Raw genomic sequence first — 72,089 nt, 5'->3', positions numbered from 1 at the left:
AAGAGTTTGGAAGTCAAACATCAAGGGATGACCAAGACGTTCAGAAACTAGTCTTCTACGTGTTGGAGTGTTCTAGTATGTTGTTCATATTTTTATGGGTTATTTGGAGTCTAAAATCAATGGAGGTGACCCTAGTGTCTTAATAAATATTTTTAGGGTCAAAACGTTCGGGTACGACTCCCCGGGACCACCCTAAGGGTCCCCAAGGAGAACCCCAACCCTTGGCCAAGCAAGCTGCCAAGGCAGCTTGCAGTTGTTCTTGGTGGGAGTGGCTCCGCGTCGCGGACCTGCTCCACCAGTGCCCAAAAAGTGGCTCCGCGTCGCGGAGACACCGCAGACTCTACTGTCTCGAAATTTAATTTCCAGAAAACTTGTGGGAACACCTCCGCGTCACGAACTTGTTTCTCAATGAAATGTGTGAAAATAAAACTCAAGTTGGACTTGTTTATAAAGGTCCAACTAAGTGAGGGGTAGTTTGGGTACTTTGGGTTATTATTATTTTAAGCATTTTAAAGTATTTTATAGGTATTAAAACATTTAAGAGGTGTTTTGAATTCATTCTTCCAAAATCAAAATCCGAGAGTTCTTTCTTTCTATAAAGTTCTCTCAAGTTCAAGGAAGAAGAAGGTGGAGAGCTAGGGTTTCAATTGAGGGTTCCCTTCCACCAAATTTCATGGAGATTTCATCAATTGAGGTATGGTGGCTCTTCATCTAGGACTCATCTTCATCCTAGAGTCAATTTCAAAGGATTTTACAATGTTTTCAAAAAGTGACTAAAAGCTTGGTTTTGAATTCTATCAAGGGTTCTTGCATGAAAATGATTTGAAACGTTTGGGTATGGATTAATTGATGTTTGTTTGTGTTTTTTGAATGAAATACTCCATGAACCCTTGTCTTCTACAAAACCCTAAAATTTGCTATGAAGTGGGTCTATTTCTATAAATTCAAAGTTGATGGAATTATGTGTGAAGTGAATGGTATTGATATCTCTTGTGTTGTTTAATGTTTATTTATGATTAAATGTTGATAATGGATGAATTAAGGGTGGTAAGCCTTATGGGTGAAGTATTGGTGATTTTGGCTATAGCTTTGGATTATGGTAAGAAGGTTTGAACTCTCTTTATAGAATTGATTGTTGTTGGTAGGTTGGATCCACCTTTGGTGGAAGTGTTATATCTTATTCTTGTGTGGTATTATTGTTAATTGTAGCCATGTAGACATTGGTGAAGTTGTTGTATAATGTGGGAATATTGTATTATTGTGAAGTGAGGCCATAAAAGGCATTATTTGAGTGTTATTACATTTTTGTATTATTATACACATATGAGGCTATATGTAAAGTCCTATATGAAGCTATATGTAAAGTTTGTGTGAAGATATAATGTTAAGACATTCTAATGGTATTAATGTGATATTGTATAAGATATTATTATGCTAATGTGAAAGCATCTTTCTCTTGAAATGGTGATATGTGGTGATGATGGACTATGATGAGTTTCTATAAGATGATGTTGTAGCTCATATGCTAGACTTGAGTATCTTGTCTTGTGTCATGAAAGCTTGATTATGTATATTAGTATATGAATGTTTGGTTGGGCTATGACTTAGTAATGGAGCTCTTCCTGTAATTGCTAAAAGAGGAATTCTAGGCCAAGACTTGAATTGGTAAGACTTAACCATAGTGCCTTTTCATGAGTCTAGCTTTCCTAAGTAAATGTATAACCTTGAAGGATGGGCCTTAGGGTGATGTTCCCTTCTTGAGTGAAATGATAGACTTAGAGATAGATGGAGCTGGAACGGCATGAGAATCCTTATCTAAGAAAGTCAAATGAGCTATCCTTATGAACCTATATTAGCTATGACTAAGAAATGGGGCCTTTCTTGGGAAGAGGTACTATGAGTTGGTTGAACTAGAAAAGGATCCCTCTCTAGTACATATGTGATTGAATACTCTATGGAAACCAAGGCTAAGCACCGAGTGGATGTGGTTTGGATGGTGGCCTAGTTGAGCATGATATTAGGCACAATGAACATCCTTGGACATCTCTTAAACCATGTGCCAACATGGGTTGCTTTTAGTTCTACCCTTGGTAAGTAGAACAACCTCCACGGAGTAGGATAGACTCCGAATTCCATACCTTGCTAGTATGGTCTATGTCGATTAAGGCCTTTTTCCATCATATGGGATGTGCACTCTAATCTTGGATAGGTTCTACAATGTGTAGGTAGTAGTATGGGATGCCATCTACACATGGCACGAGTAGGCTTAGAAGATACTAAAGTGAGTTCCCTAAACCTTAGGGCTATTATGTGATTGTCCCCTATATGCTTGTGTGTCTCCTAAATGGTTTTATAAAGAATGTTGACTTAGTATGTTATAAGGTAATGATAAAACCCTTTTCTATGGTAACTCTTAGGAACACTTAGGTGTATATGAAGAGGTTGTATGGGCAGTCACTTCATTATTCACTTAAGTGTGGCTTAGGGTGACTTGAGATAGAGGCTTAAATGGTAATGAAGGACAATACTTTGCTATCTTGTTTAAGTATTGTACACTTGCGTTAACTGAGTTGTAAATGATGTGAATATGGTCTTATTTGTGAATGGTGACTTGAAATATGGGTTTATGTTTGGGAACCCCATCTCTTTTGTACTTTATTCCACAACTTCCTTTTTCGTTCTCTTTCTTTTCTTTTTCTTTTTCTTATCTTTTTTTTATATATATGGAGGGATTCCCTTTTTCTCAGCACCACAGGTTAAGGGAGACTTTTCTTGCACTTCTTGACTCTCTCTTTTCTTTTTACCACACCCCCAACTTAGCTATTCAATTAACCACAACTCAAGAGGATTATAGGCAATGGATAAAGAAAGGTTTAGTGTTCATCAAGTTTCTTCCAAAGAAGGGTCAGGCTCAAGGGATGTTCAACAGAGAATCACACGCTCACAAGGTAGGTCACAAAAGAGGTATATGTCAAATTGGTTCACATTCTTCGAAGTTGCCTAAGAACATATCAAGAGAAAGTCTTACTTAGTTAACCGAACCAACATGACAAATTCTAGGTGTTGTCATGCATGGTTTCAGGTAAGCTTATCATACAATGCATCGACACTTGAATCAAACAAGACTCCACACTTTCACTAGTGTGCAACGGTCATCACAAGAGAATCGATTTGATAAATGGCTAATCACAACGAGATGCAAAGAGTTCACATATTGTCTATGAAACTTCATTTGGCCTCATCGTAGCCGTACAATCATGTTCATTCGATTCTAAGCACTATTCAAGTCATCGTTATTGATCGGGACTGAGACTTAAATTATGCAAAAGAATAGCCACATTCATCACACAAGAGGTGGCAAAAAATTTTAGACAGGTCAAAATCATTTTGCAATTTAAAAATGAAAGTTGCCACAAGCACAAACATCCACAGAAAAGTAGTAGTAACATAATTTTAAATAGAACAACCCAAATATAAACACAAAACATAAGCAAAAGTATCATACAAAAAGTGGGCCTCACCCCACCACAAATAAAAATATGTGTCCTCAAATGCAAATAACAGAATATCCAGACTTTAGAATAGAGAAAGACAGAGAGGGAGGTAGAGAAAAATCATGTCTACACAGTTGCTCCATTTGTCTGGGCAACAGTGCCCGATGTGTCAGTCTGGAATTTGATAATTGCCCCCACAGCTTCTTCAGAAGATTTAGCGACAGCTGACTTACTAAGATTGTCCTAGTCATGAGCCACCAAATGGAGTGGATAGTTGTAAAGTATCCACGTCTCCATGAGGGAATAGTGGGGTCTCGGGGATTTGTTCTCTTGTTGGCACTAGACTTCTTGCCCTCATTATCCGTTTTGGTAGGATTTGTTGCCTTTGTATTTTTCCTGAAATTTTTTGCTCTTGTTTGTCAGGGTGACATATCTCTTCCAGCTACTTTCGGTCTAGTCATTTCTGCAAAGCTTCGAGAAAAAGTTAGAAAGTGTTCAGACAAAAAGAAGGCAGTTCAATTGTAACTCCGCTGAACCATTTCGCGAAGCGCGCAATTACTTCGGCAGTTCGTCGAGTGTGGTGCATAGAGAATACAAGGGTACAGAGAAAGGGTGAACCAGAAGTCTTTTGGCGAGTTGCTAAATGCTTTTGGCGATCAAAAGATTCTCGCCAAAAGTTGCAGAATTAAACATCATATTTGGCATTAAATTAAAGGCAAGATGGAGATTTAAGGCGAATCGCTGAGTGATTCGGTGAGCTCGAACCAGCTCGCCAAATGACCCAACGTACCTACTTTTGGCCCAACTTCCCGAATTCAACCCTGCAACCCCCGAAAACAAAATTATGGCATACACAACTCAAATTACGCTTAGACCCAATGACAATCATGCACAACCCACGATTTCATCCAATTTAAAGCGCAACCTTCAGGAATTAACTATTTTACTTAGTAGGAGCAAAATTTGTGACCCTAACAGGCAAACAAATATTCTAATCCTACTAGAGAGGCCCAGCACACATCATCAAAGTAATGCCATTTCATTTTAGTACAACTTTCGAGGAAAGGGACGCAGAGTTTGAAGTACCAACCTTTTATGCCGATCAAATGGATATTGAGATGCTACGAAGCAATGTAATCCAACTCGTAGCATAATTTGACACAGAAAATACTCTAGAAATGCAAAAATATAGGAGCTAGCGTGCGGGTGTGAGTTTGGGAAGACCAATACAAGATGGTCTTGAGTCTACTGGCGGTCTAGTTTGGAATCGCCGAACCATTTGGCGATTCACTGATTGGACTTGTTTCTCACCAATCTGCACTTTTCGTTCACTCTCCACACTTCCATCTACACAATCAACACACCATTATTTTATCAAAGAAAAAGAAAGCAATAAATGGTTTTGGGTTGCCTCCCAAACAGCGCCTTAATTAACGTCGTGGCACGACTCAAGTTAACAACTTCAAACCTCACTCTTGGGGTTAGCCATAGTATCACTAGGCAAACCCCCATGTTGTCTCTGATTGAGGTGAAACAAGATATGACCCATCTAGGTCTCAAACTACTTGATTGAAACAGAATGGGAGGTAACGATCTGGCTAAGGGTAGAAACATCATCTTTCATGCCTTTTAGCATTTTGTCTGACCCTTCAACTTTGTTGAGGATACGCGAGAGTAAATCCTCAGACCTACCACCTTCCGAATCCTTGGGCTTCTGGCGCTTATGAGGAGGCACATATTTATCCTTCTCCCCATCTTTCCAGTTTGGATTTCGGTACCTCCATTCACGATCTCTATCCTTCAAGCCTTCATCTCTAGCCCAGCCTTGGTTACCACCCTGCCTTGGGTAGTTTGAACGATAGCCCCCGCTTTAATTTGCTAGAAAATTTACCTCCTCGTTATAAAGGGCTTCAAATTTTATCTCTTCAGGATTTGCACACCCGACCCCTATAGCGTTAAAACTACAGGCACCATCCCCCATGACATTTTTAGATAGAATGTCAAGTTGTGTCATGATTTTGTCTATGTTTTGGTCTGTCTCATTGTCTTTTTTCAATCTGCTCCTTAGATAGCTTGAATGTGAGAGGGGATACTTGGTCCTCGCGAGTGTACCACCCTCTGTTGATGGTTGCCATGCCATCTAAAAGTTGGGATGCTACTGCAGATTGTTGTTGCATTAACCCTCTAGGCAAGAGTTGGTCAGCGACACCTTTGTTTACCGAATCTAAACTCCAGTAAAAGTATTGAAGTAGCACGTTGTCCAGCAAATCGTGTGTTGGACATTGCAACACCAACTTTTTGAACCTTAGCCAAGTTTTGTGCAAAGGCTCTCCTTCTAGACATTTAAAGCTCTGGATGTTATCCCGTAGTGACATCATCTTCCAGGGAGGGAAAATTGCACTTGAAATGCGGTTACTAACTCCTCCCAAGAAATGATGGATTCACGTGGTAGCTCGGCTAGCCACTTGCACACTTCTCCCATCAACGAGAAAGGGAATTGCCTCAATCGGACCGACATCTGGGAGATGTTTTTAAACGATAATGGTCCGCACACATCTACAGAGTTTCGAAGATGCTCGTGACGATCCTCATGAGCCAGTCCGCTGAAAAGTCCCTTCAGTTACATAAGTAGGAACATGGTGCTCGTTGTGTGGAACACTATGTTTCACTCAGCAGGAGGTAAACGGATGGCTCCAACACGTCCCATGAGATGGAAGCCATTGATGTTGGACTCTTGGACATCGTTAAGATTTCTGATGTCGTCTTGGTGGCATACCTGGCTACAGTTGCTACCATTAACACTCATACTTTTTGAAATATTCACACATCAAACAAAACAAAACTAAAAATTAGGTAAGTAGACTACAACTAATAAGAACAAAAATTCTACTAATCTGAAAATTCTCAAATAACACCACTCCTCGGCAGCGGCACCATTTTGATATTTGTGTAATCAAGACAGAACTTCCAATGCAAGTGTCTACGATCGTACAATAGTTTAGTAACCCAACCAAGGGTTGAGATCGTTCCTAAGAGAGTGGTTTCGAGAATTAATTAAAAAAATAAAATTTAGTTCTAACTATTCGTAGCTAAAGACATTAACTATAAAAAACATTTTAAATTATAGGGGGACACAAGAGTGTCAATTAACAATGAGGGGTTTTGTCACTAGTAAGTAAAAACAGCAAAATAAACAAGGATTTCTAAGTAATGAGAGGGGATCCTTGGGATGTGACGGGAATACGGGTTAAGCTAGATTATTGGGTACATGCTTTCGATAAAAGATTCATAGAATAATTGTGACTAGGCTAGACTTTAAGGGGAATAAGCTCTCTCTCGAGCAACTTACCCTATTTCAAATGCGTTCCTCTCGAACAGCCACATGTAGCATGAAGACCAGTCTACGCCTTAACCCACTCACTCTCTCGAGCTGAGTGTGTGGACATGGGACTAGGGTTCACTCTCTTGAGTTGAACCTCATGTCGACCCACTTATACTGACATCAATCTAATGGTCTTAGTTTTACGATATCTCTCTCAGGCAAGCCAAAAACAAATATATAAACTTATATTTGCAACTACAAATTCAATAAATTCATTCATAACCACTAAACGAAATCACATTTAAACTACGAATAGACTATCAGCAAGCAAGCCCCAACAATTATCTTAACCCATATTCGCTAAATCACACCACAAGAATTGGGGTTTTTAGCCACAGATGTATAAGAGATAGAAATTTATACCAAATTGAGCTTTCATTCAACTGGCTATGAAGATTTAAGTCTTGATACTGGCCAAAATTGAAGAATCCAAGAGACCCAAATCCAAATCTTGAAGATGAAACCCTTTGGAACTTCAAGTCTTTAAAACCCTCTCAAACTTAGAGCAAAAATATCAAAAAGTACTATTCTATATGAAAATTATAATAATTGTTCGACTCTTAAAACTACAACTCTAACTAGTATTTATAGTTTTCACACATTTGTTCTGCAGCGGATCATTCGGTGTCATTAGTCAGAATCACCGATCAACCTGGCGATACACCTTTTGGTGTAGTTCATCGCCGTCTTGCACCATCATTCCGCATCGTCGTGCTCTGGGTCATTGGGCGACATGGAACTGCATTGCAGAACTTCTTGGCGATACACCGACTGCTCTTTTTTTACGCCGACTTGACCCTTTCCTTCAAGGCTTAGCACACTGGAACAAAAGGTGAAGTAAGACCCTTCGGCGACTCGCCAAGTGGACTCGGCGATCCTCAAGCCTTCATTCTTCGTTCTTTTCAGTCTTTTCGTTCCTTTTTGCGACTTAGTGTCCATGCTTTCCTTCTAACTTCAAATACCTGATACTTAAGGGTTTTCATCAGATATTGAGATAAAATAAGCAATTGAGGACACAATTTCTACTAAAATATAGCCATAAATGAGTCCAATTTGTGGACTCATCAGTAAGCATCCCATCTATGAATTTTCCATAAAACCCCCAACTTAGGCTTTTAGCCTCAACTTTCATAATTTTAAAGATCAAGGAGGGAATGATTCGAAAGAGGGTTACTTTTTGTTTCAAAAAGGAAAAGGCTTGTAATGTGGTTGTAAATAAAAAGGATAAGGCTCAAAGGGGAAAACTAAGGATTTATTTAGTGCATATGTGGGATTTTTAGGCCAAGTGGACGTTAAGAACATCAAATAAAGCCAAAGATTATTTCCCCAACAAAACTCAATTAAGACCAACATTTCTGAACCAACCGGGCAAGTTCTAGGTGACAAAAGCAAACACAAGGAATTATTCAACAACTCACCATACATGGCATGCAAATCAATTAAGATGGTTCAACATCTAATTTCCTTTTCAAAGTTCAAGAGGCATCAAACATTTAAACCGCTTATAAATCAAAAGTCGCAAAGAGAGTTGTAAGAGTTGTCACAAAATCATTTATACATGATTTACTTTCAAAAATTGAGGGGTATGCTCAACACTTTCCACATGCAAGACTATGCTCTTAGTACCAACCATGCTACAACCTCCCAAAAAGACAACAATTTTTCCCTTAAGAAAGCCATCAACCAATACATCATTCAGCAACCTCATGCATCTATTCAGGGTTGGCTACTTATACTTTGCCACATCCAACACCAATCAACACTCACAAGCAATCGCTGATTTTTTCTTTTAAGATAGTCATCACTCTTTCCATCATGGGGCCTCATAAATCCACATCTTATTATCAAAAGAAAAATAAAGAAGCTTACAAACTATTAATCAAAAACTAAAATAGACCGATCCATATAATATCAACAGAAGCAACCACAATATCAAAGCCCGACAAGGGCACCACTATCCAAATTAAAGAAAAAATAGTACACTCAACAATGGAACAATCATAATATGTAGAGCAATCAACAAAATGATTACAAGGGAGGCACCCGCAACTGAAAATGATAATGTGTCCTCACAGTCAACATATCAAAAGAGAATACGAGAGATTCCTTGAACCACATCACTCTGAACTCAAGCCGGTAGGAAATGTGAGATCATCTTCATCTGAAGAGGGATTTTTTTTGTATATATATCATCCATTGTTTTGTGAATGTTGGTTTTGACCCGTTTTAAAGATTTTTGCCACTTCTTGATATTTGTGAATGTGGTTGGTCTCTTGCAAATTTGAGTATCGGTTGCGATCAATACCGATGAATTGAATAATTCTCTTAATTGAACAATATGTGTGTGCAATTTTGATGAGGAAATTTTGAGTTGCATAAGTCATGTGTGAACTTTTAGCATATCATTGTGACTGGCCGGTTGTTGAAATGAATCTTGTGATGATCATTGAATGCTAGCTAAAATTATAGAGTCTTGTTTGATAATTGTGTTGAATGTCGTGTGTGGTGAGGTTATCTTGAAATATATGTTTGATAATACCTAGAACTTGCCCCGTTTGTCCAATCGATTGATGTAGGCAAATGATAGAGATGATCTTAGGCACCATTTGTGGAGAGTGAACCATAATTGTCATTATACCTCTTTGTGACCACCTTGTGAGAGTGTGAACCTTACTTGGCGTCGTTTGAGCCTATCTTTTACTTTGAATGAAACTTGAACACAATTGACCCCTTTCTCTCCTACCTAAAATCTTCATGGAGCATTGATTATTTTGAATAGTCGGTCTATGTGGTGAATAAGGAGGAAAATCAAGAAGTTTGAGAAATTCTCCCTTGAAGGATCATGTTGAAAATAGATGGAACCCCTCCATGTAAAAAAAAGAGAAGAGAGAAAAGTGAAAGAAGAAAAAGATCAAAAAAGAAAAGAATTGTTGAATAAAGTGTGTTCAATGAGCAAAAGATGGGGTAACCAATGAATTATACTTTAAAATACATTGTGTGGATTGTGAATATTGAAAAGAGTGAAAAGGAAAGAGAATGAATGGTAGGCCATGATTCAAGAAGGTAGAAGTCACTAAGCCAAAATGATCATACCCTTACCCTCAGCCCCGTTACAAGTCTTGAAAGATCTTTGTGATCTTGATTGAGCTTAATGTTACGTTGATTGGAAATTACGGGCAAGTCTATGGGGAAAAATCATGCATGTGTTTATCTTTTGAGAGAGTGAGATTTGCTTTCGATTCCAAAATTCTGAAATGATTGATGATCTTTGTGTGAGTATGAAATCATTTTTGTTGTGAGGGCAATCGAATGCTTTTGTTAAGCTTGAACTTGCATTTGAAGATAGCATTGTGAACTTGAATTCTATTTGATGATGGATAGTCACATTTTGAAATTTGTAGTGCACAATTGAGCATTGCATGAGTAGTTTGAACCTCTTGTGTGCATTCATATTGAGTCTTGAATAGCACTGTTTGTAGACATCCTTGTTGAACTGATTGATCTTGTGTTTTACTTGAGAACAAGCAAAAGTCTAAGTTGGGGGTGTTGATGAGTCTGGGATTTCGACTCATTTTAGGGCTTTATTTTCATATTTTTATTTTCATCAATGCCTAATTTATGCTATAAAGTTATGTTAAAGTGTTGATTTCCAGCAATGAAGGCAAAGAGCAAGACAATGACATTACCGAGCAAAAAGGAGTGAAAAAGCTCAAGAAGTTGAAGAAGTGCAATCTTGGTGATCTCCAAGACCACTCGAGGAACTGCCGAGTGGTCCTTCAGCTCACCAAATTTTACAGTGTACCAGCCCTGGGAAAAGCCAACTTGGTGATGTAAACGGACCATCGGTGAACCGCCGAATGGATCGGCGATGCTCAACTAATACCGCCAATTTGTTCAAAAGGCTGAAAATCTGAAAAAGTATAAATTTGATTTTAAAAGAATTTTGAGGAGTTCTGCTCCAGAGTTCTAGTTCTTCCAGTTCCGAAATTGAAGACACATTCTAACTCTGGGTTTTGATCCAAAGACTCTTCTTAGTGGTTTTTGAGTAGAATTTCGAATTGGGTTTTGATTTTTAGTTGATTCCAAGCATTGTGAAGACAGAAATGTTGTTACCCAGTTGATGGATAATCTAGTTGGTAATATTTTCTAGCTTTTTATAATGTGTGGCTAAAACCCCCATTCTTAGGGTTGTGATCATGTGATTAATTGCTTAATTAGCTTATGGGTGTTAGTATTTACTAATTTCAATGTTGATTTGAAGTGGGTTTGATTGATAGTTGTGTTTTAATCCATGAATTGTAGTTGCAAATGCAATTCTAACTTAGTATTCTAGGCTTGCTTGAGAAAGAGGTTCTAGAATTAAGACTATCGATTGATGATTATAGTGATTGGGTTATCGTTGATTTAGATCGAGAGAGGAAATCTGACTCGATCCTACCAATCTAGCTTGAGAGAGTAGATTAATTGAGCTTTTGGGTTGTTTATATTGTTAAGCTTATCGAGGTTCGAGAGAACTCGCCTGAATCGTGCTAGTTGATCGAGAGATGACTATCACATTTAAAGCCTATACTACCCACTAAGATTCAACATCTATTAGTAATTTCTAATCACCCATATAGTGAAATTAGCATCTAATCGATCGCATCTCCAAGAATCCTCTCTCCTCGATTACTCCTCTATTTTTGTAGTTGTTAATTGTCAGTCTAAACCCCTCATTTGACACTAGTTTTCAACCCCTTCAATTTACTTTAATAGTTTCGTTAATGTATACTTCTCAAACGACTAGAGCACGCTTTTTACTTCATAATTGAATTCCATTTCGTATCACTCCATGTGGGATAGACCCCATCTCTTTGTTGGGTTTATACTTGATTGCGACCACCTACACTTAGAATTGGATGAAGTGTAATTAAGCGTTATCAGACTTCAAACTAGCGGGAGTTGTGTTTGCTCTTAAGATCTGGAGACATTATTTGTATGGTGTTCATGTCGACGTTTTTACCGACCACAAGAGTTTGAAATATGTGTTTAATCAAAAGGATCTAAATCTTCACCAAATAAGGTGGCTTGAGTTATTGAAGGATTATGATGTGAGTATTCTCTATCACCCCAATAAGGCAAATGTGGTGGCGGATGCTCTTAGTCGGTTATCTATGGGTAGTGTTTCCCACATAGAAGATAATAAAAAGGAGTTGGTTCGAGTTGTTCATAGATTGGCTCGATTGGGTGTTCAGTTAGTAGACTATACCAAAGGTGGGGTTATGGTTCACAATGGATGGGAATCGTCTTTTGTAACGAATTTGAAAGCCAGGCAAGGTTTTGATCCGACTTTGGTTGAATTAAAGGAAGTGGTGCTTAAAAAATCCGTTGAGGCTTTCTCCCAAGGGTAAGATGGGATGCTTCGATATCAAGGTCGTTTGTGTGTTCCCAATAACGATGACTTAAGAGAAAAGCTCTTAGCAGAAGCCCATAGTTCTCTATATTCCAATTACCCGATAGCCACCAAGATGTACCGTGACTTGCGGGAGATCTATTGGTGGAATAGGATGAAGAAAGATATTGTGGAATTTGTGGCTAAGTGTCCCAATTGTCAACAAGTGAAAGTTGAGCATCAGAAACCGGGAGTTTTATCCCAAGATATTAGCATTCCTACTTGGAAGTGAGACGATTTGAATATGGACTTTATTGTTGGTTTGCCTCACACCCAGCGGCAACATGACTCGATTTGGGTTATAGTAGATCGAATGACAAAATCGACTCATTTAATCCCTGTCAAGGTTCCTTAGCAGAAGACTATGCTAAGTTGCACTTGAGCGAAATGGTAAAGTTGCAAGGAGTGCCTTTATCCATTATCTCCGATCGTGGTACCCAATTCACTTCTCAGTTTTGGAAATCTTTCCAAAAGGATCTTGGTACTCGTGTTGATCTTAGTACAACCTTTAATCCAAAAACCGATGGGCAAGCAGAGCGTACTCTCCAAACTTTGGAAGATATGTTGAGAGCATGTGTAATTGACTTCAAGGGTAATTGGGATGATCACTTGCCTTTGATTGAGTTTGCCTAATACAATAGCTATCACTCAAGTATCAATATGGCTCCATTTGAGGCACTTTATAGTAGGAGATGTAAATCTCTTATAGGGTGGTTTGAAGTGGGCGAAATCTCTTTGATAGGCCCTACGTTGGTACATGAGTCTATGGAAAAGCTTCTACTTATTAGAGAAAGGTTGAAAACGGCTCAAAGTCGGCAAAAGTCGTATGCCGATATTAGAAGAAGAGATCTTGAGTTTGATATGAATGATTGGGTTTACTTGAAAAAATCACCCATAAAGGGTGTAATGAGATTTGGTAAGAAAGGGAAGCTTTGTCCCCGATATGTAGTCCCATATCAAATTTTGAGGCATACTGGTAAGGTTGCTTATGAACTTGAATTGGCATCAGTGCGTCTAGTTTTCCATGTCTCCATGTTGAATAAATGTGTTGGTGATCTGACATCTATAGTTCCCTTAGAAGATTTGGGAGTTAAGGAGAATCTTACATATAAGGAAGCACCGGTTGAGATCTTAGACCGGCAAGTCAAGAAGTTGAGAAATAAAGAAGTTGCTTTCGTGAAAGTGTTGTGGAGGAATCAGTTAGTTGAGGGTGCTACTTGGGAGGTCGAGGTCGATATGATGTCCCGTTATCCTCATTTCTTTCCTTCTACCCCTATTCTAGCTTGAGGTATTGAGTTCCTCATGGTTTACTCCTTTGGTGTCACATGTCTTAGATATTCCCATGATTTCCTCATTTAGGCATGTTCATGAAAAAGTTCAAGTTTTGAGAAAATGTGACAATTTGATTGATTTCTGCATGTTTATGTGCATTTGAGTATGAGTTGCATATAGACTTCATGATAAAATGTTTTGAACATGCTTTAGCTTGTAGTTGATGTTTCCTCCTCAGATATGTGCATTTATGTAATTGCATGCATGTTGGGCTGTTAGGTTTAAGTTACTACCCTCCTTATGATGTCTTGAATCTTATTCGAGGACGAATGATCCCATGGGGGAGATAATGTAACACCTCAAATTCAAAAAGACAGGAAAATTCAGTTTTTCAGAAATCAGGTGCTAGTTCTTAAGGTGCCATCCACGGACCGTAGGTGGTGTCCGTGGTTCGTCGGTTAATTATTTTCAAAATGTCAAGTTTTCTATACTTTTCAACGGTTCACCAGGATGGTCTGTCGTTCAATGTACGAGCCGTAAATAAGTTTCGTAGGTGAGTCCCAAACTTAGAGATTTTGAGGTCAAAAGTTGAGGACCATGGTTGGGACCCACATCCTGTCGGTTGGACCACAGCCCTTGGGTGAGTCCTGTCGTTGGAGGTCTAAAAACATTGACTTCTAAAACCAATCGACGGAGGGACAGGACGGTCCGTAGGTGGACCCACGGACCATAGGTCTCCACCATTGACTAGTTCGGCAGTTATTTTCTCAAGGGATATTCGGTCGTTTCCAAATTATTTTATCCTAATACTTTGTCGTTTTACCCTTCACCAAAACCCCCATATAAGTGTTTTTAACCCCAAAATTTCTTAATTGAAATCATTCTCTCAAATTTACAAAAGAAGAACAAATCTTCCTCTCAACTATTTCTCTCTCTAGAAAGCTTGAAGAAGAAGAGTTCAACCTAGGGTTTCAAGTCAAGTCTATTAATCCTCCATTGAAGTTAAGAAATTGGCATTGAGATATGATATTTTTCATCCATGGAGCCCTTTCCTCAATGGAGTTCCCAACTTCTCCAATTTTCAAACTTAGAAATCCCCAATTGAGTTAGGGTTTCTCTTTTATGTTATGGGTTCTCTTAATTATTGATTTAATTGATTGATCTATGATCTTTTGTGCATGAATTGATTTAATCACATGTTTTTATGATGATCCCCCATGAACCCATTTCAAGTTATGATTATATGATGTGGGTTTTGGATTATAAAAGAAGAGTTTATGAAATCAAGCATGTTCTTATGAAATTGATGTAAATGTTTTAAGGATGCTTTGATAGTGAATTATCAATGATGTTGTTGTTGTTGTGTATTTGAAAAGATTTTCTCATATACACAAGAAAGCATGATTGTGAAAGGTTTTCTCACATAATAAGGGTTCTTAGGGTTAAAATATCTTCTCACCTAAAATGAACCAATGTTAAGGAGCTATCCTAATGATTGAGGCAATAAGCGATTACCCATGTTCTCTAATTGAAAGAGAATAGGTGATTACCCATATCATATGATGTAAGGACAAGAGGCGATTACCCATGTTCCTTTCAGAACTAAGATGAATATGATTAAGAACTAATCTGTGGAAGTTAAACTTAGTACCGAGTGGACAAGTGGCGATTACCTGTGTCCCATAAACTATGTGCCAACATAGGATTGTCTCGATAGAGATTAGCTAGTGGATCCACATAAGCTAGAAGTTCATGGTCCTTACCTTGGCAAGTAGGACACCCATTTTCGGTGTGGGAGACACCAGATTCCATGTTGATACATCACATGGTCTTATATGTCGGTTAAGGCTACTTCCCACAAGCAAGCTATGATGAACTAAGGTTACTTCAAGAAGTAACTTACGGATGTTTTATGATGATGTTCAATTGCATTGATCATGTTTTACAACTTATGTTTTCTAACATCCAAGATTCATGTTTTAGCTTGATAAATGCATGTTCATGAAATTGCCCCTTTTTAGCATGACTTTATATGTTTTATGCATGGCTATCATACTTGGTACGTATTTGTACTAACACATACTCTTGCCTACATTTCCCCAAATGTAGGGTCTGACAGTCAGGTTCCCAGTTTCATGGCTAGAGTTCTTTGAGGAGATTTGAGCTTTGGTGAGTCTTCATGCTTCGAGGACCATACATTTAGTTTTTTCAGTCTTTTCTTATTTTCAGTTTTGGAACATGATGTACGGGCTACGCCTAGATTCATTCTATTGTGCTAGATGGCTTTGAGACGATGTTTAGACTTCCTCTTTATTGTGATAAACTTTTAGACTTGAAATGTTTATCTTTATCTCTTTGATATTCTATTTCTTGTATGATGAATGCTAAGTGGCTTGTATGGGTCTCTCGGGGTCACGTATGCCATGTTACGCCGAGAGGCTACCTTGGATCGTGACAGTTATGTGCATTTTGATGAGATTGCATTATGATTGGGTTGTTAGTTTCTCTCCTACTCTTTTCATGCTAGTTGAGTTCCATTCAAGGAAGAATGTTCCCAAGGGGGAGATATTGTAACACCTCAGATTCGAGAAAGTCTAGGAAGGGGTGTAACGGACTTGTCAAGATCCAAAATTGGACCATAGGACCATCCACGGAGCCCTAGACAGGCTGTGAAGGGGACTATGACCTGTTATGGTGCTCGTGACAAGAATGTAGAACCTACCCCAAGCAGTTCCCTCCCACGGACCCTTAGATGGGCTGTGAAGAGGGAGACGGGTTTTACAAGTAGTCGTGAAGGGGGTCAAGTAAGTAGGGCTTTTCCCCTAGCAAATGTTCAAGGGCCACGGGCGTCAAAACGGCCTGTGAAGCCCCACACAGACCGTGATGTCGTCCATGAAGGGTTTTCATCAGACTTAGAGTTGAGGGTCAACTTCAAATGATCATATATTTTAGCACAAAATGAATTAGGTGAGCCATGACCTATCAAATTAAAGATCTCTGAGTCCTCTTTCCAATGCCTCCGAGTTTGCCTAATTCCAAGCTAGGAGTAAAATGTTATGTCCAAAATAGTGAAGCCCTGTCGGGGCAGAAATTCTTCACGACCCGATAGTGCATGACAAGCCATTAAGGCCTCCTTGATGCCAATTCGGCAGTTTTTAAGTCAAGGATTGTAGGGTCTTTTCCTAATTGTTTTAACTCAATACTATGTTGTTTTTCCTTCTACCCAAACCCTATATAATGATTTTAAACCCCCAAATCACCCAAACTCAATTCATTCTCTTAAAATTCCTAAAGAAGATCAAGCTCCTCCTCTCAAATATTTCTCTCTCTCGAAGTTGAGCAAGAAAGCTAGGGTTTCAAGATCAAGCCTCATAATCCTCCATAACTTCCATGCTTTTGGCATCAAGGTATGATAGTTTTCATCCATGGAGCCCTTTTCTCCCTGGAGTTCCTAAATTCTCCAATTTTCAAGTTAGAAATCTCCAATTGAAGTTAGGGTTTTCTTCCATGTCATGGATTCCTTTCAATATTGATTTATTTGATTGATTTATGAACTTTTATGCATGAATTGAAGCAATTGCATGTTTTAAGTTGATTTCTCATTAACTCATGCATAACCCATGTTTTTTTTTTTATCATAAACAATGAAAGATGAATTTATGAAGATATGCATGTCCTTATGAGGAGATTGATGTAATGAAGTTGAGGATGCATTGACTTTGAAAACATGATGGAACTTATGAATTATTGAAAAGAATGCATCTTCATGAAAGTATGTTTATGACTCAAGAAAGCTTATACATGAGATTATATATATGTTCTATGAAGCTTTACTGCATGACATGAATGACATCTAGATTTGCCTTCAATGCTTTTCGGGCTATTTTCCTAAATTAGGTCTTGATTAGTATGGTATCTGGATATGCCATCAATGATTATAGGCCACGACTTTAATATTATTTCTATCAGTAGTAGGGCATTTCTAGCATAAAGTGATTGTCTATGGGCCTTAAAAGCTATTATGAAAAGATCATGGATGGTGAAAGGTTTTTTCACGCATCGTCTAAGGAGCTATCCTATGATAAGACAAGTGATGACTACACGTGTCTTATAAAGATAAGACAAGTTAAAATTAATAACTACTCCATGGGATTTATGCTTAGCACCGAGAGGATATTGAGATGGAAGCTCCACCGTGTTGAGGTCGGGTTTCTAGTAGCAATCTCCTTATCCCTTACCTATGTTCCCCCATAGGATGATTGTCTAGATAGACATTAGCTAGTGGATCCACTTTAGCTCAGAACCATGGTCCTACCTTGGCAAGTAGGGCAACCTTTTTTCGGTGTGGGAGACATCGGGGGTCCATGTTATAGCTCACATGGTCTTTATATCGGTTGAGGATATTTTCCACAATAATGAATCAAGGTTACCTTTAAAGTATCTCACATGTGTTCAAAGATAATTTTACTAGCATTGATCATGATTACGATTATGTTTTTGAACTTCTTATCTTATGTTTTAACTTAGTCTTCGGATATCATGAAAATGTCAATTTTAGCATAATTTCACATATTTTATGTATTGCTATCATACTTGGTACATGTTTGTACTAATGCCTACTCTTGCCTACATTTACCCAAATGTAGGGTCAGACATTTAGGGTTTACAGTTTTGTGGCTAGAGGTCATCGGAGAGATATCGAGTTGTGGTGAGTCCTTAAAATTTGAGGACCGAACTTTTAGAGATTTCAGTCATTTCTTACTTTCATATTTTGTACGTGATGCAAGGGTTACGTCCCGGTCACTCTTGATGTATTAGATGGCAAATGAGACAAATGTAGACTTCCTCTTTACTTTGATAAAACTCTTAGACTTTGAAATGTTTTCTTTTAATATCTTTTGAATTTCTTATATCTTGCCTATGCATGCTAAGTGGCTTGTGTATGACCTCTCGGGGTCCTATACGTCATGTTACACCTAGGGTGTACCTTGGATCGTGACACATCTCATAACCTTAAGTCTTAAAGTTCCTTTACTCATTAAATTCCTGATGTGCTCTGTCCATTCAAACCATGTTCTGACCTAGAACTGGACTTTGAGATGTCAAAAGATTTAAATCTAGCATGTAAGTAACTCCTTTCTTCACCCATGTACAGTTTGTGGTTTTAAAATCTGAGATAAGTGAAAGAAAGAAGATTGAAACTAACACAGAAGGTAATAGCTTGGTTTGAAGATGACAAATGAAAGTTTCTGACTGAAGAGTTTACTGGAAAAAGGGTGATCTATCCTCCTAAGAAGTAGGAAAGAGAGGATTTTTGGGAAAAGTGCCTGAGAGCATTTTTAAACCTTATAGCAACTTTGTTGGACGGTGAAAGGTTCCAGCTTATATATGGTGGACAATATTGAAAGAGAGGAATTTTAGCTGTTTTGAAAATAGGAGCAACTCTATCCAACAAATGAAGATGAATTGTATTTTGCTCTTTAGTTTTTGGTGTAGACAGTCTCACTCGGTAGAAACTGTGGAAATTCTAGATGTATTAAGCTCCCTATAGAAGACTAGAATAACTCCAGTTTCTTAAGAGTCTTTTGATGTAAATATGGTGCAAGTACAACAAATGTACTGAATGATCTTAATAGAAATACACAAAGTTATCGATTTAAAAAAAAGGCATGGGAAGAATGTTACAATATTATATGAAGACAATACTACTTATGACTCAACGCTAGAAGATATATGATTTTCTTCAAGAGAAATGTTACAATATTCTATGAAGACGATCTTACTTGCGTAGCTCTATTGAATAAAGAATATATTGGAGAAGACCAAATACAATACATTCGTCAAAGTTCTTTTTCAGATACGAGCTTTGACAAGATGTATACCAAATTGGAATGTGTCATCTTTGAGAAATAATGTGATGTTCTCATAACGGGGAGTAAAATACGCACACATTTTTCCTTAGCCAGGTCTTGTCCCATTGAATTATTCTAGCAAGGTCTTTATGAGACAACAAACAATACGTATTAAAAGTTATGTGCTCTTTTTCCTTCGCTAAAAATAATTTCCAACGAAATTTTTTCTAGTAAAATTTTAATGAGACACATTATCACTCAAGGCATGAACAATCAAGAGGTGTGTTATGAAACTAATTGTGCATATCCATCTTTCCAGAAATGAAGTCTCCACTCCTCACCAAAATGATATTAGCTCCCAAACCTCCATAATCTTTCCTCATAACTCTCACAAATAATGTTATGTTTATGACTAACCTTTTTGTATGGCTCTATGTAACACTATAAATAGAGGCCTGATAATTCATATGGTACAAACTTAAAAAATTGGGAAACAGTTGAAAAAAAAAAAAAAAGTCACTCATCTATTATCTCTCATTTATGGTGTATTTTATTTCTACTCTTTTTGCAAAGAAAACAAATAAATATTTGTGTAGTTGGGGCCAATAATAGACAAGCCCATATTTATTTTGTGAAGAGAGGCGGAGGTTTCGGGTGGAAGTTGCAGCCCAAGCAAAAGCTGGTGAGCTCGCAAGCTCCTGCATACAGCTCTGAAATACTTATCAAATAGTGTAGACTGTAGAGAAGGATTATCAAGAATGGCGTGCAGGAGCGTGTTCAGAACGGTATTCTTAAAGGAACCATGGTTATCTCTTCCAAGGAATCCCACCTCTTTTCCTGTACCATTGTTTTATAACCACAAATCTTCTTTATCCATTTTGCCTTGTCGCTGTAAATGTAAATCCCCAACTTATAGAAGAACTCAGCTTCTTAATTGCTCCAATAACGGGAACCCATCTACCTCTGAAGACGATCGTCCTCCTCAAGAAGTTGTCCTAAAGGCCATTTCAGGTCCTATAACCATTTCCAACCAAATATAATTTTGTTCAGTTTCTCTCTGGGTTTTCATTTTTACATCGAATTGTTAATTGCAAATGTAATATATATATATATATATATATATATATATAACACAACTTGCTAACGTGATGTATACCAATATGAAAAATGAAGATTATATAGTTGTTTGAAAGCTGTAGTTGTTTATTGCTAAATGATATAGAGGACTAGAAATTGGATATGTTGAGCTGAGCAACTATTTCACTACATGTACAGAAGTGTCCAAGACAGAAGGGAGAGTTGGACAAACTACCAACGTTGTTATTGGGGGCACGGTGCATGATGATTCAACTAATGAGTGGCTAGCTCTCGATAAGAAGGTGCAACCCAGTTTTTATTTGTCTGTAATTTCTCAAGTTCAGATAAAGTTTTAAAGATTAATGTCAAATGCGTCATATTTGTAGAGATGATTAATCACTCATATTAGATGATTCACAAGTAAGGGCTTGTTCCTATCATCTGTTTTTACTTTGAGGAGAAGCTGATAAATACTTTTATACTTAAAGGTGAATTCTTACCCAACTGAAAGAGGCTTTACAGCTATTGGTACTGGAGGTGATGATTTTGTGCATTCTATGATTGTTGCTGTAGAGTCGGTGATACAACAGCCCGTTCCCCAGGTAAGGGGAATTAGTTAATATACTCAACTCAGCGTACATCTATTTAAATTTATACGAATAGTTGGAGCACTAATTCAAGTATGAGGATTAAACTTGGATTTTTTTGGAGGATTACATGACTAGTTTGATTCTTCTATTACTAGTTAATTTGTGCTTTTTCTTTTTGGCCATACTTTGCTTATTCTCTTTTATTCTAGAGATGATAAACTATTGGCTGTGCTTGGCCTCTACATGATATTGAGTGGAAGTTGAATCAAGTCACCAAACAACTATAAGTGTGTGAATGGATAACAGCTTAGCTATGTTTTTGTCAAAGATAAAATTTTGTATGCTTATAACTTTATATGATGAGGAAATAGGACAGGTTCTGGGGTTGTTCTTGATATTGAGCTGTTCTATGCTGCTCAATTGCAGTTATCCTACAATGAAGTATTATATATTGTCCAAACTGTTTCAGCTGTTTGTAAGTTGATGGAGAATTGAGTTAAAAAACGTGATCTCCAAAGTCAAACAAATAGAAAATATATTTCTCTTCGACTTAGCTATCATATGAAAACATTGAGAAGTTTCTGAAAGAGTTTTTGCTTACACTGAAATATGACTACTCCTTGTATTACTGGAGATGTAAGTGAAGAAAGTTCTCTTCAAAGAATTACGCTGTATAGTATTAGCATCTATACTTCTGACATTCGAGTCAAGTTCTTCCTGTTATGATTGAAACTTAAACAACCACCCCTTGGCTCTTACTGAGCTTCTAAGCTTGCTGAAATTATTCTTCGGCTCAATTTAATCTCCACTACTGAATATTTTAAATGATGGAAATTATGAATGTCAATGTCAGAATTGCACTAAGTGTATTGCAGTAGATGAAAATCACGCTATGAGGTTACAATACAAAAAATTGAAGAACGAGAAGCGAAATAAACAACAATGAAATTGGGAGTTGTTGACTTTACTGACTAGTTCATGACGGCCCAGCAGCACCAGTTCAACATGAAATGTAAAGTGATCTTCTATCTTACCTGAAGGCGATTTTGAAGAGTCAAAGGGCCAGTAGAATTATTGTCCTAGTTAAGTTAGAGCGGTGTAAAAACTATCTTTGTCTTCAAATCAAAATTGTAGCCAATTGGTATCAGAGGCGGATCCAAGATTGAAGTTTATTGGATTAATTTTTTTTAAAAAAGAAAAGATTGAAGTTTTATGGGTTCAACATTTAAGGTTCTTAGCATTGAACCTGTTACATCTTTAAAGTTGTGGTTACAAATCTACTATTTGTTGCAAAAAAAAATTTGAGCAAGGTAACATTCGTCTGTATTGACTAAAACCAGTACATGGGTTGTACTGAAAACCATGATTACAACTTATCAACAAAACAAGATATCTGAATCTAAAATCTAAACAGAGCCAAGGATCTCAACTTTCTGTGTAATTTACATTAAAAAATTTATTCTTTGTGTTGAAAGTATTGAGTTCAAATGAACCCGATAATGGTATGCTACATCTGCCTCTGTGTGGTCTGATCTGTCCCCTCCTTTGGTATATAGAAAATGAAAGGGAGAGAGAAAAGTATTAATTGGTATAGTTGAGTCAGTGAGACACAAGAGTTGTGGGTGATTTTCAAGGGTCAGTGGAATTACTGTCTTGTTTTAAAGTCAAATTGGCATAAGAACCATCGTTGTCTTCACTTGAAAGTCATAGTTATGTGGTATGATTTGTCTCATCCTTAAGTATATAGAAGGAAAATGAGCAAGAAAAATTATTACTCCCTCCGGAAACAACCTCTCTACCTAACAAGATAGAGGTAAGGTCTGTGTACACTCTACCCTCCCCGGACTCTATTTGTGGGACTATATACTAGGTTTATTGTTGTTTAAGGTGTCAAATTTGACCTAGAAATGTGTAATCCTCCGAACTCGCCCAAACTCTTAGTGTTGGATCATACGTATTTTCTTAATGAGTCAATTGGGTTGTTATCTGAATTGACCCATATTTTAAACTGATCAGCTAATAAACCCGTGAAATTCTTCAGTTGCACTCTGTTAGTGTCAAAGTATTGTCTAAGGGCCAAAGTTTCAGAATTCAGTTATTGAGATATGCTTCTTCTAACTGCCTTATGATCTAAGTGTTGGTCGAAGTCCAACATCGACTAAGACTAAAAGCACCATCTTCACGCCACCTTCCACCCAGCTTCCCATCCTATGTCTCACCTTCCACAAGTATTGACCCAAGCAGATGTTGAGTAACTTTGACTCAGTGTTGCTTCAATATCAATAACTATTGGGTGGGTTGACTTATGACCTGCAATTTAACGTATCTCAATCCAACCCATTTTGGCCCAAACAGATTTTAGGCGAGTTAGGTCATGACCGTCCATTGACTCAACTGTTTTGACCTGCCCAAATTTGACCAACTCACCCATTTGACACCATAAGAAGAACCAAGCCAATTTCCCTCAAGGAGAAGGTGAAATGATCGGGAACTACTGATGATAGAAAGCTTCCAAGGTCAACAGTTAATGCCAGATAGGACAGTATGGAAGGAACATAGGATAAGGATGACCTATTCACTATGAAATCTTGATATGATTTTTTGTCTCAAAATGAACAAGAATAAGTATGCCCATAAAAATTGATATGGAGAAACAAAACACCTTACAAAGTAGAATTTTTTCATGGCTAGTATAGGAGAGACTTGCTTAACCCTGCACAATCTACAAAGAAGTATAACTATATGGAATACATGATAATGTGTTAAGAAGTTAAGATGCAAAACACTTGCTTATCCATCACAGAATCACAAACCATGATGCATGTTCTTAAATTTTCTTGAAGTTACTGGTGCATGCCAGAATCTCCTAAAGATCCACTGCATTGTTTTTTTTAAAAAAAAATCAAGTAAAAGGCTTCTTTGGCAATAAACAAGGTCAACTTGACCATTTACAAGTGGTATACCAAAAAGAGGAAAAACCTACAAAAAATGGTTCTCTCCAAAAGACACCCAATCCTCTATATATAGAGAAACTACATGGGTGCACCTAAAGTAAATAAGGGATTGGAGCCTACTCCTCAAATGAGAAAAGCTCATCTCCACCCCTTCAAAATCTCTCCAAATTTCTCTTTTTCCAAATGGCCCTCATTAAAGCAAGAGGAGTAACATTCGAGGTCTTGTGCTTTCTTCTCCTAGCTCCACTCTTACAGCTGAACATCAACTCCTTCACGGATCTTGGCATCACCAAAGAAACGCTGAACCATTTAAAAATATCCTCCCATCTAAAAATCCAAACGGACTTTAACTTATACAATGTTTGATTTCATTATTAATATAACCTTTGTATAGTCAATACAACATTTGGTTTTCGGTATTGAACTCACATAAGTTATGTGAAACTTAATATGGAAAATCAAATACCATATCAATAAGGATTTAGTGGAATAATAGAGACTTGACAAGTGTCCTTAGCCATTGTTTTGGTACCATTGATAAGTTTGGCTATGGATAGTGATAAAGGAGTGGATTGATATGAAAAAAATTATCTACCAGATATGTGATCTAAGGTACATGAATCAGAAATCGAGTGAACAAAAGATGAAGTGTGAGTGAAGCATGCTGAGTTATCAGTACGTACGAAGGAGATGGTTGAAGACTTATTAGCTACCTTGAGTTTTAGGAACTTACTTTAATTAGTACCAAAAAGTATAATGGTTTTATTTCTTGATGGCTAGCGATGCGGCATGGAAACCTAAGTATATCCTAGCATATGGCGTTGACCTGTCCATTTCTACTGCTGTGTGTGATACATTGGTTCTCTTCAAAATGAAATCCTCCTCCAAGAATCTAATTCTTCAAAGAAGTAAACATTAGACGAACTACGGTTTCTTGGTTTCCATTGTTGTTTAGGAGTCAAATTTGGAGATTTTAATTTCAATTCAGGATGTCATGAAACCCTTGCAGGGAATGTAATTTGCTTATGTGGTGTGATGATTGAGCAGACAGGGGCGAATGATATGGTTGATGGTGCTATATGGACACATTGGAGATAGACACGTGCCACTAAGCTGAAGAGATTAGAGATATTGGATGCTACATTCATCTCGTTGAGGCAAAGTTTTGATTTGGTTGGTTGATCAATTTCCTATTAGGATTGATACAGTTTTGGAGAAAGTGAATGAATCACTTTCCAATCTTGCAAGAAAACATTTCCGGTGACTAAGCATTTAGACTCTGATGTTTTCCCTTGTTGGCTCTGATATCAGGTGAAATAAGGAGATGCAGAATCTGTTATTATTCTTAATTTTAAAACTCAATACAAAGTGTCTTCTTTATGGAGGACTTGGGAGTTGTTCGTCTGTTTTTTTTTCCTGATAACTGACAATTCCCTCCAGTGGTGCATGGTTCAAAATTCGGTAGATAATAGGTTTGGCCCTACCCTTCTCTACTTAAATATCGGGCTTTTGTCCATGGCAGGGTTGGAACCCCTACATGTGCCTAACCCACAGTCCCACACATCACGCACTGTGCTCTTTCCATTAGACCAAAGCTGTAAGAGTGTTGTTTGTCCATTTTAATTAGTTACTTTATTTACAAGGACTGTATTGTTCCAAAGTAATCTCCTAATTAACATACTAGATATTCTACACTACTCCCTTGAACAAATATAGATATTCTTGACAGTAGGCAAGGATCTAGTTCAGCTAGTGTCAAAATTGTATACAGTTAAATTGGCATAAAGGTTTCCTGAAGAGAGATCAATCTTTTAGGTGCCACCACCTGCTCTTTCTCTAGAGTATTCCTTGTGGAAGATCTCACAAATCTCAAGCATCTCATCCTTTTATCTTCAACTTCAGTTTCCCTTGGAACTCAAGTGACAAATTTCATTTCAGGAATGAACTGAGACCAGATATTGCAAGTCAGTTCTTTGTACAAGTTACTCTCATATCTGATTTCTTTTAGTCGAGATCATCCCATTGATGTTACACTGAGATGTTGTAATAGTCCGACTTTTTTGTTTCATAAGTCAAGATCATTTCATTGATATTGCTTGCACCTGGATGTTGTAAACAATAATTTGCGAAGTGATTCAGCGGAGTCGACCACCATTCTCTGTGAAGTCATTCCAATCATTCTATGAAGCTTATTATTATGTCTCACACAACTGACACTGGTTGTATGGAGCTTTTTATTTCAGGACATGTGGCTTTTGTGGGTCCCAATCCCAAACAAACAAACTCCCATTTTCTCTTATATCTCATTTTCGCCTTTTCCTTTATCTCTTTTTTACTTCCCAGACTTTGCTTGTTTTCACACTCCCAGTACCTTTCTTCTCGGACCTTTCTTTTTTGTCACACCTTCCTCTCTAACATCAATAACTCGGTGAGTTCAACCATAAAACTCTAAAGAAACTCACAAAGTAATGAATGAGAAACCTAAGAAGAAAAGGAGAATCACAGTATATTGCAGCAAAGTGTAAGAATTTGAAGAATCCAAAATAAAAAGAAAAAAAAACTTGGGTAAATCTGTAGGTTATATGCACCCAAGGGTGTGGCCTAGTGGTCAATGAAGTGGGTTTAAAACCATGAGGTCTCATGTTAAAATCCCAGCAGAGACAACACTAGGTGATTTCTTTCTATCTGTCTTAGCCTTGGTGGACTGGTACCTTCTGGTGGGAGGAGATCGATATCCCGTGGAATTAGTCGAGGTGCGTGAAAGCTGGCCTGGACACCACGGTTATCAAAAAAAAAACTGAGGTAAATCTGGAAGTTACTATTACATATTTGACAAAAAAAGGTGAATTTTGTTCTATTTTTGTTTCATCTTATGCTGGTTTCAATGATAGTTGCTAAAATTCGTTTTAGTAAAAACAATATAAGGCAACTCAAAGGGCATGAATATAATACTTAGTGGAAAGAGAAAAATGGAACATTCTAAATAGGGAAAAGGGTCATATTTGCCCTTGTACTCTTAGAAAAGGGATATATTCACCCTTCGTTATACTTTCTGGTTATATTTCCCCCTACCATCCAACTTTGGGTTCATATTTACCCTTTCAACTGTTAAGTTCCACATCACCCCTTTCATTATCCTACGTGGCACCTACATGGATATAATCTTCTCTAATTTAATTATTACACCTCACCCCCAATATTGTAACCACTTTACATAGAAATTGATTTTAAAAAGCATATGGTGATGCAAATTTGTACACAATACAATAATTATCTCCATTAGCTCTAAGTCTCTAACACTCGAAATATCAAAATTAAGCTACCACTAATAGCCTCTCAAGTATCTGTCTCAAAGGCCTCAAGCCGAAACTGCTTCCTTCTTTCTTGGAGCTGCTTCAGTACCTTCTGAAATTGGTCTTGAACTTGTGAGGGACGTTACGAATCATGCAGCCAATTGCAGTTATCTTTCTGCGAATTGCCTTCACACTCCAGTTGTATGTCCTTTTACGGGCAGCAGGGTAAGCACAAGCAGAGCAACGGCTCTTTTGGAGATGGAAACTCCATCTTCCACACCTCACACATAGTGTGTGGATCTTGTTCCTCCTCTTACCAAAGCTTCCTATTCCCTTCCCCATTACGCTGCAGTGCAGAAACCCTAGCAACCTCCTTTTGGGCGTTCTCAACTCGGGTTTATAATATTGGGGTGAGGTATAATAATTACATTAGAGAAAGATTATATCCATGTAGGTGCCATATAGAAGCGACGTAGGACAATAAAAGGGGTGATGTGGAACTTAACAGCTAAAAGGGTAAATATGAACCCAAAGTTGGATGGTAGGGGTAAATATAACCAAAAAGTATAATGAAGGGTAAATATAACCCTTTTCTAAGAGTACAAAGGAAAATATGACCCTTTTCTATTCTAAATAAATCCCTTAACAAGACTTTGCCATGAGATCTTTTTCTAGTTCTACTCATTTCACTTTTGGCATCTGGTAATTAAGAAATCATTGAAATATGCCAGAAAGAATATCAAACCCATTTTCTTGTAAGATTCTTGACAGTTGCATGAAGCTAAATAAGTTTCATCCATGATTTAATAATATTAAGTTAAATAATCAAAAAATAATGGAGATGAAAGATACAACAAAAAACTATGCCCTTTCAAGTATAAGAGGAGTTTGAGGGAAAAAGAACTTGGGTGTGTGAGGAGGAGGGACTGAACGTGGGAGTGGAAATAGTTGAAAGAGAAGGTTTGAAAAATAAATAGACGTATAAGAGAGGTGTTTGTTTGTGAGGTGTGATCGGGACCTACAAAAACACTTATCAACCATAAAAGATCCTCACAAAACAATGCCAGTTTTGTGAGGTATATCATGAAATTTCTCTCATCCTATACATAATGGTATTCTTTCTAGAAGTTAGTCATTAATCTTATGATCCCTCCATTCCCGTTTATGTGACCCTATTTCCTTTTAAGTTTGTTTTAAAAAGAATGATCCTTTTCTAAATCTGAAAACTACTAACTTGAACTTTCCATTTTACCCCTAAAGTTTTAGTCACACAAATGTGATGACATGCTTAAGACCATAAGTTTCTAATGTGATGGCCACACAAATATTATGAAATGTTAAAAGATGTTCCTTTCTTCTTAAACGTCATGCTTAGTCAAATAGAGTCACATAACATGAAACGGAGGGAGTTATAGGTTTTGAGCTCCTAGAAAGTATTTCTTGTATGACAACAAAAAATGAAAATGGAAGAGGTGAACTAATGTTGTAATCTAATTACACAAGGTATTTTTATTTTTTTTGGAAACTGGTAATGTGTATTCATCAGCATTCAGGGCTATGCTGGCCACCTCTAATAATTTACTAATTACACAAGGTATTTGTGTTGCAAAAAGTTGACAAGAGTAGATAATTATGGCCATATGTATGGAACTATATTAGTTTTTTAAAAAAAAGATTCACATGTCACAAAAAATGATCAGAGCTATATACAGGCATATTATTAGTTAATGCATTGGTTTTCATGACCCCATAGCGTTGGTTCAATGGTAAAGATACTATAGCATGGGATGTGGGGTCGATGCACATTGCGAATTCGAAACCTGCTTTGAATGAAGTGTGATATTTAAGTGGAGAAGAGTAGAGGAGCGAATCCAATATCCACCGAGTTCCAAAGTTGCAAACAATGATTTCTCGGTTATAAAAAAGCATTGGTTGTCATGTCATTGTCTCGTGTCCTACATCTTTGGGAAAATCTGTCTTCTTATGTTTGTATCTATGCTAGAAATGTGCATGCTTAATGTACAAAATAAGACCTTCTAGAGGGAAATGTCTTTGTTTTCTCAGCACAACTGATCGAAAAGTGGACTATGATCAGACTACATACAGTAAGGGGTCATTTGGTTGCTTGTTAGAATTATGCAGTTATTAATAATGTAGAGATTAGTTACCTAAAGTTTAGTTATTCATGTATTACAATCCATGTATTAGTTATTCCAATCTTCTACCCCACATAAACTAATATATAAATTTAGTCATAACTTATACATGTTTTATTTATGCAGGTTTGTAAAATGATAATCAAACACAGTTCTTGATTGCTGAATTTTATAAAAAGCAACTAAGAAACTACCAAACGTGATATTAATTATGTGAGTTTTAATACATGATTAACTTTCTTTCAAACCAGCAACTAAATAACCCCTAAGTAATTTACGGGCCAGAATACCTTAAGTTGGTGTCCCAACCTGCTAGTCAGAGGCTTTGAGCCTCTTTCCTTTTCTGCAACCATTAGTGCATGTGGAGGATTTGAGGACAAGGCAAGAAATTTTAAGCCATAAGCGCTTGTATCATGAAAACCAGGTATCAACCCAAAGACTAAAAGGGGCAAGCACAAAATTCCCTTCTTTTTTTTTACTATTCGGTGTGTATGTTGGTTCTTCCCTATTGATTATCTTTTAACTTTTTTAATGGTACAGACATGCTTCTATGGGGACGTAATTAACAATACACTCTGTGTGTGTGTGTGTGAGAGAGAGAAAGAGAATTTGAACTGAATCGAACCTTAATCTGTGTGTTAAGGCGAACTAGATTGAGCCATATCTTAAGGTATTTCTGCTTCTATTCAGGGCCAGGTGAAGCAGAAGCTATCTTCAGGTGGAAAATACGTATCAGTAAATATCGGACCCATTCAAGTTGTTTCCAGTGAGCAGGTAATATCCTTTGGTTTTTGCACCTTAAATTTGTCAATCCACTGTGCCATGATCCATTGTATGACATGATTGCCCTCGTCCAGGTTCAAGCTGTATACGAGGCCATGAAGAGAGATGTTAGGATGAAATACTTTCTGTAAACTACTTTCGTCACTACCTTTGTATATAATGGCAATACCTAAGAGAGTATGTCATTTTGTACTTTAGTTTAACCTTGTTTTCCTAATATATATACGTATATTCATTGAACTAAACATTCTTACATGATTTTTGGGAATACGTGGAGGGTTATTTATGTATTTTTCCTTTAATGCGAGTAAGAGGCCTTTAATGTGCTATTGGATGACACATCGGTAGCATACACCTCACCAGGCTTGAACTCCAGAGAGGTACCTAGGTGTTGGACGTGCACTTTGCATTGATATGGCGCGGGTAGATGTCCCTTTTGAATCACTGGGAAGTAGTCTTAGTAATACCAATTACCAACCTTTGCTATGTCTTTATAGATGCACTTTGTTTTGATTGTTTCTTCACTACTTTTTAACGTTTGCCATTTTTGGTTAATAAAAATTCTTTTCAAGGTGCTACATAATTGTGAAGTTTAGTTGATCCATCTAATCTGTCATGTCCATTTATTACAAGACAATCAAAAACAGAGGGATTGTCTGGGGGGAAGGGGGTACAGAGGAAAGTAGAGGAATGTGGAGTGAGGTGAGAAAAATATTTTAAATTTTACTTTTAAAAAATAATTTCCTTTTTTTTGGATTGTAATACTTTAATCTTTAACTTTTAACTAATATTAATAGTTTATTTAATTTTTGTCAAGGTGGAATATTTTATCCATGCAGCACTATGTGACAAGTATTTTTTAAAAATAAAAGAGAGTGTATTATACACATCAATAAAGTGTGTTTCTCAAACTAATGAGTGATAGTTTAGCTATGAAACTCATACTACCAGTATAAAACTAAAAAAAAAATAGTTTAGATGTATTTTTGACACTAAAAGGCATAAATTCCCCTCTAAACTTGTCAGTTACACACTTAAACTATTGTCACGACCTATGACACACTTGAATTACTTAAAAGTTAATTTATTTCAATCTTGACGCACATACATCCAGTCACATGATGAGAAACTGTTTCACACTCGTGCCACGTCATCACCATGTTACTGCCACATCAATAATTACGTCAGAATTTTTAAAAATAAATCACGTCACCCAATTTCTTCTTCTTCCCTATACACCATCAAAACCACCATCAAATCACTATCATTGTTTCTATTATCATCAATTCACTTCTCCACCACCAAAGATTTCACTGCCCATAATCAAATTCACCACCAGAATCTTCCCACAACCATTGTCATTATAAAAAATCGACAACAACCATCATAAATTTAAATAAATTCACTATCGGAACCGCATCACTGTCATTGAAATTTATCATAACCATAAATTCAACATCCACATCAAAATCACGAGTTTCATTGTCATTATTGAAATTAAAAATCATACCACCACTAATTTTTCACCCATTACCAAACCCACCAAATTTTCTTATCACAATTACAAATTTCATTCAAGCTCAAAGAGGAGAATTGTGAAAACTTGCAATGTTTATTTGCAAAGATTTTAGTCAGGCAATTGAAAATCAAGTGCTCGATTTACCTCTAGAGAGGATTTTTCTGAGAGAAGAAAGATCTATGAACATACATTAAAAATTTGAATTTTGTGCAAGAATCCAAAAACTTTTTATACAAAATAAAAGGCAAGATTTGAAAATTTTCTTATTTCAAATGCTCACAATCAACAAAAAAAAACACAAAAATAAATTGAATAATCCGTGCTGACTTGATGAATTTGATGTGGAAATAGTAAGGATTGACCAATTTTAGATGTCTCGCCGGAAAATATTTTGAGCAGTGAACCTAATTAATTGAACAACTTCGCGATTTTTGCGATGGATTTCTATCCCGCAATATTATTTTATAATTTTATCTTGAAAATTTATCATGAAAAAAATATTTTTCTTATTAGCCATAGGAAAAAGAGTGTTTGTGATAAGAAAAAAATTGCCTTTTTTCTAACTCAAACGCGCCTTATTTATTTTTTATTTAATTTTATTTCCATGTCCACTTTGAGGGTGGTATTAAATTCACTTTTGAGTAGTATAAATGTGTAATAGGTCGCCTCAATAATTTAAGTGTGTAACTGACTTTTCGATACAACTTTAGGGGTGAATTTATGCCTTTTCCCTGAATATAATTATATTCACTGGCAAATTGACAAAATAATTATATCTATTTTGTATCAAAAAATGTATTTTATATATATACACAAAATATATATATTTATTGACTATGTTTCTTCAAACCCCAATCCGCTTTTGCTCGCCGTCACTGACGGGGTCTCGGTTGATTTCCCTTCCTTTAGCTACTAAGATGTTTCAATTCGCTAAGTTTGAAAAGTCCAAAGAGCGTAGACTAGCCACGGAGCTTGATTATTTTGATAGGAGTCTACTTATCTCAATATCTCTTTTAATCCTAGTGGTGTGGTTTGAAAAACAAGTATTCAATTCTCACAGCTCCCCTCTCCTGATGAAAATTGTAGAAGAAAAAAATTCATAAACGTAGAAACAAGCATCCACTTACTTAAAGAAACAAAGAGTTAATGCCAATGCATGAATATAGAAAGAAAACTATACCAATTTGGGTTCAAGAGCCGTAATACTTCAATCACATGGTAGGTGCCACATCATTGCTGAGTGGGACGATTACACCATTATCATGATTACTATTTTGGCAGAAAAAGTAGTCAAAGCCAGTTACAGTATCCATTTTTACTTTTCATTACATTTTCCTTTAATTCTGATTAAATAGTATTAATAGAAGTGGATGATACTTGCAACACATGATCTGAATGTGTTAAGCTCAATACAATTTCCATTTCCTCTCTAATTCTCTCTTAATTTCTCATTTATTCTTCCTCTTCCTCTTAATTCTTCTCCTTTCTTCTTCTTATCTACATTGTATTCCCTTGATACCTTCATTTTGGTATCAATTGATATCAGAGTCAGGTTAATCTCACACTATAGGATCACGAAAAACTATTAAAACAATTCCTGAAGCAGCTGAATACAATGTCTAAGAGTAATTTGAGGGTTTGGCAGCTCAACAATTGGACCAACACTCTGTTATGAATGAGCGACATCGGGAATTAAGGTTGGACATAGATCGTAGACCAGTAGAGGTGATACGATTAGTCCAATCATTGAAGGACACTGTTGATGGAATGTGACTGCACCAACAAGCCAAGGAGAGAGGTGCGGCTTCAAGTTCGATTGAACCACCATCAATTGTTGGTCATGGAATTTTGGACCCTAATCTGTTTCATACTTGTAAACATCGTAATCATAATTTACTTTCCCTCGTTTCAATGCAGAAAATCTGAAAATCTGAATGTATCGGAGAGATCAATATTTTTCTATAGATAAAACTGCAGTAAACCATAGATTAAGGTTGATAGCAATGAACTTGGAAGATGAGGCTTTAGCTTGGCACCAAGCTTACTTGCGGTGTAGAGTTCTACTTAACGTACCTGGGTGGGATGAATACTTGAGAGCAATAACTGAAACTTTTGGAGATGATTTTTTTGATCTTATGCTTGAACTTAAGCAACTAAGACAAACTAGAATAGTAAGGGAATTCCAATTTGCATTTAGTAGACTCTTGACGGAATGTAATTTCACTACTGCCCAAGCCATTTCGTGTTTCTTAGGTGGATTGAAGGATGAATTGGTAGGAACTATACTAACGCATGAACCACAAATTTTGTCTAAGGTGTTTAGGTTGGCTAGACTAACTGAAGCTACTCAGCTAGCTAATGCTAGATCTCAAAGAGCATCCAGAATACAAGGAGGAATTGTTAGGAAGCAACATTAGGAGACACTTGTTGCAATGTCACAACCTACCAATTATAATCAGGGAACTCTATTGAATTCACCATCTTCTATTGGAGGCAGACCTAGGAGAACTATCTCTCTAGCTTAAATGCAAGCAAAGAAGGCTCAGGAGTTGTGTTACTTTTGCAATGAGAAGTACAACATTGGTCATAAATGTAATCTCCCTAAGCAGTTATTTATGCTAGAAATGGACAGTATCGAGTTAGACGATCTAGAACTTGAACTGAAATCTCCAATTAATGATAACAAGTATGTGAAAGGTGAAACCATAGTCTATGGTGCTACTACTTTGATTTCACTGTGTGAAGGGTTATAGTGGTAAGAGACCAATTCAAATATTACTTGATAGAGGTAGTACACACAATTTTATTGATAAAGATTGTGTGAAAAGGTTGGGATGCACTGTTATTCCTACTACCACAAGCTATGTGAGTTTTGGTAACACTGCTAAGGAGACCACAACTGGAGTCGTTAGGGACTTTGAGTGGATACTGCAGGGCACTACTTATCTATCTGACTTAATAGTGTTCCCTATTGGTAGATATGATATTGTTCTGGGAGCATTATGATTGAAGACACTAGGTCCAATGACCATTGATTTTACCCAGTTTACTATGTCGTTCAATCACAAATGGAAGAAACATATACTTAAAGGGGTGCATGAAGATTGTAGGTTGACCAATTCCAAAGTTGTGAACAAGTTATCAGGAGATCAGGTTGAATTATTCATGTTACAAATGTTTCAAGTTATGAATGGGGACTCTGTGGGATAGAAGTTTGCCCTGCAGTTATCAAAGGAGGAAACCATAGCACCTAAAATTGTTGTTTTACTTAATCAATATCATAAGATATTTTCTGAACTTGCAACCTTACCTCCTCTAAGGGTCCATTTGATCGTAAGATTCCTTTACAAAATGGAGCTAAACTTGTCAATGTTAGACCTTACAAATACTCATCTATGAAGAAGGATATTATAGAGAAGTTGGTCAGTGACATGCTCCAACGAGGTGTTATTCAATATAGTAACAACCCCTTCTCTTCTCTAGTGGTGGTTGTGGGAAAAAAGATGGAGCATGGAGATTATGTGTAGACTATAGGGAGCTTAATCAGTGACAATAAAGGACAAGTTTCTTATCCCTATTATTGATGATCTCTTGTATGATTTGACAGGAGCAAAAGTATTTTCCGAGGTGGATCTGAGATCTGGTTATCACCATATTAGGACGGTAGTTGATAATGTCCCTAAAACTGCTTTCAAAACTCATATGGGTCACTATGACTTCCTAGTTATGCCTTTTGGCTTAACTAATGCACCTTTTACATTCCAATGTTTGATGAATCACATTTTCCTGCAACATTTGAGGAAATTTGTATTAGTATTCTTCGATGACATTTTGATTTATAGCAGGTCATTATCGGATCATGCCAACCATTTGAAGTTAGGTTTTGATTATGATCAACCGTTAATTGTTGGCAAAGCAATCAAAGTGCGTATTTGGGTCATTTTATATCCTATGAAGGGGTTTCCACTCCCAAAGAAATATCAAGGCAGTTAAGAGTTGGCATGTTCCTAGTACGCTTAAACAATGTAGGGGTTTCTTAGGTCTGGCAAGTTATTATAGAAACTTTATTCAGAGATATGGTTTCATTCTGAGTTACTGAAAAGGGATAATTTCATATGGTCTAACAGTGCTTTTCAAGCCTTTATGGAGTTGAAATCAGCTCTACCTAATTACTCGATTCTGTTGTTGAAACAGCTGCATGTGGTACTGGCATTGATGTTGTCCTTATGCAACATAACCACCTTATTGCTTTCATTAGCAAGGGTTTATCTGCATGCCATGTTGCTTTATCTATGTACAAGAAGGAATTATTGGTCTTGTTATTTGTTGTCACCAAGTGGGCCCACTACTTACTTGGTCAACACTTCATTTTTAAAACTCAACACAAATCCTTGAAGTATCTATTGGAGCAAAACCTACGTACAGATTTTCAGATTAGGTGGTTGGCTAAACTGTTGCCTTTCGACTTTGAAATTCAGTATAAAAAGGGTAAGAAAAACTTGGTTGTCGATGCTTTGTCTAGGATCCAAGGTGCAGAACTTATGTCCATGATAGTGTCTTCAGTACAAGCTGATATATGGGATGAGATCAAAGCTAGTTGGTCTACTGATCCTACGTTACAGGTCCTTATTCAATCCTTGCAAGCACAACCTCATAAGCATTTCACTTGGCTTAATGCACAACCGAGAAGAAAAGGGAAATTAGTTATTGGTGATAATGCTTCCCTTAGGGCCAAAATCTTATCACTATGGAATTCTACTCCTATTGGTGGGCATTCAGGCATTTATTCCACTACTAGGAAGGTCATGACCTACTTTTATTGGAAGGGTATTGTCACACCCCGAACTACCCCCGAGACGCGGACACGGGACCTAGGACCACAAGTGATCCCAACTAACCCTTCTGGCATGATCACGAGCATACTAAAGATAATAAACTAATGCGGAAGCTAAAATATAAATAAAATGAAAAGATGGGGAATATCCATATACTATAACTGAGATAAATGAAAACTGATGAGTTTAATACAAACAAGATATTAACTCAATACTAAGCTGAATCTAACTATGTCTGAAAATAGCCTCTAACTGACTACAAATGTTGGGACAGGCCCCCAGCTAAGTCTAGAAAAACTGAAACTAAAGGACTGAGAATACTGAAAAGAAACTCATGATTATTATCCTTGGAGAATGAGGAATCACCACTGATTCTGCTGAACTGGAGATCGGGAATCGATCTAAGCGTGATCTGGATGCTGAGAACCTGAACCTACATCACGAGAAGATGTAGCGCAGAGTATGCGTCAGTACTTGAAAGGTACTGAGCATGCAGGATAGAATAAAGTTGAAATAACACATAATTGAACAAAGCACATAAGTAATGATATAATCTGAACATGATATAGATATTGAATACTGAGCTAACTAAATGCAATGACCAATTTATAACATGTTGAGACTGAATACTGATACATGGTCAATGCAATAGAATCTGACTGAACTGTGGGAGCTACTAATAACTGATAATAAAACCACATGAGCTAAATGTGGAGTCCGATGTATACGCCCCATCGAGAGGACCCAGTACACCCGACCAAAGGTGGAGAAACATGCTGGCGTGATCACTGAAATGATGCCCACAGAGGTGACTTACAACCTACGTGGCTAGTAGTTCTGGGAATGTTTGGGTACGCTGAACCCTAGTCCAACTCGGTATTATGCTACTCCCAGTGGATTGAGTAATTTACACATTATAACTGAATTTCTGTAAGTTACTGGATAACTCAAACTGAACATGCAAACTGAGGATGCAACAATCAAACTGATATTGATGCATTAATAACTGAGGCATGTACAACTGAATAGCTGAAATATCTGACCTAGCATCTGGAATTCATGCAATAAGGTGAATATTAACGTACTAATCTGACTTGGATCATTCTAACAACTAAGAACCCAACAATTCTAACATTCAAGAAATCCTAGTTCTAGTCATACTAAGGGAATCAAGAACTGACTGAAAAGTAGGGACCTAATGGGTGAAAGGAACCCACTAGTGAAATCCCACATACCTGGTGACGAATTCCACGGAGAAATCTTTTGATTTCGGGGCTAGAACTGGAGGAAACTTGTTGCGTTCTTGAACTTAGGGTTGGTCGCCTCTTTCTCTCCTTTCGCTTCTAATTTTCTAAGTTTTGAATAAAGATCTGACTTGGGTAAGTTCTAGTTATGTTTCTAGGTTTAAACTGACTATAACCACAAAATTTAGGATTAAAACGACGTAGTTTAGGTGTCCAACGAATAAGGAAAAGACCGAAATAACCCTGACTTAAACTGCAGATGGACTGACCATGACCACCTTCACGAACCGTGAAAGGGACCACGGACCGTGAAGTCGATCGTGGTCTGGACTTGGTGACTACTAGTTGAGGGCCTGAGTCCACGAGCCCTACCACGACCCGTGTGAAAGACCACAGACCGTGAAAGTGTCTATAGTCTCCACCTGGGATGTGGTCTGGAGGGACTGGCTAGGGGGCTTACTGGTATGGCTCCACGGACGCTCCATGGGTCGTGTGAAGGACCACGGACCATGAAGGTCTTCGTGGTCCTGACTTAGGCGTGGCGGTCTAAGGGGCTGGCTAGGGAGGTTCACTGCCTTGACTCTACGGGTGCAACCACGGCCTATCATCAAGGCCAGGAACCGTAAAGGTACTCGTGGTTTGATGTCTGGGCCTGGTGACTTCCAAGTCAAGACCACGGGCAAGTCTACGGACCGTGAACCCTATCACGGTCCGTGAACCCTGTCGTGGTTCACTGCTTCAGGTATATTTTTGAAATTTCTTTCTGGGTCTGGGTTTCGAGGTGTTACAGGTATTCTATCAGCTATAGTTGTTTTTGTGCACAAGTGTGCTATGTGCCAAAGGAACAAGTATGATACATCAGCTTAAGCCCCTGCCTATACCTTATTTACCGTGGATAGGTATATGTATGGACTTTATTGAAGGACTCCCTAGATCTAAAGGCAAAACTGTTATTTGGGTAATAGTTGATAGATTAACAAAGCTGGTCATTTCATTGCCTTATCACATCCCTATAGTGCGCAATCTCCTGCTCGTATCTTCTTGGGTAACATTTTCAAGTTGCATAGTTTCCTGCAACTATAACCCGTGATAGGGATCCTATATTCATTAGCAACTTTTAAAAGGCATTTCTAAGTACTCGGGGGGTGTCCTTGCAGACTTCTACAACTTACAATCCTCAGACTGATGGACAAACTGAGGTTCTGAATAGGTGTCTTGAAACTTATCTCAGATGTTTCTGTACTGATGCTCCTGCTAATTGGGGTTCTTATCTAGCCTTAGTTGAATGGTGGTACAACTCTAGCCCACATTATTCTATTCAAACTTCTCCTTTTGAGTTGTTTTATGGCTATCCTCCTCCCTAACATCTTTTATACTTGCCTGGTGACTCTGAATCTGATGTTGTTGAGGATTTTATGTTAAGCAGACAGTTTAAACTCGAGTTGGCTAAGCTTCATTTGCATCGAGCCCAACAAAGGATGAGTGCACAGGCCAATACTCATAAGTCTGATAGGCATTTCCAGGTTGGTGATTGGGTTTATGTTAAACTTCAACCTTATAGACAATCTTCGTTGTGTATTTTTTCATATCACAAACTCACTTCTAGATATTTTGGTCCATATCCCGTTGTAAAGAAGATTGGTGTTGTGGCTTACAAACTCCTTTTCCCTCCTGAGGTGCAAATCCATCCTATCTTCCATACTCTGTCATGAACTTCCCAGTACTATAGTGCATCCTCTTGTCATTGACTTGTCTAGTCCTCATTGCCCTGAGCCTGAATACATCTTGGAGCGACGAATGGTGAGGCATGGTAATAAGACGGTTGCTTAGTGGTTTATCCAGTGGTCTGGCCTTTATCAATCTTATGCAACTTCGGAACTGGCTTCTACATTGTAGACTAGGTTTCCTTCTATCACCCTTGTGGACAAGGGTGTTGTTTCACAGGGGGTATTGATACCAATTTGGGTTCAAGAGCCATGTAATACTTCAATCACATGGCAGGTGCCACATCATTGCTAAGCTGGACGATCACACCATTAGCCTGATCACTTTTTTTGCAGGAAAAGTAGTTGGAGCCAGTTACTGTGTCCAGTTTTACAGTTCATTGTATTTTCCTTTAATTCTGATTAAGTAGTATTAATAGGAGTGGATGATACTTGTAAGGCATGATTTAAATGTGTTAGCTCAATACAATTTCCATTTCCTCTCTAATTCTCTCTCAATTTCTCGTCTGTTCTTCCTCTTCCTCTTAATTCTTCTTCTTATTTGCAATTTATTCCCTTGATACCTTCATTTTGATATCAGAAAATTCCCAGGATCTCAGCTCAGCACAAATGATTTCTAACATAAGACTAAGAGACTTCAAGTATCAAAATTTACTAAAGCTCTTGTCGTTATGTAAGTTCAACCGTCTTGACAAGACAAAACCATAATAGAGTCATTTTTACCCAGAAATTCAAGGTGAAGGTAAAATCTGATTCAACTGAATCCCATATCAGAACCATTTAGATAGACAAATTCACTATCTCGGCGTTTTTCCCTATCATACATTACATTAGATCTTTGTCGTAATATCATGTTAAAGTGCAGAAACAAGTAACAACCTATGTTGATTTATTAAGCAAATAAATCTACAGCATACTTTTCAATCCAAAGCTTTCTTTCAACATCTGGAGCTCCATGCACTTGTGTAAGGCTGAAAGGCTGCTTCCAATAACCTACTTATGAACCATCTGGTAGGTCAGTTTAACAACTGCTTAAATGGAAAAAGTAGAGCCAGCAAAAATTGAAATCAGATCCATTTCAATGTTGAGAGTAGGCTGACTATTCTACCGTGCAGTTCAATCCATTGACATATAGGAATCGTCAAATGGATCTTTGGAAAGCTGGATTTCCTGAAAGCTACCACCACTGTGACCATTCGCAACCAAAGTATGAATGTGTGGATTGAATAGATGTTGTTTCAGCTTGCCAGTGTTCAGTGGACTCAAATGGCAAACTCTGAGGAATTGCATGCATCACCTGCTCCGGTATGATGATCTGGTTTACATGCGTGGAGTGGCCAATTGAAATAAATTCATTCTCATTTGACAGAAGAGAGAGAGCACGAGGTAATTCTGGCGCCACACCCATATTTAGAGAGAACGTGGTCTCCTTGACACCTGATAGAGAAATCAAAGGGTTTTTGATTTGATAATCAAACAATCGTAGAAATAAAAGTATAACATTGTGTAATTTTAAATAACTTGGTGCCTCGGGTGAATATAATTATCTAGCATTTCAAGTTACTTTTGAGAACACATATGAACGTAAGAGAACTGTCAGAAAACTGATTAAAGACAGCTCCTTAAACTTTATAGCATAGCATTTCTACATCCTTTTCTCCTAATTGCTCTTAGAAGCCTTTACAAAGGTAACTTGGCCAATCATAAAAGAAAACAAAATAAATTGGATTCAAGTACGTTAGTCCTATTATACTGACAAGGGGCAAAATTCTACTGCTAACAGCAGATTTATAACTAGTCAACATGTAATCTCAATATTATTTTTTTTTTGAGATAAATGTAATCTCAATATTATTGTACCATTAATGAGAAGAAACCTGATATTATATTATCTTCTTTACTCCGATCAGCAACATATCAATGCTGGAGGCAAATTGCCTAAGAAATCAAATGCTCAAGCATCTCCTGTCACTCATCTCCAAACTCCCGTCAAACAAAGCTAAACAAAAATTTTGTCCAATCATTTCTGTAGCTTGCCCAAGTATTTTCAATCAGAACTAAGAAGAAAGGTAAATGTCCACATTTTTGGCTGCCTGCACATCGTTTCCTCGACTGATGAAAGAAACTATACATTCTAAGTGTGCCTGATAGAGTATTTACATCCCATCAAATGGAAAGTAACAAGATTAGCCGGTGACCTTTCTTTTCAAGTGGCATTAGGCCAACTTACTGACACTTCGTTTAATCCACAGGCCACCTAGACTTCTCTACCAACACAAATAATCGATAACTTTGTCCACCAGAGTTTGCACAAATAGGACAAATTCACCCAATGTGCCTCTCTTGTATTTGTACCATGGTCTCCAGAGCCAAAATTGTCACTCCAGTTTTTTGACTGTTGGGCTACCCCCTTGGCGTGTACCAGCACTAGATACTTAGTACCTTCAAATAAACTTGACACGTTTACTTATAGCTATATTGTAAAGAAGCAAACCTTTTTATCCCACAATTTTTTACAAGCTTAGTGCATATTCCTTGTATAACAGATGCTACTGAACACTTCACTTCTTTTTGTCAGTGCTTACAATCTGTAATTCAAGATAACTAACCTAACCATCATCTCAAACTTTCTTGGCTAAGAACCTTTTGGTGGTATTAGGCAACAGCTCTATGCTGTCACCTAAATCTTTCAATTTTCCAAGGTACTATGTGCGAGAAGAGAGAAAATAAGTCATGATCCACAACCACTGCATACTTCTATTAGTTTTTGATGCATTCAAGTTTAGTTCTTACAAATGAATTGATCATCCAACAACAAACTGGTTAGACCGTCTGTGTAACGACTATCATGGTCGTTTTGAGTTTTCTGCATATCCTGTTTTTTAACCCACTCCATAGCTTCAATATATCATTTGTGACTTGCGGGGATGGGTGACATGATTACCGAAGTGATCAGATGAATATTGGATGATATTTTCAATTTTGAAGGTCTAAAGTTTGACCAAAGTCAATTTTCTAGGTTAACAAGTGCAGGTTCAAATTCTAACAGTTCTGTTAGGTCTGGAAAGGTGATTTTTGACTTAATTGGGTGGTTGGTACGGATCCCGAAATGTTCGGGAGTGATTTGATTATTGGTTGGATTCATGAGTTTTAAAAAAGTTAAGGCTGATAAAAAGTTTTAAGGTTTGGGATCGGTATTGCACGCCTGCATAACAATATCATTGAGATTGGAGTTGCAGGCATGCTCATATATATACATGGATCGGAGTTGCACGCCTGCACAGTATATAGACCTCATGTGTCCTCCATGGGTCCTGACTATCGGACAGAGAAAGCGGGTGTATACGTAGCACATGCATTGCATTCATCTCATCACCTTTACATAATGTGTTGATTTGTGAATGTGAAATGGCTTAGTGTTAATGAACGTGAATTATTTTCCTCTTTGTTGTCTGATTTGACCCAAATAGATGGTGTGCTATAGTTTGTATTTACTGTGGAAATCGCAGATTTTAGCTGGATTTAGTATTGTTTATGAACTGATTTGATGTTGTCTTTAACTGCTAGTCTGCCGGTTTTATTCTGATATTTTTGCCCAAGTGTTGAAGGAACAGTGTAGGACTGATCCTCGCCATTGCTTCTTTTAAAAGTCGGTCCACAATGCTGCTGAGTACATGTGATCTTTTGTACTCACCGTTGCTTCCTGCACCTCTATTGTGCAGGTTCCGAGCCCAATACTAGCTGTTCTGCAGCATCCAAACTTCCATTTCTTTTGTGTTTTTCCTGTCTTAACTTTCAAGCAGTGTAGTAATTTTGGATCTTATTGGTATATCTTAGAGGCTTGTACTCATGTCACCAGATTTTGGGGTTGCAAACTGTTTTATTTCACATTTCAGTTTTGATCTATAAAAGCTTAATGTTAAGACTTTACTTCCGCTACTTATTTACTTTTATAGGGTTGGCTTACCTATCGGTGGGTTAGGATACGTGCCATCACGACCTCGGTTTTGGGTCGTGATAATTTATAAGCATAATACATAAATATGTCCTTTAACTTGGCTTCAAATTACATTTATGCCCTTCAACTTTGGGTGTGCACAAGTAGACACTTAAACTCGTATAAAGTTGAACAAATCGACACACATGTCCTACATGGCATCCTACATGTCATTTTTTGTCCTACGTGGTGTCCTACGTGTATTGTGCCACGTTGGACTCATATGTCTACTTGTTCAAGTTTATACAAGTTTAAGTGCCTACTTGTGCATAGAGTTGTCAAAATGGGCTTGGCCCGCTAGGCCGGCCCAACCCAACCCTTGAATTAGATGGGGTTGGGCTCAATTTTTTCAGCCCATTTAGGAACGAGGGTTTTTAGCCCAGCCTCATTTGGCCTGCTGGCCTCGTAGGCCCAACCCGCAAGCCCAGAGGCCGGCTGTGAATTTTAAAAATATTTATTATATATATTTTAAGTAGTATTTTATTTGTTAAGATTTTGTCAATAAATAATTTTAAAATACCTATATAAAATCAAGACTATTTTTTACATATCTTTTACATTTTAGGGCCATTAGCTCACTAAAATTTCTTATTAGCCCAAGTCCATTCCTCCATTATAACTAAGAATCTTTGACCTCTTTTACTTTTACTTTTATGCCTAATTTTTCACTTCTCCTTTATTGTCTTGTTTATGAAAATAGTGATCATGTAATGTGTTTTGCTCGGATGAAACTTATGAATGTTGTATCTTGGCTATTATGTATCTGTTTTGTAAATATTCACTGAAGTATGTGTAATTCATCAACGTTCGTATTCTTTCTAACAAGAAAATGTTATCCGTTTTTTGGTTGAAGGACCAACCTGTCCCAACTCGTGGCCCGCTTAGGACTGGGTTGGGCTGCTATTTTATAGGCCCTTCAATTAAAAGGGTCAGCCCGTCCCAACCCATTTAACTCTCTAGCCCGTTAGGGTTGGATTGGATTGGATTGGGCCAACCCATTTTGATAGCTCTACTTGTGCATACCCAAAGTTGAAGGGCATAAATGTGAAATGAGGCCAAGTTAAAGGGCACATTTATGTATTATGCCTAATTTATATTCAGCTTCAACCATTATTTAAGGTCTCAGTAACAAAACAACTTGGATAATTTGTACTTGAACCCTTGAGAGTCTAGTAAGATTAGGCTTTTTGAAAGAAATGAAGGATCACAACCAGAAATCAGGCAGCAACAATAATTCCTATCATCTGCAGAACCAATCTTAATAACCCAACATACAAGGGTTTCCTACGGCTTAAAGGTAAAGCTTTCAATAAGGTATTCCTATGTCACTATCAAATATATTTCAGTTCCGAGAAAAGGAATGTGCAGAATATAAAATTTATCCAATAGGTTCATAAAAAGTTACAGTACTCTTGCAAGCCATGTGATTATAATGCAAATATCAGTTGTTATACTAAGAAGATATCTTGCAGCCACTGAAAGCTCACTACTAATAATTCAATGACTTGATGGATATCTTTAGAGAGAACTAGCCTTACCAACACAAAAGTAGAGATCTTTCCTACTCAAATCAAGAGAAGAAAAGAGTAACGATGGAAGTTCATGCACAACAAGAACTACAACAGAACTTAAAATGAAAACTACTGTAGGGTGGGGTTCCTTGGTATTGAAACAAACCTTGACTTAAGACCTCAGCTGTCGTGCCATTGGACACCGAGTACAAGTTAGATGCATTGGTCCGCATTTCAGTGGTCCCTGAAAGCTTGACTCCCCCCACAAGTGATTGCCCATTAATACTGTCAGCTTTGTAGGGCTTTAAAGTTAACCCTCTTGTTAATGTGAACTTGGAAACTTCAGAGGTTTCCCAGGTAGAATCTGCAGTAGGTTTAGAGTGAACAAGGGGGTCATTGTTGAACACAAGATTCATCGATTGCCTATTATCTGTAAACGTATAAGCACATGAAATGGTAGTGGGTAAGCACAACACAAAAACAATGTAAGAAATGTGTTTCAATTAGATGATAATTGATAAGGTAGAAACCTGAAAATAAAATGTTCTAATTAGCTCCCTACCCCCACACCCATCACCAATGGTGAAGCTATGCTTGTCCAAGGAGAGTCAATTGACAACCCTTTGCTGAAAAATTACATGCAGAATGGTAAAAATAATAATAATTCTACGTACATATACTGTATGTTAGAATCCCCCTGATTTCATTAATATTTTGAAAATTTTGACTCCGCCGCTGCAGTCACCACAACCTCCACGCTTCATGCACCACCACTCATCACCAGAGAAAGAAAGGTATAATAGGACAACAGAACTAGAAAAATGCAAAAAGAGGTGAACTAAAAGTTGGATGAACCTTCACCACAGAACATGTCCAAAGAAACACAACAGAGAAAGATACTTGCAGAAGACCTAAAGAAAAAGTCATATTCCATGTCACTATAAGCTTGATTGACAGAAGCAGCATATCCAATCTCACATGTAGTAACTCATGGGCTTACTTTCCAAACGAAAATTGTTCGAGCATAAATACTTTTATAGGTACGCGTATATCTTAAAATGTATGGATTAAAGCAAACCAATGCCATAGAAATTGGTTGTTTGCACCAGAAAAAGAATTTCTTATAGAAACATTGACAATCAATCACATTCATGTCCATAATAAAAATTAGTCTTCTCATTTTGAATGCTCATTACTTTTACATTTCAGAAGAAAAGAAGCCGAATCTTAACATAGGCATCATACCATAAAACAACGAAGAAAGCCTTGTCGAGTTAAACTGGATAGTTTCCTGCTGTGACTTGCGGCGGCGTGCATTGTGATCAGAAAGCCTCCTGCGACAGCTTCGCTTGTTTTCATCAAAATCAGACAAGCTATGGAACCTTCAGTGGTAGAAAAAAAAGGAATGAGCCATTATGATCTCAAATATGCATAAGGACTGAGGACATATTAAAGACCCGAAAATGCCATAAGAAGCATACATCCAGAAGAACAAGTTGTTATTAACTAAGGGAAACATGTAAGTAGAAGATATGCCTGCCAAATGAGGTTTACCTGCTACACTGCTGACAAAAGCGTCTCTCGACACCTAGTATGATGACCTTTGGGCATTTGGAATGAGTGTGACAAACTCGATGTTTTCGGTGATATCCTTTAGCTGAAGAGAGATCAAGATTGCAGGCGTCAACCTGACAGTGCGGAATTAGTGGATTGTGAGTAGAGAATTTTGTTTTCTTTGGTGCAATAGGAGATGATATAGGGGAGATGGAGAAGGACGGGAGCTCAACACTGCTTTCACCACTGTTGCTTTCGAATGTTCGCTTGCCAAGTTTGAAAGGTCCATCATAGGCGTCCATGGGTGGTGAAGTTGTAGATAGCTCAACTATGGACTTCTCCACATGAAAAGTGAAGTTGGATGGTTTGGAGTCAGAAGTAGGGTCCACGTCATCAAAGTCATAAACACCAACAGTGTCAAAACCTGAGAAATTGAAGGATCCCGAATCTGTTTTGGGATCCTTTGAACCAAACATCATCCATTTTACATTGCACTCCATAGAAGAAATAGCAATCAACTAAAAAGAAGAAAAAACATGAGTAATTGCAAAATTGTCGGTTATCCCCAAAGCAAATAAAGACAACAACAAAGAATGGTTGAATAAGAGAGGAAGGAATAAGTCCATAACTACAACCATTCAAAAGAAGACTTGTCAAAAAGGATATCATTAATTAACACCACTACATCCTTTTCAGTCACCTAATTATTAAGTTTCCATCAGGATAATAATGAGCCTGATTGTGACTCTCCATTTATCAGCAAACAAAAACCCCTCCCTTTAAAATATCAAACCGCACACAAGAATCTACAATTTGCCGACAAGCCCTACTTCATCCACACCCATCTTCGCTTTCACCCCAACTTAACTTGGAATCAAATCTTTATACCATCGTTTACGAGGTCAGCTTGCAAAACAGCACAGTTAACGCGCCAAAACTTTGCATCCACACAAAATCCCTATTAATGTTTTATTTTTATTATTATGATAATAAATTTTTTAGGGAAAATGCATGAGTATCCCAGCCTATGTCCAAAATCTTTGAGACACACCTAACATTTAGTAAGATTCTATTACCCCGAACTTATTTTTTAATTAATTTTCTACCCCTTTTCGGTTTACGTGGCACTATCCTTGAAAAAATTGTTAACATGCGTTGGGCTCACAAGATAGTGCCACATAGACCGAAAAGGGATAAAAAATTATATATAAAATAAGTTCGGGGGTAATATGACCTTAGTAAAGATTAGGTGTATCTTAGAAATTTTGGGCATAGGCTGGGGGTACTTATGCATTTTCCCTATAATGGTTTGGTTTTGAGTTACTGGTGGACTCAGGAATATTTTTTATTTTTTAGAATTGGTAACATGTCAAGAGTAAAAAATTTTAACCACTAACTAATAATCTATATGTTATATTTGAATTCAATTTTTATTATATATTTTTCTCTTTAAGATTTTTATTCCTCTTTCATATTTAGAAAAATAAATTTTAATGTTGTTCATATTTGACTTTTAAGTACTCCTTCATATTAAATTAAATTACCTCATTTGTTATAATATGTCTTCTTAAGAGATTTTCTCGATTTCTTTTGCTCGATGTTGTTGAGGGAAAATCATTAGTTATCCTTTTTAACTCGAAAGCAAGGAGACTAAAGCAAAATATAATTTCAATAAGTCATTGTCAAACTAAAACTATCAAGGAGGCTCTAATTTGTAAAATACACATGCATTAATTTATTAAAATCTAATTAAAAATAAAACAATCAAATGTTGATCAAATTTATTAAAAATTACTCCTGCAAAAAATTACAAAAATTATTGGAGAGACATGCCGCATACCTCATTTGTATTGGCCAATTTCTACTAAAAGTTCTATTCAATAATCTGCAGAAGCATCACCTCTTGTTTATACCTGAAATTAAAAAAATTACATCATAAGTTCATAAAACAAAATTTTAGCAGTATATTTTCATGTGAGAGATCAAACACTTAAACATCAATTTAAGAATATAATTTGAATGATAGCAAAAAATGAAGAAACTAAATGTAAAGAAATACTTGAAAGAACATATGATAAGAGCTTTATGCTCCCTAAATCAAGTTCAAAGTACAATATTGTCATTAGAAGACAATGTGTAAGAGAAAAAGAAATGCTTGAAAGAACATATGATAAGAGTTTTATGCTCTCTAAACCAAATTCAAATGTACAATATTTTCACTAGAAGACAATGTGTAAGAGAAAATATGCATATGAGGAATAAAACAAATATGGATTGTTGGAAATATATGTTAGTTTCTTTTAAAAGATTATTATTAATGAATAATTGTCTTTTCATCTGCTTTCATATTTAGAATTGTAATTTATTGTGACAATGATGTTGCTTAAAAGAGAATAATGGTGATAGTAATTGAAGAGAGAGACATGTAAATACAGTTTTTTGTACAAAAATGTTACTGTAACTTATAGGTATAATGATTTCTTGAAGAGTTAAAAAGTCATTCAACTTTAATGGCTTCACACTTATAGAATAATAATTAATTAATAATAATAATAATAATAATAATAATAATAATAATATGATAATAATTAAAAAATTGAAGGGCATTTTCGTAATCCAACTTTAGACTAAGCACCTTCCCACTTATAATATAATATGATTATATGATATGATGATTAAAATACTCCTAAAGTATCTATAATCATTTAAAATTTATTAAATATAAATTTATAAAATGATTCGAGTAATATTAAATTTATGAATATATTAGTTCAAATAAATATTTTGGATTAATATAATTGAGCTAATTATTTAAGTCCAATAAATATGAATTTTATTAAAATCTAATTTAATTGATTTGGGCTACAATAGATGAGCCCAATTTGCTAACCCCAAATTCATCTCATCCTAGAGGCCCATTTTTTGGTGTCACGTGGCAAATGACGTGGCATGCCAAGTCAAGCAAGAAGCCAATAGGATTATGACATGTGTGAAGTCCATATGCCATGTCACTTAAATTTGATTGACCGAAGGGAATCCTGTTCCAATCGCAACTCCTCTATTCTAAAATTTTAAATAGAGGTCCTCATAATTTAGAATAGGGACCAAAAATTCTAAACAAGAAGCTAGAGAAGGTCTGCGGTACAAACGCCATAAAATTCTCTATCAGCTACAAGTTTAAGAATTCAAGCATTCAAGTTCAAGAACGATCAAGATCAAGACCATCAGATTCAAGAACAAGCTCGAAGCCCTTGAATTCAAGTAAAAGTCAAGATCAAGATAAAGTTCAAGTTCAAGTTCATTAAAGATTCAAGAACAAGCTTTAAAACCCTTGAATCCAAGATCAAGTTCAAGACAAATTCAAGATTAAGCTCAAGTTCCCTTGAATTTATATTTGAAAAGACGAATATAGAGGAATAATAGGTATTGTAACACTCACACTTTGAAATAATAAATACGATTGTTGTAATATTTTTCCTATCTTGCTTACTGTTTTCTCAACGTGAATTTTATTGTCTACAAATTCTGGCACGCCCAGTGGAACAATCTCTACCTCTCATCTCAACTTTTTAAGCATCAAAGAATATCGAGATGACTTCCAAGAAGGTTAACTCTCAATCAACTGCCTCTAAAGCCACTAGCTCCAAATTCTCTACTGAAGTTGAAGAAATTCTTGGTGTTACCTTTGGAAGTTTCGGAGCTGTTACAAGGAGCAAGGTTGCTACCCTAGGACAACAAACACTTCAAGTGTTGTCCGCATCAACTCCTGAGTTTGGGTCTTCGACTCCAAAAGGAGCAAGTTCATCGACAAATGCTTTAGAAGGAGGAAACAGTGTTGCTGAAAAGATTAAGAAAACATTGGCTCTACTTGAGCAATTTGGTTCTAAGAAATCTACCACTAAGAATAACTATGATTCAATCAACAAATCATCTCCACATGCATCGGGTACGTGAGTCCGCTGAAGATTGACTTACGTGACAATACATGCTTCTCTCCTACATATACAATGATCATGCAAACAATGGTGACAACTGCTTCTTCCCCTGAGGAACAACTTGCAAATCTGATGAAGTTGGTTGAACGATTAACAAAGCATATACAACACCAAGAGTCTCGAATCGATAAGTTGATGGATAAGATGGAAGGACTTTTAGATGGAGAAGCGAGTCATGCGCCTGGAAAGGGTGTTGAAGATCAAGAGATCAAAGATCCCGCGAAGAAAGCACCACTTGTTAATGAGATGCCAGTTTCCTCTAAAGGAATGATCCCACTTGATCACTTGAAGAAGTTCATTGAACGCATAATCAAAGATAAGTATGAAGTCTCTACCAAATCATCTCATATGTATGCCAAGCCATATACAAGAATTGATAACTTCAAAATGTCTGCTGGTTATCAACCTCCCAAATTTCAACAATTTGAGGGTAAAGGAAATCCAAAGCAACATGTTGCACACTTTGTGAAGACATGTAATAATGATGGAACCTATAGAGACCATCTTGTCAAGCAGTTTTTACGCTCTCTAAAAGGAAATGCATTTGATTGGTACATGGACCTCGAGCCTAATTCTATCGATAGTTTGGAGCAACTAGAGCACGAGTTTCTCAATTGCTTCTATAGCACAAGGCGTACCCAAAGGAAGGATGAACCAGTTATAGATTTCATAAATCGATGGAGGAACGTGAGCCTGAATTGCAAGGACAGGCTTAGTGAAGCTTCTGCAATAGAAATGTGTATCCAAGGGATGCACTAGGAGCTTCTTTACATCTTACAAGGAATTAAACCAAAATCCTTCGAAGATCTAGCTACTCGCACTCATGATATGGAGTTGAGCATGCCCTTTGCCAGAAAATATATGATGTTTGTCCATGATCCTCGCAAAGGATGAGACAAGAAGGAACCCAAGAGATGGAGCAAATTTGTTCCTAGGAATGACAACAAAGAATCTATGAATGTTAATGTATCGTCTGTGAGGTTCACTATGAAGGAAGATATGAAGCAAAATGTGAGAACGAATTTCCAAGCACGTTCGAATAAAAAATCGACACTGAGGGAGATGCAAGGAAAAAATATCCCTTCTTGGATTCTGATGTTTCTGAGATTTTTGATGAGTTGCTCGAGTTAAAGCTCATTAAGTTGTCAGAAATGAAGTGACCTGTGAAGCCAGAAATGCTGATGACCTAAATTATTGCAAGTATCATAGACTGTGAGTCATCCTCTTGAAAAATGTTTTGTCTTCAAGGATAGAGCTATGCGAGTGGTTAATGAAAAGAAAATTGTCCTTGATGATGAGAAGGCTAGTTCTAACCAGATCTCTAGTAGATTCGGGTCGCTTGATCCGGTCCAAATAAATATCTATGAAAAGAGATGGTGATGAAGGCTGGATTCTTGTGACTAGGCAAAGACATAACAAGTCAAGCTTACAAAAAGAATCATCCTAGCAACAAATTAGAGGGAAAATGGTGAAGAAATTGGAGAAGCATAAATCAATCAAGCGCCCAAAGAGGGCAAAGGTAGAAGTACATCACTACCAGAATCTCGATGTCCTTTGAATCTAGAGGAATTCTTGCAAAGTTTGTTCTGCACAAAGTCTACTCAAGACAATGTCGAGGCATCATGTTTCAATGTTGATAAAGAAGAAACAATGAAGGTGCCTCCTACTGACAAAGAAGGAACAACAAGTGAATCCTCACCAAAAGTGTCTCCTAGTGACGAAGAAAAAGCAACAAGGGAAATCTCATCAATGACGTCTCCTTCATCTTCTAAAAAACCTATTGAACCTTCTTCCCAAGAAGCACATGCATGTGATACAAAAATTACATTTACAGATAATGATCTTCTATTTGGTGAAACAATACACAATCGTCCTTTGTATATGGTCGGTCACGTGCTAGAGAAGAAGATAAATAGAATCTTAATAGATGAAGGATCATGAGTCAACATTCTTCCTATCCACGCATTGAAGGAACTCGACATCACGACTGAAGACCTTAGTAAAAGTCGTTTGTTGATATAAGGATTTAATCAAGGGGGATAGAGGTCCATAGGCTCTATTAAATTAGAAATCCACATGGAAGATTTGCGATCAAGGGCATGGATGCATGTGATCGATGCAAAGATTTCATACAATATGTTACTTGGCAGGCCTTGGGTACATCAGAATAGAATTGTCTCATCTTCATACTATCATTGTTTGAAGTATCTTAAAGGAGGAATTGAAAGGAAGATAGTTGCAGATGATGATCCTTTCACCAAAGTTGAGATACACTTTGATGCAAAATTCTATTTGAAGGGTTATGTTGTTAAAGGGACAAAATCTAATGATGTCAAATCAATCAAGTCCGATAAGATCACAAGCAAAAGAATCGATGTGGCTTTCGAAAAGGTAAAAGTTGACACTAAAGAACTTTGTCCCATTCTTAATGAAGGGAAGATCATGTCTTCGAAGAAGAAACTGACTTCTGGAATTCGCTATGTTCCAAAAGTGAAGAAGAAGAAGGTCAATCATCTAATTGATGAATCCGAGATTTGGACTCATTTAGGGCTTTGTTTGTACACAATTAGTGTCCTCAAATGCTCAATTTATGCCAATAACTGATATAAAACCCTTGATTTTCAGATATATGGATTGAGGAACAAATCTCGGACAGAAAAGGGCAACAAGGACAACACAAGCTGAAAAAGAGAAGAGGACACGCCTGATGATTGCCAAGATCATTCGGAGAATCGCCAAGTTGCTCCCTTATCGCCTAAATTTACAGAACTTTGAGACTGAATTGGGAGTAACTTCGGCGAGCAGCAGTTCCATTCGGCGTGACGCCAATCACATCGACGAAGGACGATCATGTCACCGAAAGCACTGATGGAGATCCAGATGAATGCTGATGGACGAGATAAAAGACAAAAAGGCGTATCGCGGAATGAAACGACGATTCCGATTTGGCTCACCTAAAATCACAGTGGTTGGACGAAGATGTGAAGAATGAAGGTGAGATGAAGGACAATCGGTGAGTCACCGAATAGTCGGCGAGGCTTGACTTTTGATACGCTTAAATTACACCTTCCTAAAGAAGCATAAGCGATCCTTATCAAGTAAAGAACCCAACTTGTAGGTTGGGGTCGATCCCACAAGGAAAATGGTTTAGACTTAACTTCAACCAACAATTATATTCGTTTAGTCAAATTACTTCCAGAAACAAGTAATAAAATGGGGGGATTTGTGAAACAAATTATAAGAATTCAATAAGTAATCAGTAAACAAAAGTAAATTTTTGTTTGTTATCAAGATAAGAGAATTAACTAGGGTATACGTGTTCCCCACAAGCTCATAACGCAGTAATCCTAGTAATAGCAATCCTTTCCTAGTGTATTGCATGCAAAGTGATAAGTTAGGTATCTCCAAATCCTTGGTCCGACATCTAGAGAATTTCACCCCGCACCTTAGTCCGGCTACGTGTGTATAATTTACTAACCCTTACATTTACCTCATATTAGACATCACACCGATGTTTGGCTTAGTTATTACTTCGCACCAATCGACACTAGACTATTAGATAGTATCACACTAAATCTATGTTGATAATTCTTTTCTTGTTGATTACTTCATTGGTCTAGCAAGTAGGAACAAGGTGAGTTTAATGTTTGCAATCGCTCAAAAGACTTCTAAACGAAGGAATTATCAATGCATGCACCACACTATTCAAGAATTGCTTATTTACCATTCATACTTTGTTAATCGCTCATGGTTCCCACAACCCTAGTTGTGGAGTTTAGTTACCCATAATCATATGAACACAATTCATTGTTTTAAATGAAAGAATTATGAACTTACGTAAGAAGAATAATAAACTCAGAAATTCAACTTGAATTGCAACTCCAAAATCTTCAAAACGATCTTAAGAAATTAATAATTGCTAAAGTTGCAAGTTAATCTCCCAAGTCAAGAACTAGAATAATAGTAATAAAATCTAACCCCAAAAACAAGGTTTACATGCCCTATTTATAGAAACCAAGTCCTAAATAAAAAGGGAAATAAAATAAGGAAAGTTGTTCAGGCACGCGTCTTCATTCCATGAGACTGACTCACGAATCGTCAATGGATCTACGATCCGTGTGTCCCTTCCGTCAGCCAGGACTTAGAAAATATTTCAGCTTTCAAAAATCAGCTTCTCTGAAGCAAACGACGGAACTGCAGTACGGACCGTAGATCAATTTACGGTCCGTCAATCCCTCTCCGTAGCTCCACACTTAGAATCTTCAAAAAAATCAGGTACTGGAACCCTTGGAGTATCAATGTACGGATCAACAGTACGGTCCATAGATCAATCTACGGACCGTCAATGGCCACCGTGGTTCCACACTTGGTCAGATTTCCCTGATTTGCCTTCCATGCCTTGCCTGCTGATCTACGACCACCATCTATAGAGCATCAATGGACTACAGTCCGTATATCACCTCCGTAGATGCTCTTTTCTGCATTTCTTTCAGCTATCTCTTTACTTCCGTGCCTGAACATCTTTCCTGCAAAATATGATAAAAGCACATAAAAACCAATACAAAAAGGCCCTAGACACACACAACTCGTAAGTGAAATGTATTAGAAATACCGTAAACTCACGGTATATCAACTTTCCTCACCGATTGGTCCCAAAAAGCCACACATTAGACTTGTATAAATTGATTTTTGCAAGAGAGAAAGCATTCAAAAAGCGTGAGAAACAAAAGATAGAGAGCAAAAACACTGCCATTGTTGATTTCAAGTGATTTTAGCAAGTTTTTTCATTTGGATTTTGTAATAGAAAAGATATTATTCAATTTGACTTTTGAATTTCACTTACCCAACTATGAAAAACGTGGCGGGTATTGAATTTCATCTTTTTACTATGATTGGCTAAAACCCTAACCTTGGGAGTTTGACAATGTGACCAATTGTTATGTTTGACTAAATGGGTGTTATCAATTAGTCAGTTTTGATGTTAATTTGCAGTGGGTCTGAATTTCTACTATGATTTAACTTCATTATTGCATGTTTAGTGTAGTATAGTTCAGAGTTTTCTGCTTGCTCGAGAGAGAAGTATAAAGCCAACGTAGTAATTGGCATCCTTAGTAGTGGGTCATGACGGTTTCAGCTTGAGAAAGTGAAACTTGAGATTCAACCTATGTATCTAGCTCAAAATAGTAGATTTGTTGAAAAAAGTGGGCTGGTCATTTTATGGATAGTGTTGAGGTTCGAGAGAACTCAGCGGAAATAGGGTAATTGTTCGAGAGAAAATTGCTTTACTTATAGTCCATTCTACCCACGACGAATTAACATTGTTGGTAATGATGTACACCCGTTGAGTTGAATTTGGCAATTGGTTAGTCAACCCCCCAAGTGTTATCTCTTTATGTGCTTGTTCCTTGCTGATTGTTGAAGTGGTTTGGTAACGACATCTTGGAGTTTGACTTCTAGAATCTTTAAGTGTTATGTTTGTTCCGCTACAAAGGTCACCGTCATACTTTCATATTCAAATTCAAAAGAAAGCTATTCCATGTGGTGTCGACCCCAACTCATTCAGTTGGGTTTATACTGATTTACGATTTTCGAACTAGATGAAGTGTCGTTGAAACGTTAATCAAAATGGAATCGCTGCGGGGGAATAGCATTGTTTAGAGTTCCTTTATCGAAGTTATACATGTGAGTTTGTCGGCAGTAGTTGAATCGATTTAGACTACATTGTGTCAGTGTTGATTGGGCTGAATAGAAGTAAGAATGAGTGAGGAAGAGGTGAATGGTAGCCTAACAGGCCACCAAGATGGTATCGATGATGTTAACAATGCATACAACCCAACCCAATCGGGGGAAATGGGTGCAATTTGCCTACCATCAGCTAATTAGAATGCAATATTTGAGGTCACGAGCACAACTCTTCACCTCCTCCAAATGAAGGGACTTTATGGTGGGTTGGCTCATGAAGATCCACATGATCATGTGAGGAATTTTATAGATGTGTGTAGCATATTTTTATTCAAGAACATGCCACAAGAATCAATCCGGCTCAGATTATTTCCACTATTTCTGACGGGGGAGGCTAGCATGTGGTTGGCCGAGTTACCAAAGAATTCTATCACGTCGTGGGATGAGCTTATCACGACATTTAATGCAAGATACTTCCCTCTGTCGAGGATGATTAAAATCAGGGATAACATTCAAGGTTTTAAGCAATTGGAGGGTGAACCCATCCATGAAACATGGTTGAGTTTCAAATAACTTCTACTTCAATGTCCAACTGACGGGCTACCAAACGATTTGCTACTCCAATATTTTTACCGGAGTCTTGATTCAGTTAATAAAGGAGTGGCTGATCAATTGGTTCAAAGAGGAATACTGTTGCAATCATTTGAGATGGCATAATTCCTTCTTGACGACATGACGAAAATAAATCAAGCTTGGTACACTCAAGAAGATCAAGTCTCTCGTTTTTGTTTAGAATGACCCAAGAACAAATTGATAAGGAAAGAGAAAGGGATGAGAACATCAAGAAGATGTTGTCCTAAATGGAGCTACTACAAGAGTATGTTGCGGAGAATGTGAGAAAACTTAGGGGAGCAAGTGGAGTGTTTAGAGTTGAGGAGGGTTCTTCCTCATGTTACTCAAAGCCGGGGGAGAATCAAGGTTGGAATTCCAAGAAATACGAGGAGGGTTTCCACCCACGCTATTTACAACGAGGTGGTAATCAAGGTTGGAACTATCACAAAAAGGAAGAGTGAAGAAGATACTATCAAGAATGGGATGAGCAAAGTGATTATTGGAAAATAGAGGATGACCATGAAGAAGACCACACTCAATCGAGTGAGATCCCAAAGTCAAAAGGGAGTGCAAGTAGTCCCCGGGTGAATGATTTGCTGTCATGCATCCTTGACAAGGTTGAAGGTTCAAATGATTTGTTAAAGGGGATGAAAGACAATTTTTTGTCATTAAAAAATAAAGTGAACTCTCACGCAGATGCAATCAAGCTACTTGAAGGTCAGTTGAGTTTACTTTTAGCACAATTGGAACCAAATATGACAAGGGAAAATATGATAGAGGTCTAGCCGTGGTTACTCATAGTGGAAAGGTAGCGATAGGCGATGTGACAGGCAATGCTGAAGCTCACGTACATGAAAAAGACAAAGGTATGGAGGAAGAAGAAATACTCATCCATCAAAGCATTGCAAAAGGGCAACAAAAAGTTGTGGAAAAACACAATCCAATCCCAAAAGTTATGCAACCTCAACCCAAAATATCTCCATCCATTTCCCCAGCGCCTCAAGATGAAAAATGTGGATGAGAAGTTCAAGAAGTTTTTATTGGTGTTCAAGACATTATCGATTAATCTCCCTCTAGTGGAGGCATTGTTGGAGATGCCAGGTTATGCCAAGTTTATGAATAAGTTAGTCACAAAAAAAGGAGCTTGGATTTTGGAACAATTGAAGTTTCTCATAGTTGCAGTGCAATCATGACTAAAGAGCTGATAAAAAAATATAAAACCCAGAGCATTCACCATTCCTTGCACCATCAACATGCACCAATTTGCCAAAGCCCTCTGCGATTTGGGAGCAAGCATCAACCTAATGCCATATGCAATTTATAAACAACTTGGGTTAGGTGAACCGAAAGCCCAACAATGAGACTTTTGATGGCGGACCTATCAATTAAACATCCTTTGGGGATACTATATGACATCTTAATAAAGGTTGACCAATTCATTTTCCTGACTGATTTGGTCATTCTCGATAGATGCTGAAATTCCCATCATTTTGGGAGACCATTCTTGGCAACCGGGAGAGCGTTGGTGGATGTTGAAAGCGGAGAACTGAAGTTCCGGGTGAACGAAGATGAAGTAACCTTTAATGTTTGTAAGTCAATGAAACACCCAAGCGATATTCACGTGGTTTCTGTTGTTGATGTTATTGATGAGGCGGCGGCTAGTGTGATCCATTTGATGTGTTTGACTGAACCACTTGAGGCCGTGCTTACTAACTTTGATGAATTCGAAATTCAAGGCTACGAAGAGGTAGTAGCTGCTCTTTTAGGCATGGGGGAATACTCAAAGACTCCATTGAAGTTGGACATTGATCTAAAAAATTGAGAAAGTCCTTCCGTAAACCCATTAACAGAAGAACCACTGAATCTGGAGTTGAAAGTACTTCCCTCCCATCTCCGATATGCTTTCTTGGGGGCAAATAACACCTTACCAGTGATCATTGCAGCTGACTTGCTTGAATGGCAGGTAAAATTGCTCCTTGAGGTGTTGAGAAGGCATATCAAAGCTATAGGTTGGACTATCGCCGACATAGTGGGCATCCCTCTCGGCATTTGCACTCACAAAATTCAGCTTGATAGTGATTGTAAACCAAGTGTTGAACATCAGCGAAGATTGAACCCACCGATGCAAGAGGTGGTGAAAAAGAAGATAATAAAGTGGTTGGATGCAAGTGTGATCTACCCTATTGCAAATAGAAAATGGGTAAGTCCGGTGCAATGTGTACCAAAAAATGGAGGCATTACAGTAGTCCCAATGAAAAGGGGGAGCTTGTATTTATGAGACTGGTGACCGGATGGCGAGTATGCATGGATTACCGAAAGTTAAACTTGTGGACCGAAAAAGATCACTTTCCCATGCCTTTCATGGATCAAATACTTGATCGACTTTCAGAGAGTGGATGGTATTGCCTTTTGGATGGGTACTCCGATTATAATCAAATCTCCATTGCTCTGGAAGACCAAGAGAAAACCACCTTCACCTGCCCATATGGAACTTTTGCCTTCAAACGGATGTCGTTCGGGTTATGTAATGCTCCGACAACATTTCAACGTTGTATGTTATCTATTTTAACGGATATGGTGGAGGATTCAATGGAAGTATTTATGGATGACTTCTCAGTTGTGGGTGACACTTTTGAAGCATGTTTAACACACTTGGAACAAGTTCTCCAAAGATGTGTGAAGACAAATTTGGTCTTAAATTGGGAAAAATGCCACTTCATGGTTAGGAAAGGTATAGTTCTTGGTCAGAAAGTGTCGCAAAAGGTGGTGGAGGTTGATAAAGCAAGGGTTGAAGTGATTGAGAAGTTACCACCACCAATTTCGGTGAAGGGTATTCATAGTTTCTTGGGGCATGCGGGCTTTTACCAGAGGTTCATCAAAGACTTCTCAAAAATTGCACATACTCTATGCAAACTCTTGGAGAAGGAGGTGAAATTTCACTTTGATGATGTTTGCATGGTGGCCTTCAAGTGCTTAAAAGAAAAATTGATCTCCACTACTATTATCATTAGTCACGATTGGTCAGAACCCTTCGGAGTGATGTGTGATGCAAGTGGCATGACATTAGGTGTCGTGTTGGGGAAAAATGCAACAAACTATTTCACCCCATTTACTACACAATTAAAACTCTAAACGGTGCTCAAAGTAACTACACAGTTACAAAACAAGAATTACTTGCGGTAGTATATGCGTTTGAGAAATTTTGAGCATAATTGCTAGGCACTAAAGTGGTTGTTCACACTGATCATGCTGCACTGCGTTATCTGATGGCAAAAAAAGATGCCAAGCCAAGATTGATAAGGTGGGTGCTATTGTTGCAAGAATTTGACTTTGAAGTGAAAGATAGGAGAGGTTGTGAAAACCAGGTGGCTGACCACTTATCAAGATTGGAGGGCAAGGAAATTGACGAGCTGGAGGTAGACATAAATGATGCCTTTGCCGATGAACATGTATTCACAGTAACTCTCCAACAATCTCCTTGGTATGCTGATTTTGCTAATTACGTGGTGTATGGATTAATGCCGGAAGAACTTAACTTCTACCAACAAAAGAGGTTCTTGTTTGATGTCAAGAAGTACTTTTGGGATGAACCATATTTATTCAGAGAGTGTGCTGACCATATCATTAGGATATGTGTTCCGGAGGAAGAAGCCATCGAAATTCTCCATGCTTGTCACGCTTCACCAGTTGGGGGTCATCATGGTGGTGTACATACAACTGCTAAAGTTCTTCAAAGTGGTTACTACAGGCCGTCCCTTTACAGAGATGCTCATGAGTTCGTTAAGAAGTGCACTCAATGTCAGAAACAAGGTGGAGTGTCTAAAAGAAACGAGTTGCCTCTCACACCCATTTTAGAAGTTTAGCTATTTGATGTTTGGGGAGTATATTTCTTTGGCCCATTTGTGAGTTTGTTTGGTAATAAGTAAATTTTAGTAGCATTAGATTATGTTTCTAAATGGATGGAGGTTGTTGCACTACTGAACAATAAAGGGAGAAGTGTTGTTCAATTCCTAAAATGCTACATCTTTGCTAGATTTGGTACTCCTCGGGCAATAATTAGTGATGTGGGATCCCATTTTTACAACAAGTGTTTTTGCATCCGCATTAAGCATGTATGGACTGAAGAAGAAAGTAGAAACTCCATATCATTGATTAGTCCACCAATTAGACTCATTTAGGTCTATATTTTATTAAAAATTGTCTCCTCAAATGCATATTTTATCTCAATATCTGATGAAAACCCTTAAGTTTCAGGTATTTGAAGTTTGAAGGAAAGTATGGACACTACGTCGCAAAAAGGAACTAAAAGGCTGAAAAGAACGAAGAAATGAAGGCCTGAGGATCGCCAAGTCCATTTGGTGAGTCACCGAAGGGTCTTACTTCACCTTTTGTTCCAGTGTGCTGAGCCCTGAAGAAAAGGATCAAGTCAGAGGAAAAAGGGAGCAGTCGGCGCATTGCTGAGAAGTTTCGCGAAGCAGTACCATTTCGCCCAATGACCCAGAGCACGACGATGTTGAGGGCTGGTGCAAGACGACGATGAACTACACCAAAGGGCGAATCGCCGAGTTGATCGGCGATTCCGACTAACGACGCCGAATGATCCGCTGCAGCACAAATCTGTGAAAACTAGAAATACTAGTTAGAGTTTTAGTTTTGGTGTGGAACAATTATTATAATTTTCGCTTAGAGTCGAACAATTGTGATAGTTTTCCTATAGAATTGTACTTTTTGATATTTTTTGCTCTAAGTTTGAGAGGGTTTTGAAGACTTGAAGAAGAAGAGGGTTTCATCTCCAAAGATTTGGACTTGGATCTCTTGGATTCTTCATTTTTGGCGTGTAACAAGACTTAAATCTTCATACCCATTTGAATGCAAACGCATTTAGGTATAAATTTCTATCTCTTGATGTGTGGCTAAAACCCCCAATTCTTGGGGTGTGATTTAGCGAATATGGGTTAAGATAATTGTTGGGTCTTGCTCGCTGATAGTTTAATCATAGTTTAATTGTGATTTCTTTTAGTAGTTGTGGATGAATTTAATGAATTTCTAGTTGCAAATACAAGTTTATTTATGTGTGTTCGGCTTGCTCGAGAGAGAGGTCGTAAAACTAAAACTACTAAATTGATGTCCAGTGTGAGTGGGTCGACATGAGGTTCAACTCGAGAGAGTGAACCCTAGTCCTATATCCACACACTCAGCTCGAGAGAGTGAGTGGGTTAAGGCGTAGGCTGGTCTTCATGTGGCAAATGGGTGTCCGAGAGGAATGCATTTGAAACGGGGTAAGTTGCTCGAGAGAGAGCTTATCCTCCTTAAAGTCTAGCCTAGTCACTATTATTCTATGAATCTCCTATCGAAAGCATGTACCCAATAATCTAGCTTAACCCGTATTCCTGTCACATCCCAAGGATCCCCTCTCATTATTTAGAAATCCTTGTTTATTTTGTTGTTTTTACCTTACTTGCGACAAAACTCCCCCATTGTTAATTGACACTCTTGTGTCCCCCCTTTAATTTTATAATGTTTTTACTCGTTAATGTCTTTAGCTACGACTAGTTAGAACTAAATTTTATTTTTCTATAAATTCTCAAAACCACTCTCTTGGGACGATCCCAACCCTTAGTTGGGTTACTAAACTATTGTATGATCGTAGACACTTTCATTAGAAGTTGTGTCTTGATTACGCAAACACCAAAATGGTGCCGCTACCGGGGAGTGGTGTTATTTGGGAATTCTTAGTTAGATAGAATTTTTTATTATTCTTAGTTTTAGCTTAACTAATCTAAATTGTAGTTTTGTTTTGCTTGTTTGAATATCAAAGCAGGGAAATAAGAATGAATGATCATTATGGGTACCACACGGACCATCCCCTCCTGAAACTACTGAACCTCAGGGACAACGTCTTGACATTTAAATAGGTAGGGGATGAGACAATTCATGAAATGTGGCTAAAGTTTCTAGAGGTGCTGCAACAATGCCCATCTCATGGGATAACGGACAAGGCACTACTAGAGTACTACTTATATAAGGGTCTTGGACCCGAGAATAGAAGTGTAGCCGATCAACTTTGCGAGGGTGGCATGCTATACCAGCCCTATGAAGTCGTAGCAAAACTCCTTGATGGCATGGTAAAAGGCAACAAAGAAGCCAAAAAGAAGTAGAAGTGTGATACACTAGTCACCCAGTTGGATGCTCTATCCAACCAAGTCACAGAATTGGAAGTACAAGCTATGGGAAAAGAAAATCACTTCTCCCTCCGAGAGTGTAGTCATGGGAAGAAGCAGGGAGGTGTGCAAGATGACGAAGCTCTTTCACTCATTCAGAAAAAAAATTGAGGCACAGGAGAAGATGTTGAATGAGATGAAGGAAAACATCGAAATGCTAAATGAAGCGTCAACCTCTCACTCCATGACTATTCAGCTACAGGATGTTCAAATCGGCCATTTGATATTAGGTCATTACCCATCATTCGCTGAGGACTCACTTGATTACAACACGAGCAACTTCGAGGATGAAGAATAGTTGCTGACTTGCGTCGTGCTGCGACGTTAACTAATGCGCTGTTTGGGAGGCAACCCAAAACCCCCTTAATATTTTATATTTGCGTATTGGTAAAATAATAGTGTGTCGTTTATACAAGTTGAAGTGTGAGAAGGTGTTAGAAAAAGTGTTGGTGGCAAGCAATAGGTCCAGTCAGCGAGTTGCCAAAGAGGTCGGCGCACCAAATCAATTCCGCCGTTTGACTCAAGACATCTTCAAATTGGAGTCGGTAAATTCGGTGAGCCCAGAAAAGTATTGGCAAATCGCGAACCATATCGGCGACCCCGATGTTTACTTTCGTTTGAAAGTCCAAATTTGCTTGCGAAGTTTTGTAAAACTCGGCGAAGTAAACAGTTGTTCGGCGAAGTAAACAGTTGTTCGGCGAAACACCGACTGACTCAGCAATCAAGACTCCTACCGCTGAATGAGCATGAACTGGACAGTTTGCAAGCCAAAAGGGTTAAAATCTACAACTTGTTCAGTTTTACACGCTTTCATTCCTCCAACTGCATCTTTGAACACTAATTTCCATATATTCCTGCATTACGTAAGTGTTCTAGTTATCAATTTGTTCTCGGAACATGGATTGCACTTTAAATTGGTCAGCGAAAAAGGGTGGCTATGAAGCATTCGAGAACATGGGTTGAGATTAGACGCATTAGGCTGCCTAACAAAGCTATGGAGAGTTTGAGGAACCACTGAGTTGTCCGTTCTACATCCCCACCTCAAACATGCCGCCCCGATAGATGAGGCAGTTGCTTAACTAGGATTATTCTTTGCCTCCCTCTCTGTTATTCTCTATTTGTACTTACGGATGTTTGTTATTTACATTTGAGGACAAATATATTTTATTTGTGGTCGGGTGAGGCCCACCTTTTGTGTCCTATTTGTGACTCGTGTTTTCGCTTATGTATTTGGGCTTTGAGCAATTATTGTGTTAAATACTGCTTTCTGTGGATGTTTGAGCTTGTGGCTCCTTTTATTTTAAATTGCAAAAGAATTTTGACCCTTCCACCAATTTTTTTTGAATTTTTCACACATTTTTGCCACTGAGAGGCTTATAGTTGAGGAGGGTTCTTCCTCAAGTTACTCAAATCTGAGGGAGGATCAAGGTTGGAATTCCAAGAAATACGAGAAGGGTTTCCACCCACGCTATTTACAGTGAGGTGGGAATCAAGGTTGGAACTATCACAAAGAGAAAGAGCAAAGAAGATACTATCAAGAATGGGCTGAGCAAAGTGATTATTGGAAAAAAGAGGATGACCTTGTAGAAGAACAAACTCAATCGAGTGAGAGCCCAAAGTCGAAAGGGAGTGCAAGTAGTCCCCGGGTGAATGATTTGCAGTCACGCATCCTTTACAAAGTTGAAGGTTCAGATGATTTGTTAAAGGGGATGAAAACCAATTTTACGTCATTAAAAAAGAAAGTGAACTCTCACGCAAATGCAATCAAGCTACTTGAAGGTCAGTTGAGTTTACTTTCAACACAATTGGAACCAAATATGACAAGGGAAAATGTGTTGCTCCAAAGATATCATCTAAGGATGAATCCATTGATATGCGCCTTCGGAGTTACTTTTGACAAGTTCCTTGGCTTCATATTGAGACATCGAGGAATTGAAATTGATCAAGCCAAAGTTGATGCAATTTCAAAGATGCCCGAACCTCAAAAATCATGAGTTAAAAAGTCTCCAAGGAAAGCTAGCCTACTTGAAGAGTTTCATCTCAAATCTAGTGGGAAGATGCCAACCATTCGGTCATCTCATGAAGAAAGGTGCTCCTTTTAATTGGGACCAAACATGTAGCGATGCCTTTAAAAGTATCAAATCATATCTAGAGAATCCTCCAATTTTGGCTGCCCTTATACCTAGAAAGCCATTGATAGTCTACGTTGCGACACAAGAAAGGTCTTTAGGAGATCTGTTAGCTCAAGAGAATAGTGAAGGCAAAGAAAACTCTCTTTATTACTTAAGTAGAACGATGACGTTAAATGAGCTGAACTATTCGCCAATTGAAAAGTTGTGCTTGGTACTTGTCTTCTCAATTCAAAATGTGAAGCATTATTTTTATGCTCATATTGCTTGCCTTATTTCTAGAGCAAATCCCATCAAATTTGTTATGTCAAAAACTGTCCTTAGTGACCGACTAGCAAGATGGTACCCCTAATTCCAACAGTTTGAGATTGTGTACATCCCTAAGAAAGCTGTGAAGGGACAAGAATTAGTGGATTTCTTGGCAGACCATCCGATACCGGATGATTGGGATTTAACTGATGAGATTCCTGATGAAGATGTGATGTCTACTTAAATTCATAGTCTACATTGCGGCACAAGAAATGTCTTTAGGAGATCTGTTAGCTCAAGAGAATAGTGAAGGCAAAGAAAACTCTCTTTATTACTTAAGTAGAATGATGACGCCAAATGAGCTGAACTATTCGCCAATTGAAAAGTTGTGCTTGGTACTTGTCTTCTCAATTCAAAATGTGAAGCATTATTTTTATGCTCATATTGTTCGCCTTATTTCTAGAGCAAATCCCATCAAATTTGTTATGTCAAAAACTGTCCTTAGTGACCGACTAGCAAGATGGTACCCCCAATTCCAACAGTTTGAGATTGTGTACATCCCTTAGAAAGCTGTGAAAGGACAAGAATTAGTGGATTTCTTGGCAGACCATCTGATACCGGATGATTGGGATTTAACTGATGAGATTCCTGATGAAGATGTGATGTCTAATGAAATTCAACCTCCTTGGGAAATGTATTTTGATGGGGCTGCACATCGTGGTGGAGTGCTGGCGTGGTGTTCATCACTTCACAAGAAGAGATTCTACCATTCTCCTTTACTTTGAAGCAATGTTGCTCCAATAACGTCGTTGAATACCAAGCCTTGATACTTGGACTTGAAATGGACATAGACATTATGCAATTACACTTACAAGTCTTTGGTGACTTTCAGTTGGTGATCAATCAACTCTTGGGAAGTTATGAAGTGAAGAAGCCCGAATTGCACCCTTATCATGATTATGCTCAAAAGTTTATAGGATGGCTTGGGGATGTAACTCTTCAACATGTGCGTAGAATGGAAAATGAGAAAGCTGATGCATTGGCTACCCTAGCTTCAATACTAACCCTTCTTGATCAGACACAAGTGACTATTTGTCAAAAATGGATAGTACCACTACCAAATGAGGAAGAATATAAATGATATTGATCATCTCGCCACCGTTTCTGAAGCCGCGAAGGAAGATTGGAGACAACCCATCATTGACTACATATGTTATGGGATACTTCAAGAAAATCCAAGGAGAAGGACTAATATTCGTCATCGAGCACCTCTTCCTTTACTACAAGGACACATTATATAGAAGTTCATTTGAGGGTGTACTATTACAATGTTTGAGAGAGGAAGAGGCAATTCAAGCTCTACAAGAACCACACTCAGGAGTATGTGGATCACATCAATCTGGACCGAAGCTCCACTTTCACATAAAGAGGGTGGGGTATTATTGGTCAAACATGGTAAATGATTGCTTAGATTATTCTCGAAGGTGCAATACTTGCCAATTTCATGCAAATTTTATACATCAGTTGCCCGAAGTATTAGACCCAACTATTGCATATTGGTCATTTGATGCTTGGGGATTGGATGTTGTGGGACCACTACCAAAATCTTCTGTGGACACTTGTACATCTTGGCTTCAATAAATTACTTTTCAAAATGGGCAGAAGCAGTCACTCTTAAAGAAGAGAAGAAAGAGAATGTTGTAAATTTTATTCGAGTGAATATCATCTATCGCTTTGGCATCCCTCGCTACATAATAATAGATAATGGAAAGACATTTGATAAAAAGTTAATGAACAAAATTTGTGACCTCTTTGGCTTCAAGTAGCGTAAATCATCTATGTATCATGCTAGTGCCAATGGTCTTGCTGAAGCATTCAATAAGACCCTATGTAACCTCTTGAAGAAAGTTGTCTCCAATTCCAAACGGGATTGGCATGAAAGAATGGAAGAAGCTTTGTGGGCATATAGGACAACATACAGCCCACCAACTCAAGCAACACCATATTTACTTGCTTTTGGAGTTGAAGCAGTCCTGCCACTCAAGCGTCAAATACCTTCCTTAAGATTTACTATGCAAGAAGGGCTCACTGAAGAAGAAAATGCTCAAATTCGTCTTGCTGAGTTAGAGGTACTTGATGAAAAAAGGCTAAAAGCTCAACAAAACCTTGAATATTATCAAGCTCGTCTATCTCGTGCTTTCAATAAGAAAGTTCGCTTGAGGTGCTTCTAAGTTGGGGAGCATTTTCTCACGGTAAGAAGACCCATCATTACTTCGCACAAGTTTGGGGGAAAATTTACCTCAAACTGGGATGAACCATATGTCGTACATGAAGCATATTCAAATGGTGCTTACAAGCTTGTTGATGCAGATGGCGTAAAGATTGGTCCTATTAATGCAAAATTCCTAAAGAGGTACAACCCTTGAAGTAAGTTGATGCTCCTTAAGGTACGAGCCTAAACTGCATGTCACTCCTGCTCGCAAGAGTATAAACTGTGTACGACACAATAAAAAAAACACCTACCCTCTAGAACTACGTTGTGACTTGATCCTCTTTACTGAGGAGCGTTGGCACTTAGAACCATATTATATGTTCAGTTGCATGAGTGTAAAAAAACCACATGTTCCCACTTGATACGTTACATGAAAGTCAAAAGTTATAAGTATTTTATTTTATCTTTTGTTTTATCAAACGTTAGACTTGTACGAAGTATTGATGGGTCAATATGAGGACCAAACCCTTATAAAATATGAGCTTCTTTAACAGTATGCTTGAAGTCTTTAAATTCAGTCAAGTATGCAAGTTGAACTCTTTAAATTTTTCAAGTAAAAGTCATCAAATCCTTCAAGTTTGCAAGTTGAAGTCTTCAAATCCTCCAAATATGCAAGTCGAAGTCTTTAAATCCTCTAAGTATGCAAGTTGAAGTCTTCAAATCCTTCAAGTATGCAAGTTAAAGTTTTCAAATTCTGCAAGTATGCAAGTTGAAGTCTTCAAATTCATCAAGTATGCAAGTTGAAGTCTTCAAATTCTTCAAGTATTATGCATGTTGAATTCTTCAAATTCTTCAAGTATGCAAGTAGAAGTCTTGAAATCCTTCACGTTTGTAAGTTGAAGTCTTCTAATCCTCCAAATATGCAGGTTGAAGTCTTCAAATCCTCTAAGTATGCCAGCTGAAGTCTTCAAATCTTTCAAGTATGCAAGTTGAAGTCTTCAAATCCTTCAAGTGTGCAAGTTGAAGTATTCAAATTCTTTAAGTATGTAAGTAGAATTTTTTAAATCCTCCAAGTATGCAAGTTGAAGTCTTCAAATTCTTCAAGTATGTAAGTAGAATTCTTCAAATCCTTCAAGTATGCGAGTAGAAGTCTTCAAATTCTCCAAATATGCAAGTTGAGGTCTTCAAATCCTCCAAGTATACAAGTTGAAGCATTCAAATCCTCTAACTCTGCAAGTTCAAGTCTTTAAATTTGTCAAGTTTGCATGTTAAAGTCTTCAAATCCTCCAAATATGCTTGTTGTTCAATTTCCATGCCTTAAGGTGGACATATTTGTCCCCTTTGCACCTTAAGCTGGCATTTTCTCGGATTTATCCTTGAATGGATCTTTAAATTCACATGCCTTAAGGTGAACGAGATTTGTCCCTTTGCACCTCAAGTTGACCTTTTCTTGGATTTATCCTTGAATGGATCTTTAAATTCCCATGCCTTAAGGTGGATGAGATTTATCCCTTTGCACCTTAAGCTGAGCTTTTCACGAATTTATCCTTATATAGATTTTTTTGAATCCCATGCCTTAAGGTTGAAAAGATTTGTCCATTTGCAGCTGAAGAAGGCTTTTTTACGGGTTAATCCTTCAAAGGATCTTTAAATTTTAATGGCTTAAGGTGGACAATATTTGTCCCTTTGCACCTTAAGTCGGCCTTTCCACGAAATTTATCCTTAAAAGGATCTTTAAATTTTGATGTCTTAAGGTGGAAAACAATTTGTCATTTCACACCTTATTTTAAAGTATTCGGGATCTAGTAAAGCCCCCAACTAGTCATCTTCAAGGCGGGGATGTTAAACACATCCCTTCACACCTTATGCTCAAGTATTCGGGATCTAGTAAAGCCTCCAGTTAGTGATCTTCAAGGCGGGGACGTTAAACGCATCCCTTCACACCTTATGCTCAAGTATTCAGGACCTTGTAAAGCCTCCAGTTAGTGATCTTCAAGGCGGGGACGTTAAACACATCTTTTCACACCTTATGCTCAAGTATTTGGGATCTAGTAAAGCCTCCAGTTAGTGATCTTCAAGGTAGGAACATTAAACACATCCCTTCACACCTTATGCTCAAGTATTCATGATCTAGTAAAGCCTCCAGTTTGTGATTTTCAAGGCGGGGACGTTAAACACATCCCTTCATACATCAAGATCAAACTCTTGTGTGATAAAGCTCTCCATTGTATAGCCTCCGCGAAATGTAAATAGTGCTTATGTTAATCTCAAGGTGGGGACGTTAAGCACATCCCTTCACACCTCAAGATCAAATTCTTGTATGATAAAGCTCTCCGTTGTGTAGGCTCCTAAAAATACAAATATGGATTATGTTTATCTACAAAAAAACACACAAAAAAAAGGACAATACAAAGAAAATACAATTAAAGGAGAGATTGTAACCCGTCAAGACATTTGAAACTTGGAAGTCACGCTAAACTAACTAGGTTAGATTTGAGACAATATTTTATTGGTGATAATGAAGATCATGAAGTATAGTTTCTAGCGATCGCAACCCTTTTTGGTGAAGGCATTCCGACATCAAGATATAAAATATTTTGTGAGGCAACGAAAATCTGAAATCAACTATGTCACAAAATTTAGAGTTAACTTCAAAAACTTGTCTAGAGCAATATTAAAAGAGTTTAATCCTAGATTTTGGATATGTTGTGGCCCTTTGTGTCTAGTTTCTTTAGAATCAAGGGGATTGCAATTTTGATGCTTCTACCTTGAAATATAATTTTTCGGTGTCATCGTACAAATCTGAAACTTTTGGTGCACCAAAATCTGAAGCTGACTTTGTAATAGTATCTGGAATTATCTCAAAGGTATTAGATTTTGAATTTCGGATTTGTTGTAGATCTTTGCGTCTAGATTCGAAATAATCAAGCGGCTTGTGATTTCGTCGTTCCTACATCAATACACGAGTGTTTTAGTAAAACCACACAAATCTGAAATTTTCAGCATGACAGAATCTAGAGGTAACTTCACAAAATCATCTATAATGATTAGGAAGGTATTAAATTCTAAATTTTGGATATGTTGCAGACCTAGAAGTCTAGTTTCTGGAAAATCAAACCGTTCATGATTTTGACGTTTCTACAATAAAATATGAATTTTCTATGACAGACATGTCAAGCTGTAAAAAAAGTGACGAAAATCAGAAAAAGTGAAGGATATTACCTTGCATTATGCCCCTTTCGTTGTAGCTCACAATCTATAATTGAAGTCAAAATTGTGAAGACAATGTGTCTATTTATGGATGTTATGTGATGAAAATAAAATCTTTCTCCTAGTTCAATCACAGTTCCTTTTGGACTAAGGCAATAGAATGATAGGTAAATATGAAACTGAGTGGGATTGCAATTCATAGTTCAATTACAATTCTTTTTTGGCTAAGACGAAGAAAAAAGAAGAAGGAGAATGTGTGATTGAGTAGGAGTAATATTTGTAATTGGACTCCTAAAAGGAGTAAACTTGTCAATATCGGTATAATTACTTAATAAAATTGGTTTCCTCCGTTTGAAATAATCGGATCACGGTGGCAAACAACATTGGACCGCAATTGTTCAGGCGGTAGGAACTGAAATTAAAAAAAATCCACCCTTTCGATGTTTAGTTGAAACAAACATGTACATATTCAAATTGGTTTGGACCAATGGAAATGGCCACGTGACTCAAATGTAGTGAGTCCACTATGATCTACTCCAATTGTGATTACTCCAATTATTTTGGAGCAATTTATTAATTAATATAATTATGATGCACCTTAAAATGCATGGCATACGGTTATTGTATTGTTAATACTTCAAGTCTGGTCATAAAATGTCTTGACAAGACTTGAAGTAGGGGCATTTGTATTCATTTAAAATTTATTAAATATAAATTTATAAAATGATTCGGATTATATTAAATTCATGAATATATTAGTCCAAATAAATATTTTGAGTTTATATAATTGGGCTAATTATTTAAGTCCAATAAATATGAATTTAATTAGAATCCAATTTGATTGATTTGGGCTACAATAGATGAGCCCAATTTGCTAACCCCATCCTAGATGTCCATTTTTTGGTGCCAGGTGGCAAATGACGTGGTATTCCAAGTCAAACAAGAAGCCAATAGGATTATGACATGTGTCAAAAATGACAAGCCCGCTCCATGATACCCATATGCCATGTCACTTAAATCTAATTGGCCGAAGGGAATCCTGTTCCAATCGCAACTCCTCTATTCTAAAACTATAAATAGAGGTCCTCATAATTAAGAAAAGGGACCGAAA

At 37.5% G+C, this 72,089-nt stretch overlaps 2 protein-coding genes and 1 pseudogene across 2 annotated transcripts; 1 reads left to right on the top strand and 2 right to left on the bottom strand.

Annotated features, from left to right (window-relative positions):
* Positions 1-20,041: 20,041 nt before the first annotated feature.
* On the top strand, positions 20,042-30,529 carry LOC125823879 (uncharacterized). Its single transcript, XM_049503245.1, has 5 exons — positions 20,042-20,442; positions 20,707-20,810; positions 20,997-21,110; positions 30,192-30,275; positions 30,359-30,529. Exons 1-5 carry the CDS (start codon positions 20,190-20,192, stop codon positions 30,413-30,415), a joined length of 612 nt encoding a protein of 203 aa, XP_049359202.1. The 5' UTR covers positions 20,042-20,189; the 3' UTR covers positions 30,416-30,529.
* On the bottom strand, positions 27,448-27,692 carry LOC125823881 (60S ribosomal protein L37-3-like). The gene has a single exon (XM_049503247.1). It carries the CDS (start codon positions 27,685-27,687, stop codon positions 27,448-27,450), a length of 240 nt encoding a protein of 79 aa, XP_049359204.1. The 5' UTR covers positions 27,688-27,692.
* Positions 30,530-40,359: 9,830 nt separating the features above from the next.
* On the bottom strand, positions 40,360-47,168 carry LOC125823823 (squamosa promoter-binding-like protein 12; annotated as a pseudogene).
* Positions 47,169-72,089: the final 24,921 nt, after the last annotated feature.

This window comes from Solanum verrucosum, unplaced genomic scaffold (assembly GCF_900185275.1).
Source record: "Solanum verrucosum unplaced genomic scaffold, falcon-dt-bn FXZP01000015.1, whole genome shotgun sequence".
In the NCBI taxonomy this organism is placed as follows: Eukaryota; Viridiplantae; Streptophyta; class Magnoliopsida; order Solanales; family Solanaceae; genus Solanum; species Solanum verrucosum.
The sequence above is the reverse complement of the archived record's forward strand: the minus strand, read 5'-3'. Positions and strand labels throughout refer to the sequence as shown.

Bases quoted from the DNA above. Each gene is read 5' to 3' on its own strand.
- LOC125823879 (XM_049503245.1), top strand. From the start codon at position 20,190: ATGGCGTGCAGGAGCGTGTTCAGAACGGTATTCTTAAAGGAACCATGG. The intron at 20,443-20,706 runs GTCCTATAACCA...CTACATGTACAG, and splicing joins TGTCCTAAAGGCCATTTCAG to AAGTGTCCAAGACAGAAGGG. The intron at 20,811-20,996 runs GTGCAACCCAGT...TTATACTTAAAG, and splicing joins GGCTAGCTCTCGATAAGAAG to GTGAATTCTTACCCAACTGA.
- LOC125823881 (XM_049503247.1), bottom strand. From the start codon at position 27,687: ATGGGGAAGGGAATAGGAAGCTTTGGTAAGAGGAGGAACAAGATCCAC.